We start from the raw sequence: 72,089 nt of genomic DNA on the forward strand, positions 1-72,089 counted from the left end.
CTTAAGTTTTTTTTGTCTCATAGTGTATGTTTTGAAGAAGATTTTTTGAAGAATTACGCCCTTAAAAAGAATAAGTGTCTTATATTGGGCTGTGCCGATTTTCATATTGTCATATATTTTTTTCCAAAACTTTTTACGGGTTCAACTTATTTTGTTTATGTTTTGAAAACCTAAATTAGCTATTAGCAATAACTATTTGTGCGGGTTTTCCAGGTTTCCTCGTTTCCCTATCATTTATTAATTGATTTTAAACGTCAGACGGATGATTTGTTTATCATTTTTTGATTGATCATCAGAGAATATTCGGACATAATTTCATTCCCCTATGTCCTTCCCTCTAGGCCCTATCTTGCGTTCAACAGACGTAGCAAGATCGTCTTAGAATTTTTGTGTGGTGCTTTGTCCAACATCTGATATTTTTAAAAGTAAAATAATATCTTTAGGCTTTGGGAAAAGGTTTCCTGATGATCTCGCCTAATCAGCCAGTGAAATGCGGATAGGAATTCAAACAACATCTATAACTGGAAAGAAAGCTGTATTATATGTAGAAAGAAAAAGACGGAAATAAATCTGTAACTTCTGAACTGTTAGTCCGGTTTAAATGAAATTTCACATGCGCAAAGAGGAAATATTGTCGAGTTTAAATTAACACCTCGAGTTTAATTAGCCCTAAAAGTAGATCACCTTTGGTATGTTAAATTTTTAAAACGAACATATTTCTTCGTTTGTGTTCGAATTCTCTGCGAGATGTTAAGTTTTCCCTAATTAATTTAGCACGTCAAAAACATTAGGCAGACATGTTATATATCACTGGATAGGGAATTTTGTCTATTTTTCAAAAATTTATATAACTTTTGACAATTAAAAAAAACATTGTCTATTTTGAAAAATATGTCTAAAAGTGTTTTTATTGAGTTTTTGCGAAGATACAAATTGAAATTAAATGTTTATTTATGAATATTTTCGAATGAAATTTGACAGTTATAAATATTCAGGAATCCCGTAATTCTCAATAAAGTTTTGAAAATGGGTTTAAATATTGAAAATTTAATTTTCAAATGCGAATATCTCCCAAGCTATAATAAATAATTAATAGCTAAGAGGAAGTTTTTTATAATGCTTGCCGATTTTTCGTACCAGTTGAATATAAACTGATTTTAAATTTCTCAGCAGATTTAGAAAAAATAAAAAAGGCCTTTCGAATGGTATTTATAATGTTTAGGTAACCTTAAGAAATATATGTGTATTTCTTCAGGAAACTTATGTTTTTTTAATTTTAATAACACTGTCAAACAAATTGAGACTTTTTGATTGGAACAGAATATGAGTAGATTATTTTTGTAGAATAAACCTGGTCGGAATTTTTTTTACAGTGGGTCAAAGTTTTCATTTTTTGATCGAAGGGAGCAGTATAGTAACTGAAAAAATGTTGTTAGTTAACATTTTTTTTTTTTTAAATATTATGAAATTATACAGGCAATAATAGGTGATTATATAAAAATTATTATTATTATGATTATATATTAACAAAACCTAAATTCCTTAAAAAAATATTGATGAAAATCACAGAATTCATATTTCACTTAAATTCGTACACTTATAAAAAAATATTAATTAAAACTTTAAAAATTAAAAAAAAAATGTTAATATTATCCTAATACTTTGTAGGGTATCATTTGCTATTTTTTAGTGCCTGTATGATTTTAAATGAAGCGTTGATATTCTAGGCACTGACAGTGTTACCAAATTTTTTTAATTTGAAGATAAGGGCAATTAAAATTATACCATATTTTCTGATAGGTAATAGCACACACAATATAAAAATAGCATATTAAAATATTTCCAAAACATCAACATTCTAAAACTAATGAATAAAATTTTACTACGATGGTGTACGATTTTAAGTGACATTCACTGTACATATGTAGATTATCACTTTTAGGTCAAGAGTTATTTAGGTTTATTTATTAACTTTTTTTTAATCTTTCGTTCATGTACAAATTTTATATAGTGCCGAAGAAAATTTTTTCAACAAAAGAAAATATATAGGGACTTTTTTGGGAAAAAACGTAAAAAATACGGCCATTTTTACATGTTCCAACTTTGGATGCGTGTAACTTTTTATAGGGACGACATAACTGTTAACAAGTTATTTTTATAGTATTCGCAAATTTTATCGCAAATATTGGTGATATTTTAAAAAACAATTTCGAACCACCGTAGGCCCAACATATCTAAAAAACTAAAAAAAGATGGAACAAATTTAAAAAAAAATTAATAAATAAACATAAATAATTCTTGACCTAAAAGTGATAATTTACATATGTATATATATATTTTGTAGACCTTCTCTAGGACTATTTATATTTTAAATATCAGCTCATTCGGATCATAAATAGATTTTTTGTGATTTTTTTAAAAAATGTGAGATCCAAGGTGGCGTGTAATCTTGCGAATTAAACGTAAAGAGCTTTATTTACAACTTTGGTATCTTTGGTGACCCCCACTGAAATTTTCCGGAAAATTTTTTCGTCGAATATTGGAATCCTTAAATGTCCTTTTTGAAAAGACTTTATTTGATTTTCTCAAAAAAGGGTCAAATTGACCCCTAAAGAGAGGAGCTAAAGGGTTAAGGTCTTCCACAAAAATGATCCCCATAAAATTCCATAATATAACTCTGACCATAAGAATTCTCTCAGATATTAACTTACAACATTGTTTTCAGCTAGTATACTGCTCCCTTCGATCAAAAAATTAAAATTTTGACCCACTGTAAACATAATTCAGACCAGCTGAACTATAAGTTTATTCTACAAAAATGCTCTACTCAACATGCCCTTTCAGAATTATAGGGTCGTTATTCTGTTCCAAAAATGCTGTTGGACAGTGTAATTATTCATAAGAAATTATTCGAACGAACATTATTGCAAGAATATCCTACTGTATGTACAAATATGTTGCATGTATGAATCAAGATCTTAGCCTTTGTTCATATATTCTTCCCCGAATAAAGTTCTTTGATAGTTATACACATAAATTTACTTAAAACTGATAATTTTATGGTCATTTTCGTCATCTATAACTGATCTTGTCTACTAGAGAACAATAAATTAAAAATCATTCGAATTTCATAGTTTCTATATTTGTAATTGATGAAGTAGATAATTTTGGTCATGCCTAAGAGAAACAACTTACTCTTCCCCATAATAAACTTAAGCAATTGTTTATAAGGCGGCATTTTTTCCTTCAACAAAAATCAATCTCTAATTATGAGGCATTATCTGAACAACAATAACAATAACAGCAATAAAATAAGAAGAAGAAGTACTAAGTATTGATGTGCTTGTCGCATTAGTACATCATTCATAAGGACATGTGTCAATATTACCACATGTGTAACTAATGTAAAGTAAAAAGTACAAAAATACTAAATAATAAAAAAACCAAAAACCCAACAACACTCCCTTGTGATTTCAATCATGAGTTTAGATGTCGCATGTCAACTTAATGTAACTGCCGCTGTTGTTTCTTCTATTTTCATTTTTTACGCAGAACTTTTTCCAAAAAAAAAACATCCACACATTCTAAACAAGTGAAATCAAAAAGGTATTAATGATTGATTTTCACAAACCTGAAATTTAATATTAGAGAAATAGTATAGATTTTTTAATATGGACTTTTTAATGCAAAATAAGATTGATAGCCTGGCAAAAATAACTTTTGTTCTGAAAGTATAAACATGTTAAAGTTGCAAATACATTTCAAGGAAACTGCCAGAAACTATCTGCCTGTTTCTGTATGACGATAGCCGCATTCGCCTAGAGATTTATTTACAATAAAATTCAATACAAATTATGAACAGGATTGTATTTTGCGATATACAAGAACTTGCTGCATGTATTTGAAATTTGTATACATTTGCACATGTTATCTAGATTCATATGTAGACTAGTATGTGTAAAAATCAAATAAGAAAAATCAGTTTTGTGAAACTAAAAAAAAAATTGAAACCCTTTTATATTTCGAACCCTGTTTGTATGTGCATGCAATCAAATACAATCAAAAGTCTATAGTTAAAATTACTTAAATGATTGTTACTGGCGCACTCACTATCTGCCAAATACCACATAAGTAATGTAATGCAATTTTCAAAAAAGGATTTAGCCATAAAAATACTCTGAAATAAAATTTACAATTGCAACTCTTCGGTGAGTGTAGCATGGGTGGAGTGTTGATTGCATGCCAATATTGGTTGCAATTGTCAGAACTACTAAAGTATTCAGTATTTTATAAATGTCAGAAAACAATACAATGTTACAAGGATAATATTTCTACATCAACGCAAGATATAATTAAAAATAATATTATGTGAATTATCTCAAAACATACCATCTGCATTACTTAGAAGTAGTCATATAATGACTTATTTATTACACGTACATATCAATGAGTTATTAAAGCCATGACATATAATTAGTTTTAGTGATTGCGGTAAGTACCTACAATGACATCATCGTGTTAAAATAATGAGTCAAAATGCTATTGTGTAAGTGAATAGGACTGCTGATTCTGTTGCTCCGTGTGATAACACTGTTCCGATGAACAGGGAAAGAATCCAGTGAGCAATCAAAAGCTTCGACCCGTTTAAATCTCCTGGGCCGGATCGCATTATTCCAGCTGATCTTCAAAAGAATGAGGAAATAGTTGTACCATGGCTCATTAACATATACACAGCGCGCTGTGTTTTGAGCTTGGCCAAAAATGGTTAAAACTTATGTAGGTCCATCTAATACATGCTGAGCAATGGACCTATATCCCTACATGGTGGACGAGGTGTAGAGTAGTCTTCATTCCTAAAGATGGTAAGGTGACTCATACTAAACAAAAGGATTACAGACCAATTAGTCTTGCATCCTTTTTGCTGAAAACCCTAGAGAGGGTGATTGACGTACAGTAACGGACAATACAATAGAATCACTACATATGAATTCGATTAAAGCGGTAAAACTACAAAATTTAAAATTTGTTCATTATATATTATTGCTCATAAAGTAAACAATAATTAGAAAAAAATAAAATAAAAAAATAACACATTCTTATTTTAAAAACGATGTCAAATCTAAAAGACTAAATAAAATATACGACATTCAAATAGAATCAATTAGTCTTAAAATGATTAAAAATAAAAAATCATCATAAGAATCGTTGTTCTCTTAATATTTTGTTGCATATCAATTATTTCTAATAACAGCATCAAATCTTTTGGGGATCGGGAAATTGCATACCATATTTCCTGAATTTTCTGCCAAAGTTCTTCCTTGTTTTTCAATTTTTCAGGTCCGAGTTTGTCTTTTACTATTTTCCATAGGATTTAAGTCTGGTTATTGAGACGGCCATTCCATAACATGAATTTTGTTATATAAAAACCATTTTTTGGCAAGACCTGACGTATGCTTTGGGTCATTATCTTGCTGGAACAGCCATTTTAAGGGCATATTCCATTCTGCATGTGGCTTTATAACATTCTCCAAAATATTTACATACAAGTACTTATCCATATTTTCTTTAATCCAATAAATTGGACCAACGCAATACCAAGAAAAGCATCCCCATATAATAATATTTCCCCAACCATGTTTAAACGTCTTATCATCACTACCAATTAAATTAATGGTCGTTTCGTCCGTCCACAACACATTTTGCCACTTTTTTATATTTTCTGGCCCACACCAATCCTTATGATTGCTCCTGGTTTTAAATGAAATATTGGTAGTGATTCTATTGTAATGTCCGTCACTGTATATTTGAGAATGACCATTCCGACGGAACTCATCTCTAAATCCCAACATGCCTACACCAAGGGCAGATCAGTGGAAACAGCTCTACATTCGTTAATTGGCTCCATTGGAGAGTCGCTACTACATAAGGAGTATTCGCTTGTTGCCTTTCCCCTTTTCTGGTATTTCCCTTGTTAAATGCAAGATGACTGTTCAGCGGATACTATATGAATCTGCACAAAGCAGGTGGACCAATTAGTCTTCCTGTGTTATAACGAGGACTACTTGGCCCGTATATGATGCCAGTAGGACAAATCTACTTATGGAATTTCGTCGTGAGCAAATAAGGTTAATTGGTTCCTTCATTACAGGACACTGTATAATTGGGACTCAGGCTAGGAGATTGGGCCTACACACTACAGGTTAAACGGCTACCAAAACTGTGCTAAAGTCCAATTTTTCAAATGCAAATATTGCACTTTTTTTAATGCCATTTTGTAACCAATACTCCAAATTAACTAAGTCAGCCTTTTGTTTTTGATAAATATTAAATTCCATTTGACAACATGTAGTCAAAGACATTGCATCGTAATTACTTAATAAATTTTGTTGAAAAGCCAGTATTGCTTTCAAATTTTCAATTGCATGTTTAAATAATTTGGCGAGTTGTAAACAAGAAAGTGAAAATGGAGAACAATAAATTAAGTAAGTAATGTTTTTTGTTAAAAAATGTGATAAAATTGTTTAACTTGCTTGAAATAAATCCACTTTAACGTGCATAAATCTCTTAAAAATTTTGGTATACACATAAAATTCAACTCTCATAAAGAAAATAATCACACGACCTAATTTCATGACGATCGGCCCATAATTGGTCATAGCTCTCATATAACGCACTTCCGAAAATCACTCACGAATATAAATTATTGAAATTTTAAAAGCAAATGAGACTCTTGCCAAAGTTTCTTTGCAATCTATTTTACTTCATATTGCTGAACAATTTTTGAGATGCAAAAAGACGCTGTAATGGAAGCGGAGAAGACATATTTTTTAAGCTCCGAATTAATATTAAGCTGTACCTCAGATCCATTAATTTATACATCATTTTTAGATAGGCGCTTACAAAACCGGAAACGTTCCACACTTCTACCAGAAGTAATTCCACTATTATGTTGCAGTGAACCCATGGAAGAATTTCACTTTAGCCACCAAGACAATGAAATTAATGAAAGCGAACAGGACCTTTTTGATTTTAATTTACAAAATTAATTAGATTTAAGCAATTACTAAAAGTTTTACCCCCAGTAACACTAAGTCTGGTTATGTTTTAACTAATAGTTATACTGACAGTTTTCATACAAAAATAATTTTAACCGACAGTATAACTATTAGTTAAGGCATAACCAGGCTTCGTGTTAATGGGGGTTAGTATAATTAAAATAAATTAATGTATTAAGTTTGCATTAATGATTGTAAATGGGTTAATTTTTGGTCGTTAGTGGGTTAAATTCCATTTTTTTAATAGAATTATTCTTACTTTCGAAATTCTTTAAAGTTTTAGTTTGAATACCATGATTTTGTAGTCGTTATTAATTTAGCACAGAAAAAGTACTCATTTAACCTATAGTGCTACGGTACAAAGACTATTGTAAGAGCTGTCATAATGAAGAAGAGGGGGAGACGGTGTCCCACCTATTCTGCCAATGCCCGGCTCTGATAAACCTGAGGAACGTATCCTCGGACTACCATTCCTATCGTACTTAGATGAGCTATCAGGGATGAGTCTTAGACGAATCTACTCTTTCATCAGAGATTCTGGTTGGTTTAGCCTGGAAACAATGGATGTATAATTAATACCCAGATGTTTACCCCTTGGGTATCACAACGGGATCAGTTTTGAATGGACCAAAGTGAGCTGCTTGAAGAGTGGCTACCCATGGAACCTAACCTATTGTGTAAGTAGTGAAATAAAATATTCGAATAACCGAGGGAAAAAAATAATTTTTATTCGAATAAGAAATAGATTTTTATTTTGAATAAGATTTTTCGGTTTAGAATAACAAATTATTCGATTAATAATTGTCAAATAATCGAATACACGAATAAATTTATTTTCAATTTAAAATTTTTAAAAATAATTTAGAATTGAAAGAAAAAATCTCAAATAAACCAAACCAGCAATTTATAATTTCAAACAAAAATGTTCATCATTGGTAATTTTATTAGAAACTTGTTTCTGCATTTATTTTTCATAGATTTCGGATTAAGGTGCCAAGTTCATAACATTATCCAACTTAACTTAAAATATAACTTAATGAAATTTCTGTTTCGGTTCTACGATGAAGCTATTAAAATTGGTAGCCGCATGTTAACGTCCTCTCGAAACTGCGCTAGAAAGCTCAATATATTTATAATAGTAGGATGACATAAATCAACCAAATGTTTTGAATATTTCATTTTGAAGTAAATTAGGTTTTCGGAAAAGATTTTTAAAAGACTTAATATGATTTTTAATTTATTTTACTGACTTACAAATATTTGTTAAATGTTTTTCTCGAATTAATATACTTAAATACCTGGATAATTTTATGAGTCACACACATTTATGTATAACACTATACACCTAATACATTTTTTACGATTGTATTTCAATATTGAATTACCAGAAGAATAAAGCACTACTATCTCATCATTTGTGTTTGTTTTTATACAAAAGTACTATTTTAAGAAATAAATGGTTTGTTAATATATTCAGGAACATATTTATATACTACTAGTTGACCGCCCCGGCTTCGCCCGGTAGCATTTACTAATGTTAGTTCTTCAAGTTTCTCCAACCCACATACACCTACCTGTTCTCATTTATTTGCAAATAAAATATCTGAATTTGTGCTGCATACTTTAGGGAGCTTTTTATTACAGTTAACTGGACTCAAAAAAAATAATTTCCGAGCTTTACCCGGAATTTTTGAATTTTTTTCTTTACAAACCATCTCCTGAAAATTTCGAATCGAATAAAAAAAAATTCAGCCAAATCGCTCCAGCCGTTCTCACATGATGCCATTACATACATGGACCATTTCATTTTTATATATATAGATATCATGTTTTCTAGCTTTAAAACATACCATTAAGTCCCTCCTTTGTGGTTTCGAAATTCATTCGAGTGCATTCATATAGTCAAGGTAATTTTTGGGTATTCCGGGATCCTCGGGCACACTCTAATTCAGGGTCCTCTGAAAAGTTAAAAAAAATAAAGTAGAAAAACCTTTTTTATGATTTTCAAACAGCTATATGTTGTTGTTGTGGTTAGTTTATACAAAATCAAATTAATTATCTTTTAAATTAAATGTTTCAAGAAACTAGAAAGGTACATCACAAAACAAAATGCTGTTGATTTAGCAAACAACACCAGCCTCATTTGCCCTGGTAACAGTTCGAGAAATAATTTAAAATTTGGGATTATTAATAATCTCCCAGCGAGATTAGAAATGCTGAAATTTTAATAGAAAACTTGTTAAATTTCATCAAAATCGGCCCAAAAACATACAACATTTCGAAATCTTTCCAAGAGAAATTCCAAATATTGAAAAATTTGACTTTGACCTTCACGATTTAAGGGTTAACGTTTTCCGCTTTTAGTAAAAGTTTCGGAGTATATTTAGAATTATCTGCTCTATAATATTCTCAATAGGTTTTACTTAAAATTCATAAGAGTAAGGAAATAGAGCTCATTCGCCTAAAAATTGGTTTTTCTCGAAAATTTCAAAATTTAAATCGCAGGTACGGAAAAACTATAAGAGATATTTTCATAATTTTTTCACATTTTTATTCTCTATTATATTCTTAATAAATCCCAATGAGATGATCAAAAAATTCTGAAATTTATTTAACAAAATTTTTAAAAATTTTAAAATGGAGTTTTAAAACTGCCGTTAAAAAATTTTATTTATTTGTTCATACCTAAGAATAGGTTAACGGTATCATACGAAGACAAAAACTCATATACAAGTATATATGGACATATTTTAAGTAAAAATGAGCTTTTATTTTAATATTTATCAAAATATGTTAATTTTGTTCCTACATTTCTTGTTCTAGTGGCCTGAGATGCGTTAATGACCTGCGAATTTTTAATAACTTTATCATTTTTTTAACCAATTTCTGTTTTTTATGTCTCATTAGAACGAAAATTACGTACACATTTCGATTCTTTTAAATTAAATTACAAAAGTGATTTTTTAATGGCAAAATTTTATAAAAACTGAAAAAATTCATTTTTTCCCTTTGTAAATGCATCTCAAAACTTCAGAGGGCTTGCGGCAACCGATTTACCTAGATTTTTTTCAGGATGATTTTTTTACTAATGTTCACCAAACTGGAGGGTGAGAATGGCCAAAATCCAACTTTCGTTTATTAAGGGCCACCCTAATATAACACATACCAATATTTTGTTGCACAACTTTACTTCTTCAAAACTTCCGCTTTGAAGAATCTCTTAGGAATAGAACTAATAAGATTCTCTATTATTGTCGTTGGAATAGATGCCTCATTTATAGCTTAACACATTTTTTTTGGATCTGTATGTAACAATTCCCGATTAATCTTTCTATTTACTATTTCCCATAGATTTAGGATGTGTATTTAGGGTCATTGTCATTTCATGCTTAACTCCATGCTTAACTGTTCCAGTACAGTATTAGGGATTAAGTCTGTTATTGACTAACTCATTCCATCAGAATCCACAAAAGTAAATTTAGATTCATCAGAAAACAAAACTGTATTCCATTGTGAAACAGTCCAGTTCAATAGTTCTAGAGCTAATTTTATTCGAGCTTTACGATTTGTCTGCGATATTGATTTCTGAACTCTCTCACAACCCGTGTATCTACCTTAGTTGTTGTGCATTTTTATTTTTAAACCCTTCACCATGAGTGGCAAGGGTATATATAAGTTTGTAATTTCTACATTTTTCATTTGCGACCCCACAAAGTATATATATTCTGAATCGTTATAGATAGCGAAGTCGATATAGTCATATAGCCCGTCTATCCATCTGTATGTTGAAATCAACTTTCCGTAGCCCCCAAATAACTTAGATACATGATTCATACATCAATATATCGGAATTCTTCCGGCTCGGTTGCTATTTAAAATCGACAAAAGCGGACCACAAATGGCTGAGATATAAGGAAAAAACCGTGACAACCTCGATTTTTGGCCTATTTTTGATCTATATCTGGATTACAAAAAACCAAAAAAATTGAAATCCGATCAGTTTCGGTTTTGAGATAATTTGTTAAATATTAAGCTATATAAAGAAAAAAATATTTTAATGGTGCTTTTTAATATATTAAATTAGTTAGCGTATATATGTACATAAAAGTTGGCTAATATGCTTTTCAGTAAAGAAATAATCCATAATAGGGTACTCAATGGTATTATGATACCAAAAAAGGAGAACTAAACCAAACTAAGGAGTACTTTTTCGTTCTTCAAAATGGTACACATGATTCTGAATGACTTAGAATTCTCAAAAATGAGATTTTAGTGGTACCTTTCTTTAGCATTTTTTATAATGACAGAATCATGATGCTGATAAGGAATACAAAATGTGTGAGTTTATGCCACTTTTTTTATTCTAGTAAAACGTTTCGAATGAGCTAGAATCCACATTACAATGAATCAATAAACATGAAACTAGAGACATGTTATGCTAAATTAGTATTAATTCACTAAGGGAGACCTTAGTGGAGCTAGTACTCCATACTTTTATCAGATATTTGAAAACAACTAAGTATTTGTTGCATTATTTTTTTTAAATTAAATAAATAAACAGTAACTTGGTTTAATTATCAGGAAATTCTCGTGTGATCAATATTTTTAAATAAGTTTGTGTCATTCCTTATTAACAGGTTTCCTTGCATAGCCTGCGAAAAGTAGCCTGTAATACAATTTAAAGAAATCTTAAGATATTTTTACCAATCTGTTTTTAGGGATATTGGATGAAAAGTTTATTTCTAATTTATAAATTTTAAATTTTTCTACTGAAAATAGATTAAAAGTAAAAACCGAAGAATAATTGTCGGTTTCGGTTTTAGGCCTTGAAAAGCCGCGGTTTAGGTTTTGGTTAAAATCGAACACGAAACTCTAATTAATATAGACAATATGGATATCTAATGATAGATATTTCAAAGTCCATTGCAACGATGTAGATAAGGCTATAGTAAGTTGGACCTACAATGGGTCAAAATCGGGAAAATAATTTTAATCCGAATTTTTTTCATCAAAAAAATTTATTTGTCAAAATTCTTTTTCCAAAAATTTTTTTTTAAAAATTAAAAGAAAATTAAAAAACAATTTAAAAAACTTACTTGTTTTATATAATTTGAGTTATTTTAAGCGTGTACAATTAGGCTTGAGTGTGCTTATAGGCCCATTTTTCACAAAAACAAGCAAAGAAATGTACATAGTTTACACATACATACAAACATTTGGTTTAGTTTTTTTATTGTTTAAGTATACCAGTCTAATATTCTCATGTATGCATTGATCATACCCACTACACAGTTTTTGCTGAATTTGGTCAGAATTCTGTAGGAGTTCTGAGGAAAACTCTAAAGGAGTTTTTGACATATCTTATTGATATCAAACAAATGTCTGATAAAACATCCAATATTGTTATGAAATTGTTAATAGAAGTCTCAGCAAATATCAGAAAATGGTCTGAATATTCTGATTTGAGTTTTGTAAAAATTAACTACATATATATTGTATATAACTTTTTAATCGCTTATCCAATTTTGACAATATTGGTCTCGTATTAATGTCTGTACGCTAGTTTCAACATCATTTCATAAAAATCCATTTCTTTTGAACACAGCATATTGAACCAAACAATTTTACTTGAACAAAGGATGTCTCAAAAAGATATCTTTAATTTTATAAAGATTTTCCCCAATTATAAGACATTGTGTGGTGCACAGCACATAAAAAATGCATGACCTAGGTCATGAATTTTGTATGTGTTCATAATTCCCGGACTTTTTCCTTTCCCGGGAAGAAATTAACAAATCAGTTCATTCCCGGGAATTTTTTAATACTAAATTAAACAAAAACCAGTTAATTTTTTGTTTCGAATAAATTGTCTTACAATTTTACCAGTATGTAACTTCTATACAGTAAGCCCGATCTGAATGAAATTTCAAATCCACAAAGAGGAAGTATTGTCGAGTATAATTTTTGTACTTGGACATTATGGGCCCACCAAGGGCGTGACCTTGGGTCCTCAAAGTGGGTAGGGTGTTACATTTTTAAAACGATCCTATTTCTTCGTTTGTTTTCCGAATTCAAAAGGCTTACGTACATAGGATCTCTTCGTCGAGCACTACAGAAACCCTCGTCGTAGGTATCAATTATCTCTTATAACTTAGGAGATATTCGCATTTGACAATTAAATTTTCAACATTTTTACCCAACCTACTCCAGTTTTTTGATAACAGCGGATCCAAATATTTCCCGATTTTCTCCAATTTGTGTCAAATAGAAAAAGAATTGTTTAAAAATTTTCTTTTCTGGCATAAATGATGCCTTTATTCTTCCTTTTACCCTTTTCTGTATTCTTGTCTAAAACAAATGTAATTTGGTAAGGGTAGAACGTGTTCTTTTGAAAGAATGTTGCCCTAAAACCCCGAATATATGCTACACGTTTCACCCTCAATTTTATCAAAGGGTTAGAAATGCAGCACTTTTTAAACAGCAAAATGTATAGTTTTACAACATCTAGAAGGCACATAAAATAAAATTGCATAAATAGTATAGGTTTTTGTTCTATTGTGATCGTTATAACTGCAAAACATTATGAGGGTATGGGTAACTTTTAATAAATGGTACAAAATATGTTGCTAACATTTTGTGTCAGAAAAGAAAACGCCATAAGTCCAAAAATATATACATTTGAATTTAAAAAAATTTAAAATTGCGATTTTTCGCTAATTTTTTGGGAAAAAAGTACTTTTTTCTTTTTAAGTTATCACAAAGAATTTCTAACAGGATGTATAAAGAATTTATACTTTTTGAAAAGCTAACTTTTCATCAAATATTTCAAATGGAAACAAATTTTAAAATTGTTGATACCGAGGGGACCAGGTCCATTAAAAAAACGCCTATTTGGTTATCTAAAATTCAACTTTAGGGCAAAAATTCTCAAATCGCATATTCGATATCAGATTTTAGATGGCCTAATATGTTTTTAATTATTTTGTAAAGGGTTCCGATAATCCCGCCCCCGGTATGGATTATATAGTCAAAAAACTAAAAAATCCCATTTTTGGGATTTTTCAACACTTTTTTGGGAATTGTGAGATTGCTGATAATAAATTTCAAAATTTGTTTTTATTTTTCCATTTTAAATAGAAAATTCTGCATAACTCATAATTGAAAATAAATATAAAAATTTAATTTCAATTTGAAAAATTTGTATCTATGCAAAAATTCAATAAACCCATTTTTTGTCATATTTTTCAAAATTGTTTCTTTTTTTACAAGAACCCAATACTTTTCCACATGCCGAAGTTCTGAACAGTTGGTTGGCTTCGACATTATTGTTTGAATACCACTCAAGGACCTTTTTTCTATAGTGGCATGATGCCAAATCGGGCTAGAAATATAAATTTCCTATTTTAAGAAAGGTAAAAGCCGTTTTTATAGACACTCCGTAATCGTGCCTGATGTCACAAATGATTGGCTTCTTTTGCCACAGCTGCAAAGGGCTGTCATCAAAAGTCTAACTGAGATAGAAATATTTGGTCAATTCACAAGGTCTCTTATCAATCATATTGTCATAATGTCCTAATATATCATGACTCGGCAGCTCGGGTTAACCGACTCTTAGGCATTCGGCGCAGGTATATGCTGGTTGGTTACAACAAAAACCATTGTGAAATATTAGGACTTATGACAATATAACATGATAAAAGACCTTGTGAATTGAGAATTTTAAAAGAAAAACTGGTTTTTGCATGGTTGCTAATAAAATAAACGGATAATGCGCAGACTTATCAAATAGTTTTGAAACGAAAATTGCAGACTACTCAGCCAACTGTCAGAAGGAATTTTATAGAAATCGGTAAATTTTCTGATAAAGTTTCAGAATTAGATCAGAAAATTCTGACATCAGATACCTCGGCAAATAATGTGTACTGGGTATCCACTAGATGGCAGCACATACGAATACAAAAGTATTTGCGTATTTTTGTGTGTAAAAGATGAACGATAAACGCTACGAAACATATTGTTTCATGGCGTTTATTCACTAATTTTACAAAAACCAAAAATACAAACCATCAGAGAACAGGTGGGCGGACAGGAGGAGGATATTTAGAAGTGCAAACATACAAAGAGACACAAATGGAGAGCTAAAATGTAAAATTGCATACAAATTTTATGAGGTTTTAGACCACAGTTTACCAACTTACCATTGCCCCGTACCACCACTAACATTACCATCGTTTAACAAAAATAAAGCTTAAAATTTAGAATCCGATTTATTTTTGAAACAAAACAAAAAAAAAACGAATGTGTGTTTTGTGGGTGGCAAAGGAAGACCAAGGACTTGGTAGGGGAAGGGGATCATTGAAAAGTAAAACATATTTGTAAATGGTTACAAATACACAGACAGTTTTCATTTAAAAATTTTGATTGCATGCAGTCGATGCATAAAAATGCGTTTTCCAACTACTGAGGCCAATGACGAGGATGCCCATCATCATCATCATCGAGGATGATGATAACGAATTGTATGTAAAATACCTAAAACTGAAACTTATGGAGATAGTAAGTAAGTAAGGCCAAAAAGCAAAATACATACGTAAAATGTTTCACCACCAAATGCGTATTTGTTTGCTTAAGTTGAGTTGAAAACATTTGAGAGTCTACATCGATGATGACTGCTGCAACGATTGTTCCAAGGAGCAGGAGGTGCAGGTGGAGTTTAAAATAAAGTTAAATGCATTCTAGATTTTTCCTAATGCACAATTGTGCATTTCAGATCGACGAAGCGTAAATTAGGATTTCAAAATGACATTTAGAATATTTACGACTTGGTCTTAGCAGAACATGTTTCTATTTCCATTGATGCTACACTCCTGCCAATGATGATGATGATGATGATGAGGATAATGTGTGCAAAGTTTTGTTTTTGCCACCCATTAACACCACTCTTACTTAGTTGGTTTTGGTATTATTTCTGTTAATTGCAAAAATGTTTGCCAAACTACAAAAACGGAAAAATTTAGTATGTTGGGCTAGTCCTTGTCAGAATTTTGAAACGTTTTTGAGTTTTTGTTTGGTAAATCTTTTCGTTTTATAATCATTTCATTTATGTTTGTTTAGAAGTCTCATTCATCTATTTGGTTTTTATGGTTGGGTTAGAAATTCCGACTGATAAAGACATGAAATCGAATTGCATTAAAAGCAAAAAATGTGTTTCAATTAATAAAATAAACAATATCAGTCTAATACAAATTGTCTTGTCTGTGAAATTGACTTAAGCCATTGAATGTATGATGTTTTCAAAAGATATGGATAATCTGTAAAGATTTTAATTATCCACTATTTAAAAGTTTGTTTTTTAATACAAACATACGAAAAACTTTAAGAGGAAAAAACAAAAAGTTTCGATAAAAAAATTTATTTTTGATCTTTAAGTTTACTCAATTTGATAATATTTGGTAGACATAATTTCCACGACCATACACAATTTACAGTTATACAGAATTTCGAAATTCGCTTTAGTATTACTCCATATAATCGGAGATAATAACAAACATTGATTACACTCTGCTACAAAATAAGTTTTTGTCAGAACTTGAAAAGCGACCTAATGGGGGTTATAGGCCTAGGTGAGGAAATACTAAAACCGTTAATTCTTAAAATTCAACAATAGTTATTTTAAATTTTTTCTATGAAAACCAAATTTGTTTGCACAGTTATTAATGAAAAGTTGAATAACTTTTACAGTTTTCATCCGATTTGAAAAATTAAAACCATGTCTTTTTAAGAACAAATTTTTTTTTTACATTAATATACATTTTTGTAAGCTTTGATATCAAAATAATCAATGAAAAGCAACTAAATCAAAAAAGTTGATAAATTTTGTTTTGTTTTTAGATATTCTTAACAAAAACAATACTTATAACAATATCAATAAATGCATGTCATTTTAAAGCATAATCAGTTTTCTTTCCAAGCATGTTAAAACATTTAAATTCGGACAAAAATTGACTGAGTTACAGGTCGATAAGTTGACGAACATCACTGAAAACGGTTTTTTAGAATAACTTCTGAATTTGAGAGTGTTACTGAAATTTTTTGACACGATTTGCAATGTACTCTGCAAGACCTATAACCCACGCTAGGTAATTTTCCAAAATTTTTTTCATCGTAGCGCCGTGTAATGAATATTAAAGTGTTTATACAAATTAATTTCTATAATTTTCATCATATTTAGGTGGAGGGTATTTTAGATTCGGCACAGCCGAAAAACAAAACTTCATATGTTGGAAGTTTTACTTTACTTATTTAATTCCAGAAGCGGTGATTTTGACACGGAAGGCCATCACAAGAAATCTGTACCGAACGCAATACAGTGGTTTAGAAACGTTATTTTTTTTAAAAAACTGGGTATCTCGGAAAATATTGGAAATATTATTAAGAAATTTCACATGGTTGGAGCTGAGGTATTTTCGATTTGATTTACCAAAATATGAGATCCGAGGTGACCATATTTGAGGGGCGACGCACTGGCCGCCGTTAGCGCTAGACAACTAAACAAACGTAAATCAACTCGAAAACTCCTCATCTTCAACAATGTGAAATTGCGGAACAATATCTCGTATAGTTCCCGAAATACCGAATTAATTCCGTTTCACTGTGAGCAACTGATTCATTTGTAGCGAGCATTGGCCGAAAAACGCGAAGAATATTCGGCCAGACATGAAACCGTAATATTCTAACCAGTGATGCCAAGTGTAGGGAATTTTCCCTTTTTGTAGGGATTTTTTCCCAAAATTTCGCATGTAGGGAAAAAGGGAAAGATTTCTTACTTTTGCCGAATTGTAGGGATTTTTTGCAATGACAATTTAAAACTATATATTCCAATTATAAAATTAAAAAATATAAAATTTGATTAAATTCGTAAATCTGAAGTAAATAATAATATGACATTTTTAATATCATCACCGCTTTCAAACTATATAGTGATTCCCCTTTTTACGGTATTTGACATTTCCTTAAAGAGGTAGCTGCGCTGCTAATTTTTGACAACTACTAGAGTAATTTCTACAATAAATTTTCTTTTGAAGTAAACACTTGCTTGGTTTTGTGCATTATTTTTATGCCATCTTTGCAGGTCTCTTCGATTTTAAAAAGGGTATTATGCGTTTGTGCAGATGTGTGTAACGCCCAAAAATATTGGTCTAACACCCACCTTAATGTATACCGATCGACTTAGAATCACTTTCTGAGTCGATTAAACGATGTCCGTCCGTCCGTCCGTCCGTCCGTCTGTCCGTCTAGCTGGTTGGCTGGCTGTCCATGTAAACCTTGTGCGCAGAGTACAGGTCGCAATTTTAAAGATATGTATTTCGATAAAAATTGGTACATATAATTTTTTCGGCCCAAGGACGAAGCCTATTGAAACTGGCTGAAATCGGTCCATTATTTCACCTAGCCCCCATACAAATGTCCTCTCGAAATTGGACTTTATCGGTCATAAATGTTTAATTTATATATATGTATCTACACAGATTTCGCTCCAAATAAGTTTTATATATACAAACTTCATGTCACCAAATTTTGTTACGAACGGTCCATAATTAGTCATAGCTCCCATATAGACCCGCTTCCGAAAATCACTTTAACGTGCTTAAATCACTTAAAAATTTTGGTATATACACAAAATTCAACATAAATAACTTTCACATAGACATAAATCACACGACCTAATTTTATGGTGATCGGTCCATAATTGGTCATAGCTCCCATATAAGGCCCACTTCCGAAAATCACTCATGAATATAAATTATTGATATTATAAAAGAAAAATATTTTTACTCATTTACTTGGTGTATGGTATTGACCGACCATACTTTCTTACTTGTTTTAAATAATAAATAACATTAAAACATAATTATTTTTAGAAAATGTCATTCGTCTTTGGAGAATTATGAAAACAAAGCAAAGAATTACAGCTCAAGTTGATTGAGAGAATAAGCTATTGCGATGGCTGGAGCCGGTCAAATATGACGACTTTAAATGCAGATGCAAGGCTGGTGGCAAAATATTAAATTGCGGTAAATCAAATCTAATAACCAAATGCACAAAAAAATCTTTCAAAAACAAAAACCCAAACAATGAATTAATTTTTTTACAAACAAGTCCCGGAAAAAACCAATGATGTGCCCTAATTCGAAATCCGCTTAAGCCTTAGCTGTTCAAATTTGAAAAAAGTAGTGCAGGGAAAAATGTAGATGCCAGGAGAAAAAATCTCCTGGCATCACTGATTCTAACATAACAACTCCGCCACATTTTTGCAATACCTGTTAAAAGCTATTTAGAAAGAAGTGGTTGTTTTGCTTTTGGGATACGCTTCACTTTGGAATAAAATATCCGAAATTGGCTGGATTCATTCTTGGCCTCTAAAAATGAGCAGTTATTTTGGCTCGGAATCCATATGTTGCCATAAAGATGGGAAAAGGTCATAGCTAACAATGGCCAACACCTTGAATAAATTTATATTGTTGAAATGTTTTAAAATAAAGGCTAAACAATTTTAAAAAACACATATTTTTAAGATTTTAAGATTGCATATGAAGACAATTAAATGTTAAGATAATGAAATCAGTTTTCTTATTATTTTGTTCCGTGTATTGTTTGAACATATCGTCAATTTTCACCTACTTTGAAAATTGTCCTGGATTTTGTAAACATAAAACTGCCAACACTAATTATTCCCTTCACATTCGTGACAAGGGTACATATAAGTTTGTCATTCCGTTTGTAATTTCCGCAATATAATTTCCCGACCCTATAAAGTATACATATTCTGGATCCTTATAGATAGCGGAATCGATTAATTCATGTCCGTCTGTTTGTCTGTCTTTTAAAATCAACTTTCCGAAGCCCCCAAATAACATACATACACGATTCATACATCAATTCTCCGGAATTCCTCCGGCTCGGTTGCTATTTAAAATCGAGAAAATCGGTCCACAAATTGCTTAGATATAAGGAAAAAAACAGGAAAACCTCGATTTTTTACCTATATCTGGATTACTAAATGTATGGTCACACATGGCAAATATTTACTCAAAAAAGCGTAACCACTTTTTTTAGTACAAATTTGTTTGGCGTGTTTACTCTTACAAGTGTTTTGTAAGATCAAACAGCATCAAATAAAATAAAACTATATATTTGGTTTGAATTGATCTAAGTAAAAGCAGTTTTTGACAATAAATAAAACAATTTAAATAAATGTTATTTAGTGGTTACGTCCTTAAGTCATTAATAGGGGGCGGATTTATATGCAAATGCATGTTTTTTCTCGAACTTCCAAATACAATGTAGACTAATTATCTATCCGAATCGCTCATTTTGCTGCAAAATGGCATCGATTTGTTAGTGCATATTTTTGCATATTTTATTGATAATGCATATTTTGTTATATTTTACTTCAAAATGCATATTTTTATGCATATTATGCCAATTTTTAATAAAAATATAATTTTTTGTCGTTAATGGGCAAAACATTGTTTCGACAAACATTTTTTTGTCGAATTTGTTATCGACTAACTTCGTTCGACATCGAAAAACTAGCATTAAGTTCTTCATTTCTCTATCAGTAATTGAAAATTATCATTTCAAAAAATTTTTCAAATATTGATGATTTTAAAAGGAAAGTCACAATATAGAACCTCTATGGCTTTAAACAAGTATTCATACCAAGATATTACATCGTTTTTTCAGAAGAAAACTTATGTTAAAAATAGTTTTAGAACTTAAATTGTTTAATTGCTGGTATAATTTAAGAGTTCTAACTGCTGCCACAAAAATATAAGTGCATATTTTTTAAATTTTTAGGTCATATTTTGATTTTTTTGAAGCATATTTTAGGCGCATATTTTCCAATAATAAATGCATAAAAATCCGCCCCCTAGTCATTAATATAGACAATATGGATATCTAATGATAGATATTTCAAAGACCTCTGCAGCGACGTATGTGTATAAGACCATAGAAGTCGGACCTACAATGGATCAAAATCGGAAAAACTATTTTTTAACCCAAATTTTTGTTCACTAAAAGTTTTTTTAGCCAAATATTACAAAAAAAAAATTTTAAATTTAAAAAAAAAGGTTTTTAAAAAAACAATTCGAAAATTTTTTTTTCCAAAAACTGACTTTGGAAAAAAATAAATTTTGTTTACCTAAAAATATTTCAAATTTTTATTTTGAAGTATAATCTCTTGTTTTATATGAAATTTTAACTTCGAACGTCAATAAAAGACAAACCAATGCGAACTTGTAACGGGTATTTTTGTATCCTACCTATAGTCAAATATTTCTTAAATCAAATTTCCCACTGTTAGGTTGCCAGTTCAACTTGGCCCTTTGAAATATAGTCAGCAGCTTTTAAGTTAAGTTTATCTAAATTTAGACTTATTTAAATTTGTCTAATTCATCAAATTCTCGTAAAACTTAATTTATATGGGTTAAATTTTGTTTGTTATTTCTAAAAAAAAATAATGAAAAAGACTCTAATTTCGTAAATATACATATTAAATTTCATCATCCATAAATAAAACAAAAGATATACGAAAGAAAAGTATAAACATAGAAAATAAATAGAAAAGTAATAGAAATACAAAGATGTTGTTGATTTATATTCGTACCAAACAAAATCAAAATAAAAATAAAAAGAAAGAAAGATACTTTAAGTTTCATTAGAAAAAACTATAAAGTATAATTTTGATTGCTTTACAAGAAACAGAAACACACATAATAAAATGAAATGAACAGTTAAATACCGATACTAAATATGCCATTAGATATTAGATACATTCAAATACAACCATTAATACACACTTAACTACAAATACACTTGTATCTGAACAACATTCTTGCGTGTATTCTAGATACATTCATATACGAATACGTTTGTATATGGTAATCTGTGCTAATCAAAATGGTCTATTAAAATGTTTTCAAACTATTATAAGAAAAAGATGCTTTATTGTTTTTTAAACAAAATATTTATTTAATTATTTTATAACGTTTTATAATTCTACATTCGGTTAGTTAGACTTTCATATACCCTCTAATGGTACGTAATCGTAAGATAGAACTCAGAAAACAAAAGGTAATACCTTAAATTCGTCACAAATACATTATCCTAAATATCTTCGAGTGAGGAAAGATAGTGATCAAATATTATAACCATATCTTAGAGACTTTATATGTATATTCAAGGGTTAGCGTTATTGAGCGTTAATTTAAAAATAGCGGCCAAAACTCTATAACTTTTGACACAGGCGAAATTTTATAATGCGTTTTTTTTTTGTTTGATAGGTGACTTGCTTACCCTTATTTTTGTATATTAGGTTGTGGCGAAATGTAGTTATGATGTCTAGAAAAGTGATAGTTATTAGTAGCAATAATTTAACCTTCGCTTTACCAAAGGTTTTTTATGTACATGGTTTACCAATACCCACCCGGGTGACACTACACTTCTATAAATATATGCGACGAACGAAATTTTAAAAAATTTTAAAAACCTTATAAAAAGTTTAAAATGTTTCTATTAAATTCTATAGAACTCTAAAATTTGTTCAGTGAGTATAAATTTCATTTAAATCGAAACAAAATTAAAAAAAATATTAAACCAATAAAAACTAAGTGGTCACCCGGGTGGGTATTGGTAAAGCGAAGGTTAAGTAAGATTTTTTTTTGCAATTAGCATATGAAATTTATAACAAAAAATTTAGTATTTATTGTATTGTATAACATAAAAACCTTTCTGAGTCCATATTTTTGTCGAATAATTAAAAAAAATTAAAGTTTTATAAGACATATTTTATTTTCCAATAAAATTTAATAAATAATAATAGTAGTAAAGAATTATAATAATAAGCCCGACAGTATAATACCCTAAACTAAGAAAATAAGCAAAATCATTTTTCTTTAAAATTTCAATATGTAATTTATTTTCGTGGAAGATTTTCTGAAGAGGACCTTATATGGGAGCTATGACTAATTATGGACCGATCGCCATGAAATTAGGTCATGTGATTTATGTCTACATGAAAGTTATTTGTGTTGTATTTTGTGTAGCTACCAACATTTCTAAATGATTTATTCTCGTTAAAGTGATTTTCGGAAGAGGGCCTTATATGGGAGCTATGACTAATTATGGATCGATCACAATGAAATTAAATCGTCTGATTTACGTCTACATGAAAGTTATTTGTGTTGAATTTTGTGTAGCTACCAATATTTCTAAAAGATTTATTCTCGTTAAAGTGATTTTCGGAAGTGGGCCTTATATGGGAGCTATGACTAATTATGGACTGATCGCCATGAAATTAGGTCTTGTGATTTAGTCTATATGGAAGTTATTTCTGTTGAATTTTATGTTTATACCAAAATTGTTAATAGATTTATGCTCGTTAAAGAGATTTTCGGAAGCGGCTCTTATATGGAAGCTATGACTAATTATGAACCGATCGTCATAAAATTAGGTGACATGACTTCCGTATATATAAAACTTATTTGGAAAGGAATTTTGTGTAGATACCTATATTAATTAAACATTTTTGACGGACAAAGTGCAATTTCGGGAGGACTTTCATATGGGGACTAGGTGAAATAATGGACCGATTTCAGCCAGTTTTAATAGGCTTCGTCTTTGGACCGAAAAAATTTTATGTAGCAAATTTTATCGAAATATCTTCAAAATTGCGACCTGTACTTTATTCACAAGAATGCATTTATACTATACAGATTCAGAAAAATTTATCAAGCTCAAAAAGAGCAAAAAAGCGGAAAACGAAATAAAGGAGAGAGTACGAACTTTCAAATGGTAGTAGGCTTTTTACGAAATATTAGGAATTCTCTAAGGTTCTATTCCATCAAACCTTAAATTTATGTAAAATTTAACACAATTTAAAAATAATATGGAAGCGATTTCAAAAGTGGTGGAAACATATATCTGCATTGATATTAAAGATATGAAACCATTTTCACAAAAACCGTTTACTTCATAAAAATTCCTTTTACAAATAGAAAGTCATAAGCGATTGAATTTTCAAAATTTATTTCAATCAGATAATAAAAAGGTGCATATTGAATCGCCCTGTTTATAGGGAAAATGTTTACATAGAGACCTGAGGTTCTCAGAAATTTAAAATTAAAATTTGGCGGCAAAATAAATAAAAGACTTTTGGTCGCTATTTCAAAATTAGCAACACTGTGGTGCGGTAGATTCCAATTTAAACGGAATCTGTCATGCTTAAGTTAGATTAGCAAGGGTACTATACAATATACACCTCCACTTGGAAACCCCTAGGCCCTTGACACTTTGCAGCTTTTCCAAAATTCAAGTACCTATCAATTGTCCCATTTATATATAATATCCCCCTATCACACCTACAGATTTCTTCGAATTACATCTGTCCAACGATATAATCAGTTATGTCCATTTTATGCCATATCACATAACCAGGATCGATCGGTATCATTCAAATACCTCGCAGATAATGTCCTGCATTTGTGAGAGATCGAAGGTTTATCACCAAATTACTCACATGGATTTTTCCAGTCTACAACCTCATTACAATGCCCCGAAACCCAGCATATTCCAACATTGTACAGACTCAGTTGCCCAAGTAGAGCTCTGCTATACTCCCCCCGCTTGGATTTGACGACATGGTATTGTCTACTTAAATAGTCATAGTCGAGAAGTATGTATAACATCCGAGTCTCCTTTGTGAAAACACCAGATCATGATTCCATTTCCATCTTAAATCAATCTGTGTATACTACACATTCTTCAAACAATCCATCAATTACAAGCCTGTTGTCGATTTCTGAGAACGCTATATTGAGTGTTTCCAAAATTGAGTACCGAGACTATTTTTCTTCTTAGAGCTTTCCTGCGTTAGCTTCAATAAATCGGACTCATAGAACCGTTCTATGTTTCATATCACTCCAGTTACATATGCCTTAATAGATAATTCCTATATCTCCCGGCAAAGAGGACTAAATATGTCTTCCCTAAGTTAAATCCCAGTCCCTTTAATTTTATCCCAGGATGAAAGTTGGTCAATTACTGCTTGTATTGTTTCGCTGATAGTCGCAGGAAACTTTCTTTAACCAGTATAAGCAGCATTCTTCCATACTCATTCTGATGTGTGCTGGCTTCGCAGCCTAGTACCTCCCTTTTCTCCGTCAACCATGGTTTATACAAATATGATTTAATCTGGCCCAAAGAAACCGATGGTTGAACTAAATACCGGTCATTGATTCGGTTATTTGCTCTATCATGTCTGCAAGATTATATACATTCCCAATCTAGTCCGAACATCACCATGTCGGGCTAAGATGGATCACGGGACAAGAACGCAGTCATGGAAATTATAATGCGGACAAATGTGATTTATACCTTAATCGAATTTATGAAATGCGGCGAGATTCGCACATATCGGAATAATAACCCACATAATTACTACTGCCGGAATTGTTTGGAAGAAAAGGAGGAAGAATCGGTACAACATGTTCACCTTCGTCATATCACAATATTGTGTGGCAATAGTGATGTCAGCGGAATAAGATTTTTGAACCTGTCGTAGGCAAATCGTAGGAGTACAAAATAAATTTGCTAACACCGGAAGACCATTGTTGAGACCATTTTAATACAGAATAAAATACTTCATAACTTGTATAGTCAAAGTGTCATATGCTGCCTTTAAATCCAAAAAAAAAAACTGCACTCCATTGTAGGGTACTCAGATTTGAATGATAAAACTTGGTAAAGTGTAACAAAATACAAGTTAAAAACATAAAATATTTAAAACAATAATGATGAATTAATTGTGAATAAAAAGTGTTTATTTTATTGATGATAAAAAACATATATACTTTGGGTCTCTTTTCTCTTCATCTGTTGTAGTTATAAAAATTATACAAGAAGGTCGATGATTTGTGAAGAAATTAAAAATCAAAAAAGAGAAAGAGAAAGAACTCTTTGAAAAAAAAAAAACAGACGTAAATTTAAAACAAAATGTAAAGAAAATAAATCTTCAATTACGATTTCGAATGTAGGGCTCAAATTGAAATTGATGCTTTTAGTTTTTGATGCGTTTTCCTAGAAAAACACACTCAGAAATTTATGTTAATGAATTTTTATTTAGTTCTTTTTATTTTATTTAATGAACAAAAACATAAATACAAACTTTAAATCCATAGAAAATATTCATACAATCACACATTATTAAATCAACTTAATGGCGGTAATAATCTTATTTCAGTTATGGAGTGGGTCATCTCTCCTTGAAAACAGCGTAGAGGCAACAGCAGCAGACTGACATTTATATAAATCTGTATGTATTCATGTCCATCGGATGAATTATAACCCCATGTACTAGTTTGTGTACACCATTTAAGTGATTAAATTGATTAATTTAATGCTTCTACTTTGAATATAAACATAAGTTTAGTAAAGTTCCCTTATACTGGAGAGATTTTCGTTTAATAATCATAAAGTCCATCCTTTTTTGTAAATTAATGTACAAGTGCCTTTAGTGGCTGCTTACGCATGATTACATTTCCGTTCGCGTTGATTTTATAAATCGTCCAAAACAATTGTCGCGCCTTGCGTTGTCTACCACACAGCCATATGTACACAAGTACAAATTGCAAAGTACCAAATTTTGCATGCTTTTCACAAATTAAAAGGGTTGACTTGAAATTAAAGGGGTTACCATTGTTCAGTTCAGCCAAATCTGATATTGCTACCGGAACTTTAAAGCAATTCGAATTATTTTAAACCTCTCCCGGCAACTCTGACTTTTATCAATCCAATAAATTACACAGACATTGGGGAGCTGAAAAAAGAAACGTACACAACTCATAAAAAATTCACCGCCAATATTTTTTATGACTTTAATATTAGAACGCATTTTCGCATTACTTGTTACTAAATGAAACGCAAAATTACCCAAAGGGTTTCATAACGAAAAACACCAATGAAATAATATTAAAAATGAAAAAAAATCTGTAAAAAGCATTAACAAAAATGTTTTCAAACACAAACCAAACAGAATCGTCATCATCATCGTCGCACTCACTCCATTTACTCTCAAACACATTATTCATTTTATTAGAGAAAAAATCAAAAAAAAAAACGAAGAACTGAATGGAAATGGAAAAATATGCTGTGATGTCAAAAATGTTGTTTTTATATAAATCTTGTTATTTTATGGTGGATTTTTACGATTACGTTGTCTGTTTTCTAAATCCTTTCTGTTGATTTTGTCAAAATCCTTTTTTTTTCCTTCATGTTCTCGTATACACACATGATTATTTCTGTGTTTTTTATGTCGCACAAAAGTCTTTTTATGTGTCGCCTGTCAAATATTTGTCAATTTTATATTTGTTCTTTTGCGCGCGAGTAATATTTTTTTAGCCAAACTGTAGTAATATTAGGGAATATGATTTTATTCGTACTATTGTACATATTCGCATATGATGGAAAATTGATGTACATATTTGTGTGAGCTTCAGGACACATTTTTATTTATGTTGTATTTTTTTTCTAACATTTACTTAAATCCTTTCTCAGACGCAAAACACTTTTGTGCTGAATATCAATCATGTTTTTTGATTTTATAACATGATTTTTACATTTCTTATAACAGAAGAGTTATTATGTAATAATAATTTTGTGTCAAGACAAAAGCAGATAGAGGTTTCTTTTCTTGATGCGCGTTTTGAGAAAGCCTTTAACAATCCATGAAAATCTTATCAATAACTTACTTTTCAATGAATAATACATATCTGCATTACATATAAGTAGTCATATAATGACTTTATTATTACTAATCTGTTATATTATTGCCTACTGATGGTTTGTAAAGAAAAAAATTCAAAAATTCCGGGTAAAACTCGGAAATTCTTTTTTTGTGAGTCCAGTCAACTGTAATCAAAAAGCTCCCTAAAGTATGCAGTACAAATTTAGATATTTTATTTGCAAATAAATAAGAACAGGCTGGTGTGCGTGGGTTGGAGAAACTTGAAGAACTAACATTAGTACATGCTACCGGGCGAAGACGGTGGCGATCAACTAATTTTAAATATAAATAGTCCTTGGGAAGATCTATGCTTACATGTGTTGGTTATTTCTATTAGTTGAAGAGTTATTCAGGTTTATTGATTATTTTTTTTTTATTTTTGCTCAATCGTTTTATGGCTTAGATAGATATGACTGCCCTACAGAGGGTCAGAATTTATTTTTAAAATATCAGTGATAAAATTTTAAATAAAATAAAAACAGCATGATAAATTTGGATCATGCTGTTTTCAAGGAGAGTTGACCCACTCCATAACTAAAATAAGATTATTACCGCCATTAAGTTGATTTAATAATGTACAATCACACATGACTGTTTTCTATGGATTTAAAGTTTGTATTTATGTATTTGTAGTATTTTTTACTTTTTTTCCCAAAAAAGCCCATATATTTTTTAATTTGTAAAAAAAAAATTTCATCGGGACCATATACAATTTTTATATTATCCGGAAAAATTACCTAATGCAAACTTGGCTAATTTTTAAAAAAAATTTTGGTTTGAGTAAAAAATTTTAAAATGGCAAAGCACCGATCCACAAAGGAGCTTCATATTTGTATAACCCTATATATTTCTCAAACACTTACAAAGTTTTTTTACTATCACATGGTAAATAACGTGACAGTAGGCACTTTTCTAAAAAAGACACAGGTTTTGGAATACATTTTTCCCGTTTTAGGAATTTCGGTATTTGAAAATAAAAAGTTATGATGCCATTAATTTAAGGACATTCGAGTCTATATTAGTTCCAAATTTTGTTGTGATATCATTAACTGTTGAAATTATACATTAATTAAAATTTTATATTTTTCTTCATGGAAATTATAAAATTATTTAATTTTATTAAAATAAATGTAAGCATATTTTTTGTAGACCTTCCCAAGAACTATTTACATTTAAAATTTCAGCTCATTCGGATCATAAATGTAATTTTGGCGATATTTTTTAAAAAAATTAGACCCGAGGTGATCAAATTTGAGCGGTTACGCACTGGCCCCTATTAGCGCTAGGAAGCTGAACAAACTTAAATCAACTCGAAAACACCTCAGCTCCAACCATGTGAAATTGCGTAACAATATCTTTAATAGTTCCCGAGATACCGAATTATATCCAAAAATAAACTTTTCTAAGCCACTGTGCAACATTAAATCAGTTGGCACAAAATAATTACGATGTAAATACCCGAATTTCTCAGCCTTAACGAAAAAAACTTCATCATTTAGACTGGATTATTTAATTAGCCATAAATTCGATAACACAAGCACAACTATTTTCTTTGTGTGACAAAATAGAAAAATGTTTATTTAAAACTGGAAAATTAACTTTTCTAACTTATTGAATAATTCTTAAAGGAATTATTAAAACTTCTAAGGATATACAGATTTAGAGAAAATATTGACAATAATACTGGTTTAAATATATGTTTATATACATTTTAATTTGAAAAACTTGCCTTCCGAAACGAATTACGCATTTTTTCAAGATTTAACTAGTAGGAACTCTAACATCTATTAATAAAAGGATAGACATTATTGACTTTTGAGCGATTATTAAAACAATTCTACTGGTTTTTGGATTAATTTAATGTTAAAAACTTCCCCGGAATTCACGGGATTAAATAGAATTTTTAATATTTCTCAAGAATGGAATTATGTTAAAATAATGAGTTAAAATGCTAATGTCTAAGTAATGAAACGCCAGAATTTAGCATTTTAACTCATTGCTTCACAGAGAAAACAGATTCGTGATAGCAACCGAATTTGTTGCCAATCGAATGATTCTGCCTTAGTGGCCGAATTTTACAGTTGTGGCTACAAAATTTTAGAAGGGGTAACAAAATTCGTTTTTTCAACTGAAATTCTTCTTTATCAACTGACTTTCTGTTGATAGAACCGAAAAATTCTATGTTAATTTCTATTTCTAAATTCGGTTGCTATCACGAATCTGTTTTCTGTGTGTTGGCAATGATAGTTAATGCTAGTTTCATATCACTGGAGCAGGGTTCCTAATTTTCATTATTTCCCATTTCCGGGGAATATTAAAAAAATATGTTTAATCCCGGGAATTTGGGGGAATTTTTAATATTAAATTAAGCAAAAAACAATTCAAATATATCATAGGATATCCAGCTATTGCCAAATTGTGAAAACAGGGATCATGAAGGTAATTGCAACGGAAAATACAAACTAAACTTAGTGTCTAAACAAGTAAGAAAGTATAAATTGTCGGTGAAGCCCGACCATATAAGTAATTCCCTACACTAAGTATATGAGTAAATCACTATTCCATTAAAATATCAATAACTTTTTTTTCGTGAGAGATTTTCGGAAGTGGGCCTTATATAGGAGCTATGGCCAATAGTCCGGAAATTAACACTGGTAATATCTTTCTGTATGAAACTTATTTCTGTTAAATTTTATTTTGATTCCATCATTTTTACGAGATTTATGATCGTTAAAGGGATTTTCGGAATCTGGTTTATATGGGAGCTATGGACAATTATAGATCGATAAAAATATGTCGCGTGCACAATGTATATATGAAACCCTTTTTCTGTTTAATTTTATTTTTCAGAGACTTATAATCATTAAAGCGATTTTAGGAAGTGGGCCTTAAACGGGAGCAATGACCAATTATGGATCGTTCGTCATCAAATTATGTCTATATGAAAGTGGGCTATAACTAATTATGGACCGATCGCAATGAAATTAGGTCATGTGACTTATGTCAGTTTGAAACGTATTTCTGTTGAATTGTATATGGATACCAACATGTTTAAGAGATTTTCAATTATTGATTGATCCGATTAGATTTTTATTTTTTTTATTGATTTCTAAATGTGATTTCCATTTATATAAAACTTATTTGTGGAGGAATTTGTGTGGATGCCTAAATAAATTAGACATTTATGACAAAAAAGTCCTACTTTGGGGGGACATTTGATAGGGGGCTAGATGAAATAATGCACCTAATTCAGTCAGTTTCAATAGGTTTCAGAAAGTGACCCTGAGTATACCGTTGCCTCTATGGATGTGTTGGGTATAAAAATAATAAAGATCTTTTGGAGCACAGGAGGTTTTAGAGTTGGAGTAGTGACATATGCTGATGATGTTGTATTTGTAGTAATAGGTAAATGTCTTAACCATCTGTCTGAAGTGAAGGAATTAGTATTATCACGACTAAAAGAACAACAATATCCAACAACTTTGGTATAAATTTCTGGTTGTATCAAAATATGCCAAGATTCAGGACATAATATTAGACAGTAAAGTTTAATGGATTTCTATACTGTATATAGCCAAGGTATTACACGGCAGTATCAGGAATATTAGATCAAAGGTAGTCAGCCGTCGCTGAGAGACACAGTTTATCAATGAACTAACACATTGCAATTGTGCTGGGTAACTGTTCACAATAATATGCAATGAAATAAAATTGAGAATGAGTGAGAGCAAATTGGATTTATTGGATTGGTATTTAGATACGGTCCTACGGAACAGAAATATTGATCTTGCTAATTCACAAAATTAACTCTCTGATCCTCCCTTACCAACGGAATTTAACCATTTATAGTAGATTTTCCTACGGTAACTAAAATTTAAATAAAACTGATTTAAATGAGTGGTATATAGCTGACTTTTTAACCCTACGACTTTTGCTAATTTATGAAAATATATCTTTTTATCCTATTTTAATGTAGAAAATATATTGTTGCCGGATTTATTGATGAGAAAAACTAATATTTTTAAATATTTAAACAAACATAAACGAAGTCGACTTTTCCACTATTTTTGGATAACGTAATCGATTGATTAACTTCTTTTTTTTAAACAAAAACAAACTATGAGGCTTTTTGCTTGTCTGCAGATACACCCAGAGCGAGAATCGAACCCGAAACCCTCAGATTGATAGCATATGGTAAGTGTTTGGACCAAAACTTTTATGTTAAAAAGCATAATAAGCTCCACCATAGTGGTTTAGGGTACAATTAGCCATGTTGTTTTGAAGATAACAAAAATTAAAAATGATAAAATTTCTTTATTTCGAGATATTCATATACATCAAGTAGGATAGTCAAAGCTATCAGATCCAATATACTGAAGTGGAAATATATACAGCTTAGAAATCACCATCTCTAGTTGGTATGGGTGCGGGGTTTTGAATGCATAAGGGGAAATTCTGTGAATGTCGAATATGATCGGTTAAGGATCATTTTGAGAGACCGAGCACAGGTGTATGATTGGAACATGTTCTGACCTTCATTGACATAAAAACGGAAAGTAAAAATATTCTCTTGACTAGATCAGACTTCTTGTGTTTTTGGGCACTGTGTGATTGGATGTATTCCAAACACATGTGAGTCGCTGTTATGATCTGGACTGTCTCAAAGATATGCCACTTATGGATCTGGTTGAATTTTTCAAAAGTACGTGATCTTTCCAACGATAGCCACAATATTTGCAATTTCCTACGAATTATTCTAGTCGATTCCTATTTGTGTATATTAATGTATTTGATATTTGCGAGCAACCTATTAAATCTAACCTTGGCAAGTGTCGGCCCGCTATTTGTCTGATATATTTAGAATAAACTTATATGAGTATGTAAATACAATAACTACTACAAAATATTAATCTAGATAAAAAAATCCATCCATATAATATTTAAAATGTCTCAAGTGGTTTTAGTTGTGGATAAAATATTGTAATATAAAATATTAAGCAATTAAATAAAAATGCTACAGTTGTTTGGAAATCAACACATTTGTAACAATATTTGGAAACTAATTTTAGAACAGACACGACGAATGTACGAGTAGAGAGGGAAGCATTAACATAGCAAAGACCCTCTTATGAACTTGTAGGATTTCAATCGAACATTGAACTACATTTTGAATTGACAGTTGATAAATGTGACACGAGATTTTTGACGTGTGCGCGTGATTTGTCATTGACATTATTACAATATGATGTGTCACAAGTATTGGGGAGACTCAATTCTATTCTAGTAAGCATTTTGATAAGAGATCTCTTTCGTCTTATTTTGATGGCTTTGGAGACACATCATTCTACATATAGAGACAGCAAAATCTAAACATCCTCTAGTGATGTTCATACAACAACTTACAAGATGTAGACGATGATGATGATGATGAAGCTGACGAGTGGCTGATGCAGTTCATTTGTGTCATTTGTATAAACATTTGAAATGCAATTGAAAAATGCTGCTATGTGTGAATGAATGAGTGTGTGTGTATGTTTTCTTTGCTGCAAGTAACAAGCATGTTGCCACATTTTTCTAATTGCTTTTAAAAATGTTTTAGTTTGTATAAATAATTGTAGTTTTTGACATTTTTGAGTAGCAACATTTTTGTTTGTACATGTTTTGTTTTTATTTTTGTGCGTTAAATGTTTTTTTTTGTTGTAATTTAAGTTTAATTTGGATAACGAGGGTTGTGTATGGAGTTCAGAGTAAAAAAAAAATTAAAGAATCCAGGTTTTATGCAAATTATCAGATTTGAACTACATATATTAAAATAATCAATATTCATCAACAAGTTTGAAACTTTGCTAAATTGTATTATTAGAGATTATCACGAGAATAATCTAAATGGGAAAAATTACCGATCTTCAAGTTAAATATCAAAACAGTTTTCATATCTTATGAAATAAGTGACTACTTTTGTGTTCTAAATCTTGAAAATATGTCGCACAGCCCTCGTAATTCATATAAATATTTCCCCCCCAAACACCATGTATGGTTATTGTCTTAGATTATGGTTAATGAGCCAGAGTGTTGCGCGGTGTGGTAGCAGAACTGGTGGAGAGAGATCGTGGTGGTGGTGGCAGTCGTAGTTGACGATCTTATGTATTTCATTACAAAACACTCGCTTATGAGTATGAATTTATGTATGAACTACTACACTACATATGTGTGCGTTCGTCCCATCCCCCTCCTACTGCCTCCCCCTGCTCCACCATTAGTCGTGTGTATCTGAGAGCCTTTTAAGCTAATTGCTTTATAAGATCTTTAAGATTCTTCTTAGTTAATATGCATTGTTTGGGTGTGTATGTGTGCTTTTATTATTTCCACTTATGGTTTGGCTGGATTTAAAATGTAAAAATAAAAAAACGATAACAAAAAGCAGAAAAGACACAAAATGTTGCTGTTTTGCTTGAATTTAAAAAAAAAACTTGCTGCCACATCGTCTGCAGTTTGTCGCATTGTGAACGAGCGAAGTAACGAAACAATCGAATGAGCTAATGTGTGGCATGGTGTAGATATGATGCCATAATTAATTTAATTTATGTTCGATATTTTGTTATAACTGCCTCTTGTATCGTTTTGTCTGCCTGCCAGCCTTCATACCCCTCTTGCCACTGTTGCATTGTTAGTTTCAGCTAAAGTTTTTTTTTCTTAATTTTTCTTTCATTTATTAAATCGTTTTGGAACGTGCCGCTTTTCTTGGCACATACTTAATGGTTAGTTTCCTTTAAAATACATTTATGAAATTTATTGTTATTACTTTGAAAATATTAAATGAATTTCTAAAAATATCAAAAAAATATTATAACGTAATTTATGTAAGTATGAAAATAAAATACAATATTTTTTTGATTTTTGATAAGTTTTCTTCGAAACCCCCAAAATAGAAATTAAAATTTTCTCGATAATTTATTAAAATTCATTAATTAATGTAAATGGCTGTTCAAATATGTTTGTTTAAAATAATGGAATTTAGTGTCAAATTAAATTTAATGTAGAGTATAAAGATTCCTTTGTAAAGTGCTTTTACAATATTCATTATTAAAGAATTTCCAATTAATATTTATATATTAGCTAGAGAACTTTTCGTAGAGGGAATTGGCATCATAAGGAAAATCGTATGAGATTATTGAATAAAATCATTGTACAGATCCACATTATAAGCTTTGGATTCATAAATCCAGAATTTTATTCCAAATCCATAATTCTAGTCCTATTTATTGGGTATATAACTTAAAAATGCGGGACTTCTTGAAATTTTTAGCTATTATTTTGAAACATTTGTACAGTATAAATTTATTCAATGTTAGCTATAAACTTTTCCCATCTTTCTGGCAACATATGGATTCCGCGCCAAAAGAACTGCTCATCTTTTGAGGCCAAGAACGAATCAAGCAAATTTCGGATTCTCTGTTCTGAAGTGAATCGTTCCGCATAGTGTCGGACGGGGCAAGGTTTGGACTATAAGGAGGGTGAGGCAAAACTTCCCAATATGTGGCCGAGCGCTGTCATGATAGAATATTCTGGGCGTTTTTCGGCAAATGCTCACTTCAAACTAATCAGTTGTGTTCGGTACAGGTTGCCTGTGATGGCCTGACCAGATTTCTGCAGCTTATAATAGTTAGGATCCTTTTGGTCACACCAAATACAGAGAATTACCTTAGAGACATGGATATTTGGCTTTGGTGGCGATTCGGCTGGATGGGTAGGCTTCATATAGGATCTCTTAGGCTTCTGGTTATGATTCGGTGCAAAAATGCTTTTCTTTTATAGCGTTCAAAAATCAAAATCGTTTTTCAAGGTATCTCAGTTTCAATTCGTATGGTACCCAATTTCCCTACTTTAGGATGAAATTGCTGCATGAGTAGCACGCAACGATTATACTGTGTGTAAGTTTTTTAAGTCATGGAAATGTAACCATATACGGACACCACTACGTGATAAAAGACCAAAAAAAGACCCGTGTCTCCCAGTTTTGTCCAAAGTCGTGCAATTTTTTTAGGGGACCCATTTTAGCAAAAAAGTTATAATTTTCTCAGGCTCATATCTTGCATACCGTTCGGAATTTTGATTTACTCTCTGAGGCAAAGTTGTAGCTCTTGTCATAAAAAAATTGTGAACATATAAGATGAAAAACACTCATCTTCAAGATCAAAATCGCAAAAAACTTAAAAAAAATCGATTTTTTTTACCTTTTTCCCCTGTTCAGGCCCACAGGAGCAAACCGTTCAAAATTCAAAGAAATAATCAACCACAGTGTACTCTCTCTTTGCGGACACCTCTCTAAAGCGGACACGTCCCATAAACGGACACTTTTTTCAGTCCCAAAAAAATTCTTTGGAATTATTTTCTACTCTCAAAACCGGACAAATTTGTCAGTCCCATAGGTGTCCGCTTATGAGAGTACGCTGTACAAAAATGTACCTAAGATCTCAATAAACAACTTTCTAGAACATATGAAGTGAAAATTTCCCGAAAATTTTTAAATTTCATTTGTTTTTTCTTTACTTCAACATTGAGATATTATGCTATCTATTTCAAAAATAATAAAAAGAAGTAAGTATGGTCGGTCAAGTCCGACCATATATACCCTATATTAAGTAAATGAGCAAAATCATTTTTCTTTTAAAATTTCTTTATTTTATTTTCGAGAATGATTTTCGGAATAGTGCTATGACCAATTATGGTCCGATCGCCATGAAATTAGGTCATATTATTTATGCCTATATAAAAGTTATTCGTGTTGAATTGTATGTGTACACCAACATTTTTAAGAGATTTTTGTTGAGGGCCTTTTCGGAAGAGTGCCTTATATGAGAGCTATGTCTAATTATGGACCGATCATCATAAAATTAGGTGGGATTATTTATGTTTATATGAGAGTTATTTGTATTGAATTTTATGTGTAAGAGATTTATGGTCGTTAAAGTGATTATCGGAAGCAGGCCTTATATGGGAGCTATGACGAACGGTTTGCGAGATATGAGCTTGAGAAAATTATTACTTTTTTTGCAAAAATGACACCCACAATCTTTGGGGGCACATAAAAAGAGCATAACTTTGGGCAAAACTGTGAGACACGGGTCTTTTTTTTGTCTTTTATCACGTGTTGGTGTGTTTCGTGTTGTACTGTGTTATCATAACCAACCAGCAGAGACCTGCGCCGAACGCCTAAGAGTCGGTTACGCCGAGCCGCCGAGTCGTGAATATTAGAACTAGTAAATCGACCAAATACGTTTCCATAATATTGCAGTACTGATGATTTGTTCTCAATTGGATTTAACAAAAAGTATTAGCACGTTTTTGGCCTTCTCCTCTGCTCTTTTTGGTCATAAATAGTTTGCATCACTGATGAACTAAATATAAAATAATACCCTTAATGTCAGTTGCCTAACATTCTTTGGATGACAAAAGGGTCCCACCATATTGAAGCCAAGGTTATCCAAATAAAATTAAAATCTGTTCAATTGTACTGGCTAATTGGCCCACTGTCTGCTCTAGACTTGGAATACAAAGTGCTTATGTACAAAACAATTATAAAATCGGGGGAACTGGGGAACAGCCTCCTCATTTAACGTTGAAAAATTGCAAAGAAAGCAGTCAGCACTGTTAAGGACAATAACAGGTGCCCCATGTTACATTCGCAATAGTAATATCCATGGGGATATCAATGTCCACATAATACTCGAGGATATCAAACTCTCCAGTCTAAAATACATTTCAAAACTAATGGATCATCCAAACCTCCTTCTTAGGGAGTTGCTGTCATTTGAGGGGCATAGACAACTGAGACTATTGGAAATTACTATCGGACCAGCTAGTCATTTAACGAGCACTCATATTGGACATTGCAGCGGCAATAATAACTTTAGTTTTAGTTTAGGTTAAGATTTTAATACTTATTGTAAATTTCTCAAAAGAAAAATTCAATAAAGAAAAAAGAAAATAGTGTTGTCAATTATTCAAGTTTTATTTTAATCGAATAAATGTATATAATTATTTTATTATTCGAGTGATCGATAAAATTTTAAAATTTCCACGATTATTCGATTGAATAACGAATAAAAAATATTATTTGAAGAATTAAATAAAATATATTAAAAACCAGAAAAATTTTAAAAGTTTGTTATGGACCTCCTCAATTGTTTTTTGATTTTAACTTGAAAATAAATTTATTTTACTATTCGATTAATCGATAATTATTGATTGAATAATTCTTTAATCGAAATTCAAAAATGTTGTTATTCGAATAAAAAATATATTATAGTTTTCATTCGAATGACAACCCTAGATGACAACGATGACAAGATATTATCAAAAAATCCTCAAGTTTTACATCATTTATTCAAATACAAATGACATTATAAATATGTTCACCGGATAATAGACACTAAATACAGACACGCGTTCGGTGAACAGCATAAAATATCTTTAAATTTCAAAATTATGAAATTATACAGATTTCCACAGTAGGCAGAGAAGAGAAGGGAACAAACTCATACTCAAAATGTAATAGAACTCGTGCAATGTTGACTCCATTTAACACAAGACAAAAACAAACAAAAAGACAGTCAGTCATACAAATTCATAAACTAAGAGACACAGACAAAAGGACACACGCTTACAACTTATTATGGAAAATAATTTCATAATTCGTGGGGTTGATATTCCACACCAAGACTGCTGGTTGGCAAAACCTTTTGCTGTAAAAGTATGAATGTGTGTGTGTTTTTTTTTGTTATTTCAGACTACAAAACGCTGACAATGTGTTGACAAAGTGCAAGCGGAAAATTATTGTCATTATGACAGCAAAAGCATATGCTTTTCCTGTCTAAGGACAACAGCTATAACAACTATATGAATTGATTTGAATCCTTGTTGGGCATAAAGTGGTGGTTGATTTCATAACTTTATTAATATTGTCCCATTCCTTTCACAAATTTCCGCTGGCAACATGCAATGTTCTTAAACATATTCCGGGTAGAAATAATTTTCTTTTTATGATTTTATTATTAATAAGCAGTTTGCCTTATTGGCAAACAAAGGCAACAACTACTACTGCAGAAACGATAGTAAAAAGTGAGCATTTGCTGTAAAAAGGATAAAGTGCCTTGTTCCAAAAACAATAATTAGGGTTGGAGTTTTTTGCCTCAGACATTTATAAATTTAAACACAAAGTGATGGCACGTGCCACGGAAGGCGTTATGTTTACATATTTTGTTGGCGCCTGTCTAATGCAACATAACATAACAACTCCTTTGCTGTGGGCCACAATATGAAGCTACTGTCATGCAGAGTAGTGTGTACGTCCTGGTATTATGAATTGTTTATGAAATGATTTTCATATGAATCAAAATGAGTGTGTGTGTGTAGATTTATGGTAACTAATGTAAATATTATTTTTTTGTTTGTTTGTTTATTATTGTTGTTGTTCATTATTATGCGCATATTTCCGTTTCCCAGCTTGTTTGGGGGTGAGCAAATCGCTTCTTTTGTGCCTTTCGGGCAAGTGCAAGTGTGTGTTGGTGGCAGTGTCCTTGTTGTCGGGCCTTACAAGTTCAACTCACTTGTTTGAGATTTGCACATTAATGTGTAATTATCAAATAAAAGCTGTTGTACAAATATTTGACACATACACAGAAAATCTGTATGTATTTAATCTTTTATTTATTTTTAGTTATTCTTCCTTCTTCTTGTGATGATTTATGGTCATGGGAATAAAACAGGATGTCTGCTGACTGCGCAAAATATTAATAATGTTATGGTGTTCTGTAAGAATCGGATGTAATAAAACATTTTGTTAATAATTATGAAGGAGAAGAAACTCAATTTTCCATAAATTCTCAATAGAAATCAGGAATAATATACATATGTACATACATTATGCATTGTACAATACACGAAGGGGCACAATCAATATATTTTCCGAATTAATATGCCATTTCAAACTCACAGTTCCAATTAACAGGAAATTCCAAACAGACGTACGATTCCGAATACATTCTTGTATTGGTCACTTATCTCCAGATAGACAAGAATCGATGTTTATAGCAAAAAAAAATATTAGGAAAATATTTAAAAAAATGAAAAATAGCAAAAAAAAAAAATAACAAAAAACAAATAAGAAAGTATGGTCGGTCAAGCCTAAGTAAAAGAGCAAAAACATTTTTCTTTTAAAATTTCAATAATTTATATTTTTGAGTGATTTTCGGAAGTGGGCCTTATATGGGAGCTATGACTAATTATGGACCAATCACTATGAAATTTGGTCGTGTGATTTATGTCTACATGAGAGTTAACTATGTTGAATTTTGTGTGTATCCCAACATTTTTAAGCTATTTATGCACGTTAAAATGATTGCGATCTGTACTTTGCACACAAGAATTACATGGACAGCCAGCCAGACGGACGGACATCGTTTAAACGATTCAAAAAGAGATTCTGAATCGATCGGTATACTTTGTGGTGCACGTGTTTCTGGGCGTTACAAACATCTGCACAAACACATTATAACCTCGCCACTATGGTGGTGTAGGGTATAAAAAGCAAACTATTATTTTTAAATTTTTATTAAAATTTGAATTTTTACTTTTAAAATGATGATACATTTAAATGTTAACATTTTTTTAAAAAAAAACCAAGAGTGTGAATTGGTGCTAGGAGAAATCATGGGTCAATTCGTACTCTTTTCAACAAAAATTGCACTTTTATAATAGGAATAACGTGAGCAAAATTTCAATGTATTATCTTCAAATATATAAAGGAAATTGCAAAAGTAAATATTTCGATATAAACAATTCTAAAAATTGGCAAAAAAAAACTATAAATAGCAAAAACAGGGATTATATGGGAAATAAAATAAATTATGGAACGATCCTCACAAATGTTGGTAAACTGATTTGTTTATTTCCAATTTCATCACGATATTAGTTATTATAATACAATTATAGACAAATGTTACCCGATTTTCGCAATACTTTACAGTATAATATCAAAGTAGTTAAAACTAATTTGTGCAAAATTTTATGAGGATTGCCGCAAAATCAATATATTTATGTCTGCACAAACAGTATTACGGGGGGACATTTATATGGGGGCTAGTTGAAATTATGGACCGCTATTGCCAAATTTAAAAATTTATCAACAAAGAGTATTTGTGAAAAACCTCATCCAACTAGCTCCTTTCGTTTGGGCCCTATCGTGTTTTCCAAAGACAGACGGACGGATGGACATAGCTATGAATCTTATGAAGACCCAGAATATATATAATTTTGTGGGTCTACAATGAATACATCCGGAATGACATAATCAATTTATAACCCATATTTTTGATGGTGTGTATAAAAACGTATGTACATATATTTATACCCTTCACCACCATTTATTGCGATCGGCCCATGACACCAATCCGACCAATAAAATTTGATAGAGGAGACAAAAAAACACTGGCAAATTCTTATTGTTAATCGGCATCCTTACATTTTAGGTATAAAATGTATTCAGCAAATGTATGTAAAATGTTATGGAGAACATTTTTGTAGAATATGTCTAAATCCTCAAGGCATGGGTCATTTTTGTCCTTCTTTTAAAAAAGAACAAAATACACAATTAAAACAGGGATTTAAGGGGTTAAAGTGTTGCGGAAAAATATTATCCGAAATTAAATTTTACTATAAGTCCCTGAATACACCATAACGGGAAATTCAACCAGAAAGTCAGAAATAAAAACAACAAAAGAGAGCCTAGGGTTAATTTCGCATTTATTAGGATTTTATTTTAAAGTACCCTATAAATTTAGCATGTCTGATGAAATTTTTGACCAAAATTCAACAAAAATTTATTTTTTAAATTCCCTTATGGATTACTTTGAGAACCAGTTGTCAATAGAATCTGATGAGCATTGTGAACAATTTCATCAGACATGCGCACCTATTGAAGAACGCTTATAGCTGAAATATGCTGGACATTGTATGATAATGAAGTGGAATTGCCTAGAGCTAAAAAATTGTAATTATAGAATACTTCCTGTCCAAATTAGCTATCGAAGGTAAAATAATAGAGATATTAGTGATTTTTAGTTAAATTTGAACTATTTTTTTTCATGGTAAATTTTTGGGGTACTTTAAAATAAAATTCTTAATAAAAGCAAAATTAACCCAGGGCTCTCTTTTGTTATGTCTTATTTCTGACTTTCTGGTTGAATTTTCTGTTTAGGTGTATTTAAGGACTTATAGTAAAATTTCACGGATACGATTTTTGAGGAACATTTTAACCCCCTAAATCACTGTTTTAATGGTGTTTTTTGCTTTGTTTTAAAAGAAGGACAAAAAAGACCTATGCCTTGAGGATTTAGAGGGTTAGTATATTCTACAAAAATATTCCCCGTAACATTTTACATAAATTTGCTGAACACATTTTATACCTAAAATGTAAGGATCACATGGTTTCCTAAGCCGATTAGCAATAAGAATGTGCCAGAGTTGGGAAACATTAACCCCCCTCAAATGAAATTCAGATGTAAACTTTCAAAACGCCGATACACGTGTCTTTTTTTTGTCTCTTCTCTCAAAATTTGTTGGTCGGACCTTGTAATTTTTGAAAAAATTGGATTTTGTTCTTCCGAAAATCATTCACGAAAATAAATTATTAAAATTAAAAAAAAGTTTTTGTTCATTTACTCAGTGTAGGGTAAATATAGAGTTGGGCTTGACCTACCATACTTTCTTACAAAATATTAGTCTAACAAGTATACCGATCGACTCAGAATCACTTTCTGAACTACTGAAAAACAAAATTGTGTCGGTTGAGATATAATTTTTTAAGTAAATACAACTGCAAAAAATATCAATTAGTTAATTATAAGATTATTCGATCTATATATATTTCAAATTTTATTACAATATCTTAATCGGTTCATATTTAATGTGTAATGTTGAACATTTTATTAAAACCGTCCTCTAAAGATACTTTAATAAACTTCGGGTGATCAGAAAACTCATTGAGCAATATCTAGGATTAAATACATAATTAAATTGAATATAAACTCAAACCAAAAAACTGTTAAAAGAAGAGTAATTCGCATTTGGAGAAATATTTTTTTTTATTTTAATATAAAACCTGTGTTCTTTGAAATTCCATTTATCCATTAGCAGTTAAAACACTGGCTTTAAATTCTTCAATAAACTTTCTTATTCATCACTTAAATTAAACTATTTAGAGATTAGTCGGCAAAGATTAAAATAAAAATATGATTTAAAAGGTTGAAATCATTTAAATTCTTCCAAATACGAGCACATTTAAATATATAAGTTTCACTAAACATTTTATAGAGTTTATTTTCGGTAAGTGTTTTGATTTCAGAGTTTTTGTGTCCAGCCTTTTTATGGCATATTAATCGTTTCTTATCAAATTGTTTTTTAAAGAACTTTCAATATTTTATGATCTTAACAGTCCATTACTTGGGCTATTACTCAACACCACATCAAGCCGAGCAACAATGTATGAAAATGTCTTTGAATGGATGCAAGTAAGTACTCGTACTTGCCACACTGTGTACAAGTATGTGTGTGTTTTATTCACAAAAACAAATGACGCATTGCATAAAAACATTACCCATCTCTCATTACTTATGACTGTGTGATGTAAGTAAGTATGCAACATGTAGCATTAATACCTAATTGTACCACTAATTGTTGTCCGAGCAAAAGATATAAAACTAAAGGATACAAAAATCACCATAAAAATAAAACGAACATATAAAAATAACAATAAGTTTTACCAACTTGTAATAAAACAAAAAAAATAAAATAAATATTTTTATTAGTTTTGAACTCATAACATGTACCATCATCATCCTCGTCGTCATAAAATCAGTGTGTTTTTGAAAGGGTAAAATAGAAAAAAGGCTTGAAAATTCCCAGAAAAACGAAACGATCATGAGCGATATGAATTTATGGCTCCTCCAACTATCGCCTCTATTAAATTCTATTTCTATTCTATTTGCTCTAAATTTAAAACCATACTATTTATATTTTATTATTTATTTGTTTAAGTTTATGTGTAAATGTCTGTGAGTAATTATAAATTTTATTATTTAATTTTTTATTACCCTGCAACAAGGACAAGGCCAGTTCAGAGGCCATATTAGGATCACATTTTCAATTCTTTTGTTTCCTTCCTCACACAGCCACACTACATTTTCGAAAATATTATGCGTATCTTAATGTTAAATCAAAAAGAATGTTGAAAAGAAATGAATTTTTCGTTAGATCTAACAAATTAATGTGAAAATAAAAATTTGTTTTTGGTGTAATAATTGTTTGGAAAACATTTGTAAAGTAATAAAATTTTAAAAATAATGTGTTTTTATTACAACTCTCATATAGTAAATATAAATATTTTACCCCTGCAGAACGCGACCTATAAAATGATCTTTTGTCTAAAAGATGTTGATGACGCCCTTGCCGCTCGTTAATAAAAATTTCATAAATATTGTCTGTTGTTTGCTGCAAGAAACACGCGTTTCCAACGAGCATTTGCTAATGCAACTACGAGACCCTTTAGCATCCCTTCAATAGATTTGATTTGTTCTTGCTAAGATGTTTTTACTTTAGGTTGCTCTCTGCTGCTTTGGCCTCTGTTTAACATTGTTAACGACCAATACTAAACAAATAATCAATAAAAATTGTATTTTGATATTTTCTTATATTTAATATCTATATAATATGTAGGTATGAACCCTACAGTAGCTATTATATGTTAGAGATAATATGTATAGTTTTGGGTTAAAAAATTAAAAATTTAAATTTACAATGGCCAATCTACTTTTTGTAGCAGTAGCAGTTTTCACTCTTATGAGTAATTCGTTACCAATAAAATTTATCCTATATCTGCCCGAGGTATTTGGCATAATCGGCTAGCGAGAGGTTGATTCCATCGATCTTTATATTAGTAAAACATGCAATTTTATATTGTATTTATAGATTCCAGAACTTCCGATAGCATCTTTGGCTTTGCCCTCTCGGTCAGTGGCCATGAGTAAAGTCAATCACTGATCATACTTTCACGCTGTTGAAGACACTCTATATATTCAAGAAGGCAGATTTTTCTATATAGCCCACTAGAGAACATTCAGTCTATCTACCATTGATATTGGGTAGAGTATGAGCGATGATCTACTGTAGAATTCGGTGATCGTTTTCGGAGGCATTAGCAGAAAGGAAGAAAGACTAATTTTCATCCATTTGGCATGAAAACTACCTTCTATGAAGTATATCTTCTTAGAACATGTCATAGACAAGATTTAAAGGCCAGTAAGAGCTATGACATCAACGTGTTGTAGGTCTGCTAGTGTAATGTCCTAATGTCCAGCTGATTTATATAAATAAAAGCTTCTGATTGACATTCACATTCGGGGTACTGTAATCCGTATATCGTTAACATCAGTATGCAGATTCTCAAATGGATATGTGTCAAGCTCTTGACAGCAGGGAAAATGTGAGTCCATCAGTACTTCCAGAGTTTCCTAACTGTTGGTGATTAAAAATCAATCCATTTTATAAATTTTGCCGCAGGATCAGATAGAATATTGACTGTGTAGTACCAAACGGATTTATTGTTAATATAGTTAGACGAAAGGTAGAACAATTTTAAAGTCCGAATATTAATAACTGCACCCTAAGTTCGGTAATTTCAATAATTCCAATTCGAAAAGCATAGACATCGTATCTCGATGAAAGCCAGGGAAGCCATTTCAGACATTTATTGATCCATATGTCACAAAAAGTCTGTACAAAAACAATTCCTCATATTCCACCATACCGAAGTCGACATGCACTCATATAACTTAGAACATTAAAAAGTAGAAGAATCATCGCAATAAATTTTTACTAACCCTATTTAATGGTATTTTCGATTCCGAATATCTTCTATCTAAAGTTCGCATTAATGTCCAAACAGACAACTAAGACCCTATGTTCCACTCAATTTGGAGTTCCATAGATCAAACTTTATAAATTTTTGATACTATTCGAAGAATATGTGCTAACTCTACAATTTAATTGATTTTTCTAATATGAAGAAATTAAAATCAGACTGGCGTACTACCTGATTAATAGCGTAGATACCCCTGATGGTAGCTTGCCATTTAAGCATATTATTAGGGGGATGGCTATGGCCATCGCTTTCAGAGTGGTAGAGTTGACATATCCAACTCCATAGTCGTGTGTCATATAGCAGTTCAGCAGCCAGATAAATCGCATTGACTACAGTGCATGTGTCCTAATTTATTAAATCATTTAGAATGAAACTTTAAGGTTGTTAAAACTCCAGCAACGCAGAAAACTATATACGTCCAACTTTAACTCAAAAATTCAGTCTCTGTACAATCTCTGTGCTGTATTAAAATTCCTATACTGAATAATACCAAGCTCTGTCGGAAAATCTATCTAGGCACTGTGGTTCCAAATCAAAATCTAACAAAATTATGAAAATCGGTATCTTCAGAATTTGGAAAAACTATGTTTTTTCGGAAGCTGACAATCTGCTCTCCTCCAAAACAATTGGTTTTTCAATTGGACATTTCGTTTTCTCGGCAGAAGCGCCAAAAGTTCAAAAAATTTTGAATCATATTTTCGTTAATTTTTTTTAATATTTTACTGCTTTACTAAATTAGATATATCTCAATTGTTTTAGCATATAGAAATTCATACTTCAAAACATAGATAAACATTGATATAAGCTTTTATTAAGTGTATATCTTATATTTATGGACCTCTCCATTTTCCTGTTATAGTCCTTTAAACTTGGGTCTCAAATATACTGATATTTTTTTTCTAAGAATGTTATATAGCTTACCATCATTTAAAGAAACTTCTGGGGAATGTCCTTGTGAAAAAAATTGTAGCCGCCAGCTCCCGCCGAAATATCTAGACCCTACTGTAACTTGGAAAATAGTAAATACAGATCTTTTTAAAAATTTAGTTTCAGAAACACATGAAAACGTATTTTATTTAATTTTTTATTAACACATTGACTGCCAAGTCACTTTCAGCAAATAAGATGCTGAAGGCCACGGCATTTTCTTTGCGTAATCTCTTCGAAAACGTCAATATTGGAATTTAGGCTACTATAAGTAATATCTACTGCTTAGAAACAGATTTTGGGAGATTCTATATTCCCCAAAACTGAATGGCCAAGTTATCTGATATACAAAATTATTCCTTGTTGAAATCATTTCCTATTTAACTCAGCAATTATCGAAACAAATGTAAAACTATGGAGAACATTTTGAAGCTCATTATGGTTCTTGCTGATCAATTTAATATCAGAGCAACGATTTGAGTTCATGAGGATCTTAGGAAGATTAAGATCATATTCATAATAATTTACAATTCTTTGAGAAAATACAATTCATAGTCTAGTTATCCTAAATTTTCCTGATTACTAAAAATTAGGAGCCTAATTGAAACAAATATGCCTTGCCCATCGATTTTAATCGTGAACTCTCTGCTATGGTATTCTAGGTTATCATATTCCTTATTATCTCAGTGGTGAAACCTAGAGAAATGCTATCAGGAAAACTCTCAGCTATAATGGTCTGTCTCGGTTCTACTTCTTTCCACACTGAAACAACATGTCAATATCATTCAATATTATTGTGGACTTCCCAAATGGCTTAGCAATACCACAACTTTAATGATGGCTAAAATCTGGTTATCTTATCTATAAACGTAAGCTGTCACGTGGTTTTTCGAAATGTTAAAAGATATAATAATGTTTTTTTAGGCAGACCACTAAACTGAAATTGTTGTTGAAAATTTCTGAATTTTTAATAGTTATCTCATAGTTTTGTAACAAGAATTTTAAAGTAATTTTGTCTGTCGTTAGAATTTAAAAAAAAAACCTTTATAATTATTTGTAAGGTCTCCCAGATTCGACCAATTCTGTCAGTTAACTAGCTCCCATTGCATTCAATATACTACATAGAAAAATATATTTTATAGCTTTTTTTAATAAACATTTCTTCTCAATTTGTTTTCACAAAATTCCCATTTAATATCTCCCCAATGTTTTTCCAATAGTTACATGTAGATGGATTTTCATCAATTTCCATTTAATACAAAATATTCGTTTATTATTTGTTTCGTTGTTTTTATTATATTTTCTTGTATGAAACATTCCGTGTTTTTGACTATTAAATTTGAATTTTTATAGATTTTTCCAAGAATCAATATTGCAGTCTGTTTTCCAGTTGATTTTTATCTGTCCCATTTTGATGTCTCTCTAACTCTATGCAGAGCTATTAGAAGAACTATTTTTGGTGAAATAAACACATGGCCGCTTCTGCAGCTCCTGCTGATCATAATGTTTCGTTTCCTACATGTCTCAGTGTTCTTTTCATATGTGAGTGAGTGTGTGTCTGTGCATGGCATGCACTGCTGCGGTTGGAGTCAGTTATTGGCTGCTGTTTTTCCCTTAAACCAATTTTTTTATGACTTTTTAATTGTTGTTAGTAGTTGCTATTCGATGGATGATGGCTTTTATTTGTGGCTTCATCCATAATTCAATTATGAGAATTTTTAGCGTTTTTATGGTTTATTTATTATTAACACTTTTAATGGGTGAAATTATTGGTTTTCAGGGAAATTAAAATTGTAGTTTATAACATATTTAGTACGTATATTGGGAAATAGTTTGGAGACTAATCGTTGAGATCAATGTTGACAGACGTTTTCAACTTATAGTTTTTAGTAGGTTTATCATAAAACCATATGAGTGTTTATTAGAGTTAAACAATGGAGAGTGTTTTTCATTCTGTTCAGGCGATGTTTTATCCATAAATATTATACAAGTTGCACATACATGATAAGTTTAACGAGAGTACCTGCCTTTACCTCATGATCTCTCGTTTATTGGTGGATTCAATTCGTCTACCAGTACCATGGAACACACAATTTTTAACTTTTCGTACAATGACTACATGTATCAATGTAAAATCACCACGCTGAAGAGCTCAGGCCATCTAACCCTTGCCATCCATAGCTACACGCAGAGAAAAACATGGTTCGGCATGGTTACGATAACTATACTGTATTCATTGTAACAATATATTGTTGTCATACACATATTGTTTATTATTGGTGTTTGTCTAAACTATGATATTTTTTCAAGTAAATTTTTAGTGTCTGTTTTTAGTGCATTAAAACTAAAACCTATTAAAATTAAATATTGTTTTCCCAAAAAGAACTTTTAATGTAATATGATAATTTCGGATAATAATATGATTTCATTGGGTAATAATATTATTACTTCAGCTCATATTATGATTGCTTTGGATCATAATATGATTACTTCTGAACATATTATGATCATGGTTGATAAAGATGACTATATTTGATCATAATATGTTTGGACAACAATTATAAATCTTATCATAATATGTTGCTCTTAGATTATGTTTACCTCAACCATGATTTTTCTGCCCAGCCCAGTCTGGGACCATTATCGAAACAGCAGATTCCGGTCTGGTAATCTAGTACGACACGTGCTCTGCGGCTTCAAAGACCCCCAACCGATGTGCATAAGTTAATGTGTGTGATTTTAAAGTCATTTCTAAAGATAAATTAGGTCAGTTGTTAGTTAACACTACCATTAAGTAAATGGAGTCTTCTGAACTTCCGATAGGATATTTGACCGTAGTCGACACTGCTCTTTTTCATAAGTAGAATATTAACATTCGGGTTCCAGAGTTGTGGTACCTCGTATTGAAACTCTGATAATATTAGAAGCTCTAGACTATATGCCATTAAATTTGAAGGGATTGATCACGGTTTTACGTTATGGAAGGCGCTCCAAGAAGGAAATTAAGGTAAATTCCACGCAGTTCAGAGATCTTTCTATATAGGTCACTAGTATGTTTTTCAATATATCTGCAGTTGTTGTATTCATACTTAGCACCTGGTTCATAGAATCCCTGTATACTTCAATGATATTTTCCAGAGTTTTCCGCAGAAAGGAAGAATAACTAATTGGTCTAAATTCCATTGACTTGGAGTGGGATGATTTCTCTCAATTTGCAAACTACCTTATATGCTATCCACCTTTATTGAATATGAGATAGGCGTATACATAATGTAAAATCCATGCTATAAGGCATCAGGTAGTGCATTTGCAAAAAATAAATATTTCAATGGAGTCTGGACAAAAAAGAATATTTATCAGCAATTTCAAGTGCAGTAGGTATTTCTTCTGTTTATAAATTAGAATCAAATATTATATCTTTATTTTATGTAATCGGAAAAGTAAACATTGTTCGTCATATACCTATTCTTGATCAAGTCCTTATATTACTAGCTAAATAGTGCACCTGAACCTATCTTCTGTTTGTAATAATAAAGTTTGGTTCGTTACCCCAATTAACTATTGTTAATTGAATCTCTACAAACAAGATGAAGATTAGATTGATATCCGAGCTACCACAAACGGTAGCTTTGCATCTGAATATATTATAAGAGGGTGTCTCTTTTGTTGGCTGTTAAACATCCCTCTCCGGGTAGAGGAGTTGTGTGGTTCTTTTTTCATGTATGTTATAACAGCTCAGGAGCCAGACTGTTCGCAATGGCGACATTCTATTGCTAAAATCAGATAGAATGTTTCTCTCCATAAAACAAGCTATAGTATTACCTGATCCAGCTGCATACAGAATACTATATCCACCCAAGTTTTATACACAAATTCAGTTAATACACAAAGGCAATCGGGGTAGCAGGGCACCTGAAGCAGCTTTGGAGTGGTGGAGGTTAATTTGTGTAACTGTGTATTGCTGAGCCGCGTGTCCCTTCCAATTCCAAAGTATCTTCATATTCTGCCATTTTAATCTTATAAAAGAAGTCATTCACAATTATAGTGACTGACGAATATGCAGTTACCCTGTATTTGCTCGGCTTTCCGCGTTCTCTGGATATTGGGACTTCTCTTTGTCATCTCCTTTGTAGACATTGAAGAGGTGAGAATATAGAACACCTTCTCCTGAAAAGGTGGCAGTAAGTCACAGTTGCATTTTGGAGCCATCTAAGAAGTAAGGGTTACTAAAGCTACCGTAGTATATCCATCATCGCTTTTGGGTCGTACGTCATGACGCCGAAAGATTTGAAAGATCATCACAAGATTTTGATAGACACATTTTGAGGAAATGACAACCACGTTCAGGTTTCCTGAGCAAATGCAGCCATGATCCTTTGCCAGGTACAGTTCCGCTTAGAGCCATGTAAGCGTATTTTTAAGCTTCTTGATATTTGGTGGTTCAGAGTCTTGCTTAACTATAAGGGTTATTTCCCATTAGATTAATACTTATTTTGCTTAGAGAAAGATCTTTTGGGATGGATTTTATGTTTTGTATACATTTTTCAGTTAGTTTGTATTAAAACAATTATGAACAATTATTTAAAAGGAACAATTCCCTATTTACGACTGTCCCTAAATCAATTTATAATATTTTTTGACCTAAAAAACATTATTTTTGTAAAAAAAAACTTAAGTTTTTCAAGTTAAATCAATTATGTGATTAAAATATCAACATTTGGGCAAATTGCTTACAACAGCAAAGGATTTTCCCATGGCTTTTTTATAAATATTTCGACTTATTAAGTTTCTAACTAATTATGTTAATTTAATGTATGTATAATAAACTTTGGAATGCTTAGACTTAGTTACGGAATTCATTGAAGAAGTAAGACCAAAAAAGCTATTGAAAAATTGTTTTTTGGAGGAACAAAAACGCACGACAAATATTTTTGACGAATTTATTTATTATGGAGATGAATGGCGCCCACCAAACAAGCGCCAACCTGAAAGCGTACACACATGCGGACACATTCCACTCACTTATCTACCAGTTTATGAAGTTAAACAATCATCAAACAAACAAACAGTCAGTCAAGTCATTCGGTTTATTACTGTATTTTGATGCCAAATGGAGATGGAGTGTAGTGGAGTTCAGTCAGCCAGTCAGTTAGTTTTAGTAAGTGAGTGAGTGGCGCTTAGACATTTTATCCTTTTTTGGGACAAATTTGACAATTTTTGTTTTTGCTGTTTTAGCAGCCGCTACAAAAACTACAAAAACAAACTGAGATTTAATAAGTTATGCATTTGGCCAAGAGCTACAATAACAACTTCAACTAAATATGATTCCAACAATTCGTTTGTATGTGAAACTAAGACAAGGTTTTGAAAATCAAATAAAAACAAACCATATGAATCTGTTTTTATTTTACTTGCGGAGGGGGTTTTTGAAACATAAACATGAGTCCAATGATGATTTTTTGATGTTGACTGCATAATGGCAATATGATGCCAATGATGATTTGATGACTTGTTGGCGTTTTTATCATGTGCTGGCTTTAATATGATTTTTGTCTCCCCATTGAAGCATTTCAAAAATATTCCAAATGCCAAAAACGAATTTTGAAATTATTTTGTCTTTTTGTAGGCTTCTGAGTAAGTAAAAAAGAAAACAGGAAGTTTTTTTGCACACTCACATACTCTTCTTTGTAGGGGAGATGTTGGTATCTAGGCTTAACGTTTGTTATGTAACAATTATAAAAACTTGAACTTATATATGTATAATATAATTATTATATATTGCAGCCACAAGGCAGAATTTTAATATTATTCCTAGAAGGAATCATCATTACCTATGAACTACTATTAAGTGGATTCTTAGCATACTCAAGTATGCATTTCTTTCATACATTCGAATAACTTAGCTGACTGACGAATACTGAAACCCAATTATGTGATGATATAGTCTTCTTACCTTTCTTTTCTAAGAATTTTCATAATTTTTAACAAAATATTGCATATAGCCTAGTACTCTGTTCATATTTGCGAAAAATTATTGTTTCTTCATGCGAAAATTTCTAAACGGCTGGTCCGATCGGGATAAAATTTAACGTTGGGCTTAGTCAAAGGTAGGGTACCTTCAACATGTAACATTTTTAAACACGTGCCATTTTTTTATTTCCCTTCCGCTTTCAAGGATTTTTATAATTTTGGAAAGCGCTCGGCTAGATCTTGAAAAAATCTTTATTTATTAACAAAACTCAATGTAATTTTCAACGGTTTTTAAATTTGTCATTATACATAACAAAGTGTAAAAACAACTTGTCAAAAGGTCAAATGTAATCCCGAAATTTTTGCGAAAATCCCAAAAATAGTATTTTTTACAATTTGGCGCATAGGGTCCACATTTCCCTCGGGGCTGGGAAAATATAAATAGGGAACATATAAAGGTTTCCAAATCGGCTTTCCGTTTTCTGATCCCAGCTTTGGGATTTTAGAAAATGTGGCTCAAATTTCAATAAAAAAACAAGTTAGAACTGTATATTCGGCTTTGCCGAATCTTAAATACCCTCCACCTGCATACATATTTTTTAGGTTGATATATATGGTAGCTATAACCAATTATAGGCCGATCATCATAGAATTAGCTATAGCGATTTTGGTATATATGGGGATTATTTATGACAAATTTCAACTTAATAGCGATATTTATAAGATATTTATGCTAATTTAAGTGATTTTCGGAAGTGAAACTTAAATGGGGGCTATAGTCAAATATGGGCCGATCCACAAAAAATTTAGTGTTGTGATTTCTTTTAGCAGGAAACTTATTTTTCTGAATTTTGTATGGATACTGCAATTCTGAAGGCATTTATAGACCATAGAACCATATTTTGGGAATAAATTTGTATGGGGGCTAGTAGAAATCATGAACCGATTCTTATAATTTTCACCAGAGTTAGTCCTTTTATTATAAGAATAACGTTTGTAAAGTTTTATGGTATTATCTACAATATATTTACACAAATAACCAAAAATGTGTGAAAATTGTCAATTTATTTTTAGGTTGTCTCACATTTTGGTTCATAGATCTGGTTCTACTGAACCGCTTTTGCTGATTTTCAATACCAAACTGCTTAGAACAACAACAAACATATTTTTTGCAAGTCTACCAATTTTGTTTGCGTATTTTGGACGTAAGCGTATTTTACAGAGACACACAGATGGATAGACAGACGAACATGGCTCAATCGACTTAGAATTTCATAAGGATCAAGAAAAAAATACTTTGTTGGGTCTCAGATGAATATTTCTCAATGTTACACACAGAATGACAAACTTATATATACCCTCATTCACCACTTATGGTGGTGGAGGGTATAAAAAGGTGAAATTACGAAGGGCGTAGGGGTGATATATTCGAAAAATAAGACATGTTTTTTATACCAAAATGTTCTTGGTAAAGATAACTTACAGAATAATATAAAATTGTTATATGTTCTTAAAGAAAGTTTTTTTTAATAATAAAGTGTTAAGTTCGCAAAAATCGACTATTTATACCCTACACCACCATAGTGGGGAGGGTATTATGCGTTTGTGCGGATGTTTGTAACGCCCAAAAATATTAGTCTAACACCCACCTTAAAGTATACCGATCGACTTAGAATCACTTTCTGAGTCGATTAAACGATGTCCGTCCGTCCGTCCGTCTGGTTGGCTGGATGTCCATGTAAACCTTGTGCGCAGAGTACAGGTCGCAATTTTGAAGATATTTCAATCAAATTTGGTACATATTACTTTTTCGGCCAAAGGACCAGCCTATTGAAACTGGCTGAAATCGGTCCATTATTTCACCTAGCCCCCATACAAATGTCCCCTCGAAATTGGACTTTATCGGTCATAAATGTTTAATTTATCTATGTATCTACACAAATTTCGCTCCAAATAAGTTTTATATATACAAAATTCATGTCACCAAATTTTGTTACGATCGGTTCATAATTAGTCATAGCTCCCATATAGACCCGCTTCCGAAAATCACTTTAACGTGCATAAATCGCTTAAAAATGTTGGTATACACACAAAATTCAACATAGTTAACTTTAATATAGACATAAATCACACGACCTAATTTTATGGTGATCGGTCCATAATTGGTCATAGCTCTCATATAAGGCCCACTTCCGAAAATCACTCAAAAATATAAATTATTGAAATTTTAAAAGAAAAATATTTTTACTCATTTACTTGGTGTAGATTGGTGAAAATCATTTCTTTTTGGATCCATAATTGATATTGCTCTGAAATCTTTTGTATATTATTGGCAATTTAGTTGTCTAAATAACAAATAAAATTTAATTAATTCGGTCCAAAAGTACGCCATATATTTTAAAAAATACGGACCAAGGTATGGCAAAATTAATAACCCTCTAACCCCCAAACTTTAAAAAGCTAAAAAAAAATTTTCGAATACTTTATTTTAGGGTAATTATAACCCAATAAACTCAGAACAGCAATCAGAAACAAATTTGCAAATTAAGTTTAGGAACCAGGTGCAAAAAGGTGAAGAGTGCCTCAGGGCATTGCTGCCGATTTAGGTGTAAAAAACAATAATTATGATACGATTTTATTGAAAAACTAATGAAATAGAACTAATAAAAAATATTTCGAATAGATAGGGCGAAAAAAGTTAGTAAAACTATGAATTAAAAAAAAAAAATTTTACACAAAATTTCACGTGATAATATTATGACATCACTCACAAAAAAGCTAACAGAACAAAAACTAAAAGTCAGAATGCATCTCGACCTTTGAGGGAAATGTTAACAAATCTGTAACTAAAGGCACAGTTAAATTTAAAAAATTAAATTGTAATTACTTTTTGAGATAATTGGTGTTTTGTAATGCATGCCTTGAGGCACTCTTGCGAGTTAGAGGGTTAAATTTCAATTTAGAAATGCCTATAACTCGGAAATTATAAGAGATGGTATGGGAAACAAAAAAAATGACACGTGTTTAAAAATTTTATATATCGAAAGTACCCTACTTTGAGCCCCTATAGCGCTGTCCCTGAAGCATTTGGCTACGCCCTCGTCAAATTTATCCCGATCGGACCAGCCTTTTAGAAATGACAGATTTATTTCCAAAAAAATTTGATTATGCCCCACTTTGCGCAGAGAAAGTTCGTATCATACGAATTGAAGCCGCTAGACCTTGAAGGCCGATTTTGCATGCCTGAAATGATGTTTGAACTTTATAAAATAAATTCATATTAACAACGGATCATTACTTGCGATGAATAATGGATCAATTACGATAACCCGAAGCGTAAGTGATCGTACGTGAAGCCCGGCCAACCAGCCGAATCACACCAAAGCCAAATATCCACGACGCTAAGGTAATGCTCTGTATTTGGTGGGAGCAAAAGGGTCCTATCTATTATAGGCTGCTGAAATCTGGCCAGACCATCACATGGAACCTTTACCGAATGCAACTGTACCAGAATATGCGGCAAGACATGAAATCGTAATATTTCTCTCTTTGATACGCTTCACCTTAGAACGGAGTATACGAAATTGGCCTCAAAATATGAGCAGTTCTTTTGGCTCGGAATCCATATATTACGAGAAAGATGAGAAAAGTTCATAGTTAACAATGACCAATACTTAGAACAGAGATGTCCAAAACTAAAACTGTATTTGTGTTGGTGAGCGAAAGAGAGCTCCACTGAAAGAAAAGTTTAGTGAACTAAATAAAAGATGCCAATATTTTAAAAGGCTTTATTTGTTAATAATAATCAAGTCAACAATCTTAATCAAATTGTCGGCGATTTATTATCATAACTCATTAATGGAGAGTTCGATATTAATAATTTTCGACAAATTTATAAATATTTAAAATATGTAAAATATTTTGTTTGCTTATTTTATTACGTTGATTTGATTAAGATCATTTCAAATCTGAAAAAAAATTGTTCGCAGAAGTAAATTGAGGTGAAAAAATATACAAAACTTCAAGGATTTTTTAAAGTTCTAAATATATTAAACAATCCAAATATTTCTTTCAGTGATCATGAACAAAAATTTAACAAAAAAAAATAAAAACAAGTAAGAAAGTATGGTCAAGCCCGACCATATAATACCCTACACTAAGTAAAAGAGTAAAAACATTTTTCTTTTAAAATTTCAATAATTTGTATTTTTGAGTGATTTTCGGAAGTGGGCCTTATATGGGGGCTATGACCAATTATGGACCGAAAGTTTTTTAAGCGATTTATGCACGTTAAAGTGATTTTCGGAAGCGGGTCTATATGGGAGCTATGACTAATTATGGACCGATCGTAACAAAATTTGGTGACATGAATTGTGTATATATAAAACTTATTTGGAACGCAATTTGTGGAGATACATTTATAAATTTAACATTTATGACCGATAAAGTCCAATTTCGGAAGCACATTTGTATGGGGGCTAGGTGAAATAATGGACGGATTTCAGCCACTTTCAATAGGCTTGTACCAAATTTGAGCGAAATATCTTCAAAATTGCGACCTGTACTCTGCGCACAAGGTTTACATGGACAGTCAGTCAGCCAGGCAGCCAGCCGACCAGACGGACGGACGGACATCGTTTAATCGACTCAGAAAGTGATTTTAAGTCGATCGGTATACTTTAAGGTGGGTGTTAGACTAATATTTTTGGGCGTTAAAAACATCTGCACAAACGCATAATATCCTCCCCACTATGGTGGTGCAGGGTATAAATAGTAATACACCCGCTTAGCATGTTCATTCGTCGCTGTCTCAGTGACTACTAAATCAAAGAGAATAAGAATATGTGTGTGGTTAGCTTGCACAATTGTGCTATGAAATGGGCATATCTGACTTAAAATAAATTTATATTGTTCAAATGTTTTTGTAAAATAAAAGCTAACAAATTTTAAAAATTCTGCATTTTTAAGTCATACACACAATATGACTACCAAATATTATCGAATTAAGCATAGTGAAGGTTCAGAAATTATTTTTTTTCATTGAAATTTTTCGTTTCGTCTCTATTTTCTAAGATAGTTTAAGATCACAAAAATACAAAATATGGCCCATTAGTTCCGCCTAATAATGAACATGTTAATTTTTTGAGTAGGGTGTAAACTATTCTACTATTATATAAATCGTGCAATATGACTTGTGTTTAATTTAAAGCATAAATAAATAAAGTTTAAATAAACAGTTTTGTCAAATTGTTTAGGCTGTTCCACGAGACGAAAGCAACACAGTGCCTGGAGTTTGAGTGGCGCATATCAATTGTCAAAATGTCATATGCTTGTCGCTTTGAAAACCATAAAAAGATGACAAACTTTTAAAAATGACAAACTTCCAAAATTTGGCAGCGCATTAGCTGAAATTTTAATTACTCTTCTTTGGTGAACAGCGAAGACTGACTGAATGACTGGCTGAATAACGAAAACAAGTGAAAAAAACCAGTGGTGTTTTTGTTAATGCAACATGGGTGCATTGGGGCTCCAGGTTGGCGACATTATTTTGACCGTCACAACGTGCGACTGATCATGATCATTTGGGCCATTAACAAACAATCACTTGTAAGTCATAAAATATGATGAGCTGCCAATGTTTAGTTTTAATAGTTTTTTGTTTGTTTGTTTATTTATTTTTTTTATATCATTCATTGGTGGAATCGGTAGCCACCAACCAACCATCCTGCCAGTCATGTTTATATGATCGTCATAATCATTTTGAAATGTTTGCATTGCTAGTTGTTGCTGTTGTTATTTTGTGGCTGTTTGTTAGTTGCAAGTTTTGTCTGTTTTTTTTTCGACGTTTATACACGCATATTATGTTGGTATTTAAACTTGTACTTTTTGGTATTTGACTGCGGGAACTTCATAAAATTTTTAATTGATTGATTTATTTCTGAGAAGTTTCTGTTCATTCTTTTTATCCTTAGTTTATGTGGACTCAAATTCATCGGGTATTTCTACAGCTTCAACAGTTGTTTTCTTTTTATGATTTTTCCAATGAAGTATTTGTATATTTTTTTCGTTTTTCAAAATTATTGAGTTTTATGACTTTTATAGGGAGTTGCAGCAGCACCAGCATCATTGATTGTGACGATTTGGTTTTTTTTATGAATTCTTATGCATGTGTGCGGTAAAATGTTTCTTGTTGTTGCTGTTTGTTTTTATCAAAATTCGATTCGATTTTATATTTGATGAAAAATCCTAGGTGGTCACACAAATATTTATGGCATGAAATGCTGCATACTTATTTGGACGGACTGAAGAGATGAGCAATAGTCTGGAAGTGGGCAGGTTTTTATTTCTCAATTGTTTGCTTATATTGATGTATCAATTTTTATGCTCAATATTGTTTTAAAAATAGCTGCTCATTTTTTCATGTAGTTTTAAAAGAAGAAATTTAAGTTATTTTGGACAAATTAAGGATCTAATTCATATAATGTACTGGACCAAACAATGAAAACTATGTTGAATAAGAAAATAAAAAAAATCAGCTTAATTTTCATCAATTTATATGTACATAAGAGTGTCCCAAAAAAATGTATTTTGGAACGCATACCCTCTATTTTTTTATATATATAAAACTATAGTTAAATACGAAATTTTGTCTTTCTATCATGATTGCAACCCGTGCCGACTTGCGATTTAGTTTTGAGGTGCATTTACAAGGGGAAAAAATGCAATTTTTTCAGTTTTTTAAAAATTTTGCCATTAAGTAATTACTTTTGCAATTTAATTTAAAAGAATCGAAATGTGTACGTAATTGTCGTTCTAATAAGATCTAAAACACAAAAATTGGTTAAACAATTTTAAAATTATTAAAAAATCGCCAGGCCATTAACGAGTCTCAGGCCACTAGAACAAGAAATGTAGGAACAAAATTAACATATTTTGAAAAATATTAAAATAAAAGCTTATTTTTACTTAAAATATATCTATATTTACTTGTATATAAACTCATATAATCGTAGGATACCGTGAACCAATTCGCAGGTATGACAAAAAAAAATATTTTTTAACAGCAGTTTCAAAACTCCATTTTCAAATTTTTAAAAATTTTGTTAAACAAATTTCAGAATGTTTTAATCATCACATTGGGATTTATTGAGAACTTAATAGGTAATAAAAATATGAAAAAAGTATGACAATACCTCCTATAGTTTTTCCGTACCTGCGATTTAAATTTTGCAATTTTCGAGAAAAATTAAATTTTTGGCCATATTTTGGCGAATGTGCCGAATTCCCTTACTGTTATAAACTTTAAGTAAAACCTATCCAGAGTATTATAGTCCATGTAATTCTAAATATAGTCTGAAAGTTTTACTAAAATCGGAAAACGCCAACCCTTAAATCGAGAAGGTCAAAGTTCAAATTTTTCAATTTTGACCACAGATTTTCAAACGGCCACACATTTTTAACCCTAAGTGCTATTAAGGGTTAATTTTAATTTTTGGTATTTACCAATTTCAGAATTCCTTCAAGTATACCTAGTAGCTGAAAGACGATCACGACGTTGTTCTAGTCGCTGCATACCAGCCATGGATAGCATGTTGTGATGCCAATGCAAACTAAACTGATAATATTTAGGCAAGTAATGCATACATGTATAATAATTGTATATCTTTCCTTGGGAAGTGGATTTTCACGTTATGATTATTCTTAGTGTATTACAACACTCAATACACCGTACGACACTCAATACACCGTACGACACTCAATATTAGACACGAACCGGATGATATATGTACGTCTGAAACTATAAATTAAATGGAGAAAAACTGCGTTTTCAGTTTTTCATTTCGTGATCCTGTTTCCTTTTAAAAGGACTTCAAATTTGCAGAGGAGAACATTTTTAAAAAAATGTTTTAAAATACTTCTGATCATCCAACTATGTATTTCAAATTTGGTGTCAAATGATCAAAATATTTCGTATTATTTTTATTTTATCCTGTAAGGATCAAAAGATGTCTAAAATGTCCTTTCAAATTTTTATCCTTGAATATCCTTTTAGATTTCCAATATTTTTTTTAAAAAAAAATAGTGAGTTAAAGTTCCAAATATTGAATACCACATTCCAAAATTTCATCCTTCTATTTTAACTACTTAAGTGTTAAAAAATATTTTAAATTTTAATTATTTGATTTTTTATATTTTATTTTAATATTTCATTCGAAAAAAATATAACAAAATCCGTTGTGAAAAGCAACGAAGAAGACTTTTTAATAAACGAGTAAAATGGTATAGTCGGGCAAGCCCGACCTTATGATACCATAAACCGGGTATATGATTATAAAGAGTTTTCTTTTGATATGAAACTTATTTGAATACACAAATTTTCGGTAGTGGGCCTTACATGGGAGCTATGACTAATTATGGACCAATCGTCACAAAATTTGGTGGGGTGAATTGCGAATATATGAAACATATTTGTGTTGAATTTTGTTTGGATACTGACATATTTCAGAGATTTATGTAGATTAATGACATTTTCGAGAATGTTGCTTATATAGGAGCTATGGAATATTGTTGACCGATCGTCACGAAATGTGGTCGTGAGAGTTCGACATAAAACTTAATTGTGCTGAATTTGGTTTGAATATGTTTATAATTAAGATATTTATGAGAGCTTAACTATTTTCAAATAGGCCAATTGTATGGGGGCTAGGATAAATAATGGGCTGATTCTAACCAAATTCAATAGCCTTTGTCCTTGGGGCAATATAAAAGGTTTGTGCCAAATTTTGTCGAATTATCTTTAAACCTGCGACTTGTAGTTTGATTACTTAGTCGACTCAGAGCAGATTGGTATACTTTAAGGTGGGTGTTGGGATAATATTTACCTTCCTCACTATGGTGGTGTAGTTTATAAACATGCACTTTTCATAATAAAACTTTTTTGTGTACTAATAATTATTTTTTTATATTTTAATTTGATCTTTATATACTACTAGTTGATCGCCCCGGCTTCGCCCGGTAGCATTTACTAATGTTAGTTCTTCAAGTTTATCCAACCCACGCACACCAGCCTGTTCTTATTTATTTGCAAATAAAATATCTAAATTTGTACTGCATACTTTAAGGAGCTTTTTTATTACAGTTGACAGGACTCACAAAAAAAAGAATTTCCGAGTTTTACCCGGAATTTTTTAATTTTTTTTCTTTACAAACCATCTCCGGAAAATTTCAAATCGAATAAAAAAAAATCAGCCAAATCGCTCCAGCCGTTCTCACGTGATGACATTACATACATGGACCATTTAATTTTTATATATATAGATAGAAATAAAACATGAAATTTTGACATTTAGTATAGAATATTTGGGTCTTTAACGCACTATTTTTTGAAAGGAATTTGACATCTTTTGATCCTTACAGGATAAAATAAAGATAATACAAAATATTTTACAACTCTTCTTGTTCTTTTGTCATTGTTGGAATAGCAGGAGTATTTTTAAATATTTTTTTGAAAAATGTACTTCTTTGAAGTCCTTAAAAAAGGACACAGGATCACGAAACGAAAAGCTTAAAACACAGTTTTTCTCCATTAAATTTATAGTTTCAGACGTATATCATCCGGTTCATGTCTAACGAATTTTTTTTCTATTTGTCGGACGGTGTTACATCATATCGTAGATTACATTGGCTTCATGAAAGTTTACTTTGAGGGACCTGGGACATTAATACTTTCCAGACTGCTCCCCAATGTTTCTGATCCTATAAATGCCTCGGAGGTGGGAAACATTCCTATATCCATTATTTCGTAGAAGCAGTTGTATCCTTCTCCTGGTTGACAGGTTTGCTTTGCCTTACCGAATCATACGAATGTCAGACTTGGCATTCGGCTAAGACCACCAAGGATTATTGTCTGGCTTAGCCTAATCTGATATAACAGATACATTCGCTTTATTCAATGTTTCGTTTGGTCCACAGCCCATATGATGATCGTTCTCTTTTATCTTGGTGACCAAGTTTGGCTCAATTGCATATATTTAAATAATATTTAAAAATCAAACCTTCCTACTCTACCAAGAGATCGTAATTGTGATCTTCAGTAAGAGAAAATCTTCTAATAGTTGGGGCATAGGAAAGAACTAGAGGCATAAGGTGGGAATAAATTACATACATAATAAAAATAAATAATCATATGACTAACGTACCATCAAAATACATTGATTCATAAGTATTTTGTTCTTCCATGAGTTGGTTTTTGACAGTATACTTAGTTTTTTTTCTCTCAGTAGCGCTTCATTGTATATTTTATTCTATGTCTTGGGGTTTCAAGCTTTTGTGGGAAACAACTAACAAATATGTCAGCCATAGGAACTTTCTTCCGATAAAACTTTGAATTCAACAGTACTCCGTGGCTGCAGAGTGTGAACATGGTCCCTGACCTATTTGGCCGATTCCCTTCCCTACAATTGAATACATATAAATATATTCATCGAATGTATTTAAATGTTTTCTTTCCACAGATCATAATTTATAGTTTGTAAACACGATAAATCCAATTTTTCCCTTTTTTAAAGAACTTTATTGGGAATTCCCTGATATAACATTTTTCTTAATTTCTTTCAAAATATTCTTTATAATGTTATTATTTGATATTCGATATTATCATTTTGCAATTTATTTCGTTCATACCACACCATTTATTTCGATTATACTTCTCAATTATCAAGACTAGATGCTACTGAGGCAATTACTAGAACTGTTTCCAGATACTTCGGATAGATAGTTCGGCATATATTCTAGAAATCCATGAATTTATATATTAAGAAATGCATTTATATACAAAAATTAAGTAATTGCTCTTAGACCAGGCGCGGATCCCGGTGAGAAAAATTTAAATTTGTTCTACACTTTCCTTTTTTTATATGAAAACTTTTCGGGCGGGTGTAATTCGTATTTCACCCCATCTGGATCCACGCCTGTCTTAGACAGACTATATTTTATTTACATAAATCTCGGTAAGAGTTTAGGTATAAAATTGTCCGATTTGACTGATATTATCAGCGTTGATATTTTATAATACAATAATATATTGTAATGACGCAAATTTCTACAAATAAATTAACTAATATAATAACTAACTGTACCTATAATTCCTAGCTTAAAAACTTTCTAACATTATGCATGTCTTTATATACAAATTACCCAACCGATTACAGAAATTATAATTGAAATTTCAAAATTCCTAAAGATTGTTTGTCTTCAAATATTGAAAATAATTTAACAATTTAAATCCCACTTAAATACACCAGATATACAACTTAAGCTGCTCTAAATGCCTGTTAAATTATTTCAATATTACCGCCTACCTAAAACTCCTTGTAAAACAAACAATGGCACACCTCAAAACTCTACACATGGACTATGCTAACTCCTTTGGAATAGATTTAATCCTTCAAAGGAAAATATGTGTATCAAACAAACAATTGTCTTGTCTTAAACGCAAAAACACAAAATACGCACAAACTCAGCTGGACAAGAAAGCCACACTAAAGGAATCAGTAACAAAGGACAATGTAAAAATCCTTTGAAATTTTCAATAAAGAAAGAAAGAAACACAAACTATTTTATAATTTTACCGCATACGGGGAAAGGCTGGGCACTGGCGCGACGAAAAACTCACAAACCAACGCATACGGATACAAAACAATAAATTTTCATTGCAAAACAATGGATTAAACAAACAGGATCAATCAACAGAATGCAAATAAAGTGATCGTTGGTTAAGTGTAGGAGTTTGTGCAAAAATTTTGTGGACGGATCTAGACGGAAGAGCTCAATGTATGTGTGTGTGTATGTGTAACGAAATGTTAAGATTAAGAAAAGTGGGATAGTAAAACAAATACTAGGATTACAAGCAAAAATTAGTGCAAGGATCATGACACTAAATCGTAAAGCCTTACATTTATCACAAAACAGGTAACAGTTATCTTAAGGAACTTAAAAATCTTATCCTTTTTTTCATTCGCTCACTCATACACACTCTTAATATGTTGACCGGAAAATCCGATAGATAGGATTAAAATGTTTCATTGTTGTTTTTGCAAACAGCAATAAAATCTATAAAATATTTTGCATACTAATTAAGCAGGGCTTATGTATGATCCTGGCAGATTTTCTACTCTTTCCTTTAACTAAGATAATATGAAGGAGGAGCGGCTTAACGCACAATAGGAAGTAAGTTTATTATCCCTTTTTGAAATATTTGCGTGTTGGTATTTACAGTAATTGTTGCAAAAATATGAAGCGTTTTATTTTATTATTTTGTTCTTCCTGCATCTCATTTAGAGTAGGATTTTCGGCAATTACCCTTTTGTTTGTGTAAAGGAGTTTTCGTGTCATTGATACACGGCTTAAAGGATATTTATCCTTATGTGGGCGTTTAATTGTATATTCCTTTTTAACTTTATTTGTACAAACAACCGGCCAGCATACAAATATTTTCTACGAATTCTCTTAATTTATGCTAAACTCAATTTGTTGTGCATCGTATGCAAATTTTAAGAAATTTAACAATTTTTTTTCAAACGTAATTTTTAAATTTAAAACTTTTAAAATTATGTACATACATATTTTAAATTTATTTTGTCATGCTTTTTTGTTTGAACACATGCATTCACATCAAACTATGAAATGTTTTAATGGTTGTGTGAAGATGGAAATTATTTTATGGATTTTTTATGAGAATGTGAAATGAAATTTCTGTAATCAAGAAGGTCAAAGAGTAAAAATGTGTTTTAAGAAAATTATATTCAAAACTCAAGGCCAAAGTAATTCATACTTATTTAATATAACAATGAAAACTGTAGACTTTAAAATTACTTTAATCGGTATAATTTAAAAAATTCTAAAATGAAATGTTATAGGTCTAAATAGAAATTTATGTCTTTAACTTTTTAGTACTCGTATTATTTTATGTTAGATTTGTACGATGTTGTTAATATGTTCAGTATATATTTCTTTCTCTTCTCTTGCTTCAAATGCTGATTCATCCAGAGGAGGAATAAACGACTGAAAATCAGCAACATCAGACTAATTAGTCTGAAGGACCAGCTTAAGCTGGTCCTTTAGCAAAGTAGATCATGTATACAAATAGGTCGTGTCTAATGAGTTTTTACTTTTTTGTCGGACGGTGTTTTATATATGGGGGATTTCATGTCAAGTAAACCAACTTTTGAAATCGATGACTTCCGATAGACACCAAGATTAGTTATATATATTGAAAAGTAACTCTGACACAATTATTCAACATGATCGATTTTTTTAAAGATTGCTATCTATATTAATAGCTATCTAAACTATTTGGGACACATTTTTCTAAGAACAATGGGTAATAAATAGGGTATTCAATTAATCGGGTTTCTGGTTTAATCGGTTAATCGAGCAAATAATTAATCGAGGTTTAGATTTATTCGGTTAATAATCGGTTAATTTAAAATTATTCGATTAACCGAATAATTTCTATTTTCATTTTAAATTGAAAATACAACAACGAATTTTGTGTACAAAAACATAAAAAATTACAAATAAGATATTTGAGATCATTTTTGATTAGAAAGATATTAACATCTACTATTTATATTTCTGAAATCGCATGATTTGTTGAAAATTTATTTAAAAAATAGTAAAATGTCATAAAATATTTAAAGACATTTTTCTCGAAACGACTTTTTTGAAATATGATATTGTTGCAGCAAATGAGCAATGTGTGAGTTTTTTATAGTTTTAATGAGATCTTCTGAAATAATCTTTTATAAAAAGAATATAATTTAAACGATTTTTTCTTTAGATTTAATAAAACTTTTCTTGGAAAAAAAACTCTCTCGCTGATTGTATATGTTGGAGAAATCAAAAGCATGATAAAGAATACATATTCCTTTTTGGATTGCTTTAGATTTTGATTAATTTAATATTTTCTTTTAGTTATGATAAAAGACTCATTTCAAAAAAAAAGTTTCGTCAAAATTCCCGGGAATTTTTTAATACTAAATTAAACCAAAAACCAGTAATTTTTTTTCGAATAAATTGTCTTTTTTAATACTAAATTGAAATTTCTGAAATACAGTTAGAAATTTCTGAAACACAATTAGAAAATTCTGGAATGTAATTAGACATTTCTGATTAGAAATTTTTGAAATACAATTGAAAATGGTGTAGAACTTAAAAAATATATGGATATAATAGAATAATTCAATTAGAAACAAATTTGGCCATCACAAAGAATCTGAATATTGGAACTTTCAGAAGAAAACTTATAAAGAAATTTCCGACAAACATTTACCGAAAATTTACAAAAAAAATATTCTCGGGAATTCCCGGGAAATTTTTGTCGCTTAGGAACCCTAATATATACTTACTAATCATGTTTATTGGATGTTCAAAAATATCTAATTTTAATTTGAAATTTGTATTTGAATTGAAACGGAAAAATAAATACAAAAAAATTTTTTAAAGTGCAAACAAAGGAATTTCGGTTAATCGGTTAATCGACAAAAATTAATCGGTTTATTTGTTATTTGAAAATCGGCAATTTCAAATTATTCGAACAGTTAACCGTCCAAAATTAATCGGTTAACCGATTAACGGTTAATCGATTGAATACCCTAGTAATAAGTTACATGGATGAGAAAAAACATACGTTTGGCCAAAGTGTGAAATTTTGACCCCCTCTAACTCAGTAAGTTCTTGGCCGATCTTTCATGCCGATCGGAAGACATCGATTTTAAAAGTTGGTTCACTTGCAATGAAATCCACCATATACTTATATAAAAGAGTAACGTTACTGACTGACTGATTCATCATCGAACAGCCCAAACAACTGAAGCTAGAAGAATGAAATTTAAACTGTGGGTTCCTCCCTCTCCAAAACGATCCACTAAGAAGAAATTTTTGGAATTTCGAACGATTAGGTGGTTAAAACGGGTAAATTAAAATTGCATGTTACTCCATTTTGTTTTTAAATGGAGTAACATGAGTGTGCTCGGTCAAGCCCGAGCATATAATACCGTACACTAAGTAAATGAGCAAAAACATTTTTCTTTTAAAAAAAAATTTCGGGAAATTGATTTTTTCTAGAAGATTTCAACTCAACTATTATAAAAATACCAAAAAATCAATTTGTAAAAAAATTCGAAAAAGTACCTTTTGTTCTGCGGCTCCTCATAAATAATGTATTGAAACCCCTACAAATTAAACATTTATTACCCTTGTCTGAAAGTTATTTCTGTTGAATTGTATGTGTATTAGGGTTCTTAATTTCCCGGACTTTTTTCTTTCCCGGGAGGAAGTTAAAAAATCGTCTCATTCCCGGTAATTCCCGGTAATTTTTTAACACTAAATTAAACCAAAAACCAGAATTTATTTTCAAATAAATTATAAAATAAATGGTCCAGCATAGGGTTTCTAATTGCATTTTATCGGTATTGTCGCAGAATTTATCCATAAATTCTTTGTCTAATTAAACAACTAAAGAATTTCGACTATGTTAAATCTATAAAACATGCGTAGATAGAGACATTTTTCATATCTGATTGTAGATAAACAAATTTGAACCACTATCATTGTTATTACTTTCTCTAAATATGAATAATTGAATGTCCCTAAAAGTTAGGCATCTTAATAATTCCTTTAAGAGTATAAACTTTGAATTAGATTCATTCTCAATAACCAAATTTTTCTGCTGTGGCTTAAGTTGAGTGAAAAAAAAATCGATTATTCGATAACCGTAATACTTCTTTGCCAACTGACTACCTACAGAAAAAATCTATGAATATAATGAAATGATTCAATTAGCAACAAATTTGGCCATCGAAACGAATCTGAAAATTTCCCAAAAATCACTTGTTGAAGTGATTTTTGGAAGAGGGCCTTATTGGAGGCTATGACTATTTATGGACCCATCATTATACAATAGTTGACATGACTTCCATATATATAAAACTTATTTGAAGCGAAATTAAACATTTATGACCGATAAAGTAAAATTTCGGGAGGACATTTGTATGGGGACTAGGTGAAATAATGGGCCGATTTCAGCAAGTTTCAACAGGCTTCGCCGTTTCAATAGGATTCGTCCTTTGGTGAATGTACCAAATTGTATCGAATTATTTTCAAAATTGCAGTCTGAAATACTTATACTTAAGGGTTAAAAATAATTTTATTTTTGGTACTTTTTTCATAAAATATGTTTTTCTATAAATTGACACATATATACGTATGAATATTTTATTATGAAGTCGCACCACGATACAAAAATTTATTGGAATAAAATTTTACCGCAGCCATGGGGATAAAAAAGGTACCAAAATTGGGGTAAAAACAATGAAATATCTCCCAATGGCTTCACTTAGAAAAGTTTTTTGCATTGACGGCCTTCGGCCGAGCGCTAAGATTTTCTCCTCTGGGGTGTATCAAAATCTGGCTTCGCTCAGAAAAGATTTCTTTCATTGCAGAAAGGTTTTATAATATTTCAGAAAGCCGATTTTCACTTCGCACCTGATTAAGAAATCATTGTGACCCGAAAGAATCTTTTCTGAGCGAAGCCGGTTTGATACACCCCAGAGGAAAAAACCTTTGCGACCTGCCGAAGGCCGGCAATGCAAAAAACTTTTCTGAGCGAAGCCAGTTTTTGATACACCCCAGAGGAGAAAAACCTTAGCGCGCGGCCAAATGCCGGCAATGCAAAACAAATTTTCTTATCGATATTAAAGTTAGCTGTTGTATATCTGAGTAAAGTTAGAGTTAAGAAGAGGATAAAGGAGGATAATATTTAGGTACAAAAATGTGAGAATTGTACTATAGGTACTTTTTCGTTCTTCTAATGGTACCTTTTGAAATTTCTTTAATAATGGACCTAGGAATAAGAAATTAAGCATATATGGTTCTGAGTGAATAAAAATCCAAGGGGAGACTTTATGGTACTTTTTAAATTCGAATGGTACTTTTTGAATAGATTTATAATAATGAACCTGGAATCATGAAATTTGATACATATGATCCTGAATGAGTAAGAATCTGCCAAAGGTATATTTAGTGGTACTTGTTCATCTGTTCTGCATCGGTGGGGAAGAGGGTTGAATTACTTGTATATCCCAGTATTGTGGATTTCAACAAAGCCTCTAAATTAGTTAATAAGTGCTGTAAATTTCGAACACTGAATTTTTATCGAGCAATCCAATTCTCCTCTTTCATTTGGCAAACTCTATAACTTAACTTTTTATGGCTTAAATCTATTCAAGCTGAAAACCTACAGCAATTCAATCACACTTATTTCTTTTTCCAAACATTTGTAAATGTGTATTTAAGTAAAATTAAATGACAGTTATGTTAAACATTTATTTTATGTAACATTTCTTTCCCTTAAAACTTAAATTTGATTGACTAGTCTTAATATTAAGTAGACAGTCATTAAATGTAGACAAATATACATAATCAAATAATTTAATTTATGTGGTATGAATGAATGAATGTTTGAAAAAAAAAAAATACATCTTTTTGTATGCAACAACTCATGCATTATATTTCGAGTGGCACTTCATGGTTTCCTCAATTTATAAAATTTTATCATGTTACTAAATGGTGTGAACTTTTATTATCCAAATCCAAATAATAAATAAAATAAATATTTGCACAAAGCAAAAAAAAATATGTAATGATTTTTGCAATTTTCTTTTACACACAAACACACACATGAATAGTCTATCATACAGACACAAAACATTTAACATTCACTTTAACAAACACTCTTACATTTCCATTCATATGCTCACATAAATACGAGGGCAGGATGAAAAGTTTTTGAAACATAAATTTATAGTTATATGCATTGCGGAAGATATTTCAAGGACAATATACATATGTATTTTAGCAACGAAATTTACGAGTATTTCTATATTAGATCTTTAACTTCAAATAATTTTAAATAAAAGTGAAAGATTTGATTTCCCAGATCTCTTCTTGAATGATATTTTTAATTTCTTCATAATTGACGAATTTAGGAAATATTTATAATAAATTTTAATGTACTAGTTCTTAAGAAGTCGTGAAAATTACATTCACTTTGAAAGCATTCCAAATATTTTTCCTGGGTATTGATAATCAAATAATGGCTGCAAATAATGGCTAATGTAGTAGCAATTGTAAACCCAGGTTTTAAAGAACTTTTCTGACTGCACTCGTGCATAACATACTAAACACCGTTGTGGTTACTTTTTATTATAGTTTAGATCTGTTTGTCTGTCTGTCTGTATGTGTTTAAATGTGTGTTTTTTGAAGTCAACTTCACCACCACCACCATCATAATCATTGTCATCACCACTCTACTCCACTCCACTCCAGTTAAATTTAATTCAATTCAATATTTTGATTTGTATGTATGATTGTTTGTCAAAACCAACATGTACATTTTATTTATTATTGTTTCATTTCATGTCCATTGTTTAAAATAGTGTTAATTTTTTATAGTTTTTTTTTGCGTTTTTTTGCAATTTTTATTATATTTTATTTTATTATGATGACACTTGAACATCTTTCACTTCAATTCACTTAAATTGTGTGTCAATGAATTACAACGACAACAACAACAGCAGCAATAATAATTTTGTGAATTGCATTTTTAAAATACGAGTCGACTCGCACACTTTTGCACTTGACTGAAGAGGTTAAATTTAATTGAGTGCTAAAAACTATTTCTCTATTCTTGTGTTTTTTTTTTTGCTGTTCGTCTCATTTTTTAGAATGTAATTTGAAGTTAATAGCTGTCAATTAAATGAAAATCAATTTTATTGTTAGAGAATGACTTGTTTTTCTATTATATAGACAATTGTTATGGACAATAAGTATTTAGGAAAAGAGCAGATGTTTATTTTTTAGAGCGTGTATTTTAATTTGCAATAATTATTTGGACATTTACCTTTAATGTATGTATTTAGAGAGGGGGAGAATATTTATGTATTTATGTATACCAGCTTTGGTTTCTTATAACGGCAATATTATATTGCTATTTAATCTTCAAACTTTCTGGTTTCTTTGGCTCTAAAAATAGTTTGCGACTGTTCCAGCTACACCGTACGACACTCAGTTAGACACGAACCGGATGATATACGTCTGAAACTATAAATTAAATGGAGAAAAACTGCGTTTTCAGTTTTTCATTTCGTGATCCTGTTTCCTTTTAAAAGAACTTCAAATTTTCAGAGGAGTACATTTTTAAATAAATATTTTAAAATACTTCTGATCATCTTACTATGCCAAATTTGGTGTCAAA

This window comes from Calliphora vicina, chromosome 2, assembly GCF_958450345.1.
Source record: "Calliphora vicina chromosome 2, idCalVici1.1, whole genome shotgun sequence".
NCBI classification, from domain to species: Eukaryota; Metazoa; Arthropoda; class Insecta; order Diptera; family Calliphoridae; genus Calliphora; species Calliphora vicina.